Raw genomic sequence first — 72,089 nt, forward strand, 5'->3', positions numbered from 1 at the left:
AGAAAGTAATAAATATATTTCTAGAAAATTCAAAATAATCAACAAAAACGTTAAGCACGTTTTTATGTTAATTGTTTTAAATGAGTAAAAAATTGTGCTGTGTTGCGAATGTATTCCACCTTTGCCGAATTAATTTATCGGTATATCAAAACCATTACAATGATGTAGAGGGCTTAAAATTTTTATCTACCGATGATAAATTCATACTTGTTGGGGATTACAATATTTCTAATAGTAGGTAAGAAATTAGATTCTGAATTTGGACAAATTACAAACTGCAATGACTGGTCGGATCTTAAAAAGGAGTTGTAGAAATGTCTAACTTAAAGCAATGAAAAAATGTAACAAATGACAATAAACACATTTTAGATTGAGTTTCTTGTGATACGTAAATATATGTACACAAGTTAATCGAATAAATTGTTACCTTGAATAAACATAACCTTATTATTTACATAAATATTAATTTGGATATGCTAAAGAGTAAGAACGATACGGCATCAAAATCCTTCAATTATTTTTACAAGTCAATTGTAATAATATAATGTGCATTAAAAAAAATACATCATTGTTTTTTTACATGAAAATTAGAAGACATTATTGTAAACTTCATAGCATTTTTCAATATTGCTATTGAATGCTTCGTACCGATTTTTAAAAGAAGTACTTTATTTAAATGATATGATAAGGTTTTTTTTTCATTTAAATTATTTAAATTATTTATTGACAATTCTTTGATAAAGATTCACATGATTTATTTCATTAAACATATTTATTTTTAAAAATCAGATCATAAAACATACGGAGAATCCAGATCTCAGTCTGGTTACAATTAAAATAATATAAATATAACTGTAATTTTATTAATTGGTTGGGAGAAGTGGCCATTTGGCAATTGGCCAGAATCTACAAATTATGTCTAAAAAGTTGAATTAATAAATAAACACCGTGTATACATTTAATCATGTACTTTTCGTTTTATGTAAAAAGGCGCATAATTTTTTTTTGTCTCAGATATATCATCAGATATTTAAACAGAGATAGAGACCTTTATGAAAAGGGAATATGGAAGTCCAAGCTTTTAGAGGTCTTACAATATATCGTTGGTTGTACAGTCAGTTATGTGTTTACATGTGTTTACATAACTGACAGTACAATAATATAATATAATAAAAATGAAAATATTACTATAGCAGCCAAAGTGTTAAGATTTTAGAAGTCATGGAGATAGTTGGCTTGGGATTCTGATCCTTACAGGAAGTGCACTCAGGGGAGGTTTTGCGATACCGCAAGTGTCTCCCTGTAAATAACTTCACCTAAGTAAGCAGTAAGGATTCTAGTTGACTATTCAATTAAGTCATGCGCCATTACGAGTACTGTACTTAGGTTCATTACGTGATCAGGTTTGAAAAAAACTAAGATCATAAGAAATAATGAAATATTCCACCGAGAATTAGTAAAAAAAGAGACGATATTATTAAATGAGAATACGTTTGTTGATAATGATTCATTACATAATTAATTTATTCACAGGTAAATATCGGTTGACGTTCATTTTTCGAATTTTCAAAAGAACATGTAGTAAATACACTTATGTACATATAAATTATGAATATTCAAACATGTCACTTAATGTTATTAAATATTTGTATGTAATCACTTACCGACTTTTCTATGTCTACCGGATTCACCAAGACACAAATTAAACCAACATGCAAACCCCACTATACACCTTCACCGTGGTTGTTTCGCAAAAGTATAAAACCAACACGACGTGAATTTTAATAATCAAACTTAATTTACTAATCAAACCACTTTTCAATATAGCCTATTATACGATGTTCCATTGTTATGGTCACCCTATACCCATTAAACTCACGCCCCTCCATTCACCCCCGCCCTCTTTTTTAAACTATTTCTCCCACGACTCAAAATATTTTCACAACCTAATCAGTACATGTAAGTGTTGTTTAGTAAAATGCATGTCGTGTTGGCTTTGTATTTTTGTGCAACAACTATGATGGAGATGTATTGCTGGTTTTGCATGTTGGTTGGTTAAGAGACGGATACGTCTCGAAATCGGTGGACATAGAAAAGTCGGTAAGTATTTATTATACAAATATTTAATAACATTTGGTACTTTTATATACATATCAACAAATACATTATAAATTACGTATAGTTAAAAACATAATCCAGAAAACATCATCATCAGTGGCACTACAGCCCGTTGTGGGCAATCCGGAATCTTTTATTTTTATGGATAACTTATACAGCGCCATTTTCGTAATAAAATACCTCAAAGGCGCTTTACATAGTGATTCTATTGTTAAATTTATTTCATTGAAGCTTTTCAATTTGTAATTTAATTAAAACTATTTATTTTGTTGTCACGTGCTACGGATTTATTCAAATGATTTAGAGAACATGTGGGTTTTAAGTTTTTTCCGAAACATCACTTCACTTTCACAGCCTCGCACCTCTGCTGGGAGAGTATTCCGTGCTATAGGGCCTGCGACCGCAAATGCGCGTTCACTAAATTTAGTGCGCTGTCTGCGTAGAGTTATAATAACTTTTTCTCTCGCCGTAGACGTAGCTGATCTAAGCGTAAGACGCCTGTGAGCTAGTTCATCTGGAATGCATAGTTTCCTTAGATATTCCGGAGCAGAGTTGTGCAGTGACTTATACATAAGCCAACAGAGTTTGTATTCGACCATCTGTGGAAAACGTAGCCAGTGTAGTTCCCGAAGTAGTGGAGTGATATGACTGAACTTAGGGATTCCGAAAATAAGTCTCGCTGCGGCATTCAATACAGATTGTAGGTGAGTCATTTTGTTCATTGGTAGACCTGCATAGATACCATTACAATAATCGACTCTAGACACTACAAACGCATTTATTAATTGACGGGCGGCATCAACCGGCAAATTTTTGCGTATGCATTTAATTTGTCTCAGCGGGTAGAAGCATGAACTTATCGTTCTACTAATTTGAGTCTCAAGAGATAGGTCAGAATTGAGTAAAACTCCCAGTAGTTTAACGGTGGGTAAAACGGTGCTCCCTACCTTGGGTAGAGCCGTATCCTGGATCAAATTCTGTCGTCTGGCTGAAGCCACCCACAGTTGTTCAGTTTTTGATGGGTTTAATGTTAGTCTGTTTTCAGCCATCCAGATTCCTATTTTCTTCTGTCTCTATTCCTCCCTGCACCCTGAGGCTCGTCTCCAGTTCATCAGGCAAATTGTTCTCATGCCACTTTCCATATTATCAGAATGGATTAATTTTGGTCTGCCTCCGTTTCGTCTGCTTTCTGGAGTGAGATAATTATTTTTTTGGGGTCTGTTTCATTCTAATTCATTCTATGCACATGGCCGAACCATAGTAATCCAGAAAAAAGATTAGCAAATGAAAACAAAATAAAATATTATATTAGAAAAACAATATTGTAAGGTGTATACAATTAATAGAATAGACATATCTGTATCGAACCCCTCCCGTCAATGGTGCCATAAGTATCATATAAAAAAACTGCGTGTAGAGTTCAGTATGAAATTGAATATAATAATTTTAAAATGTAATACACTATGTAAAACTGCTAAACTGCCATAAAACCGCGAACGATTGCATATTGGTAAACAGTATATTACTTTCAACTGTAAATAAACTAATGTGTAAATTACTATTGATGATCATGAGTTATTACTTAAACCTATTAGTTTCTGAGATTTTGTTATCCTTTTAACTTACTATTTTTTGCTTTGTGATTTTTTATAATTTTATAATCATTTTCTTACCTAAGGTTTTTTTCATAGCGGCTGTTTTGTAGTAAAATTAAACGTTTAAACACGTCTTTTAAACTGAGTTTGTTGAGTTTTTTTCGCCCTAATTGTTATTTTGTTGAATTGACCCTTTCATTTTGAAAGGTAGATATTTTTATTTTTTGGAGATGTTAAATATATTTTTTCCATTGATTTTTTCTATTAAACCCTACGTTTTTATCGTTTTTAAAAATCACGTTACGTTTTGTAATTATGTTGACTGTTGTTATTATAATTATGTAAACGGTTCGTTGAGCCGTAAATTTTTTGATGAAATCTGCCTGAAGAAAATTAGAATACAAAAAATGAATAAAAAAATAATTACATTTGAAATACGTTAAAAAAACCCTGAATAGTTCTTCTTAGAACAGGTAACCCTGGTGAAGATAACTTATAAATAATTTTAGCTCAAAAAATTATTCATAATATAGTGCCTATAACTCGTAATGTAAATTTTTAAAAATACTATTGAATTTGATTTAAACTGTTTGTTTATAGCTAAAAGATAAAGGAATTTACGTTATTAGTATTTCTATAAAGCAATGAAAATAATAGTGAGTAAATATTTTGTAGTGGACATAGATTCTATGCAAAAAATAAACATACAAAAATTGAAGTCTCTCACCATCCCATTTAGATAGTATCTTTCTATCCGGGTTTCATCCCAGTAATAAAATATGCCTTTTGCAAAACGAGAGGGTTTCATAACCATGATTCCTCTGCTATTTCATTCTCGATTAGGTTTGCGGGTTCCGCGAATATTGGACAATTTTACAAGGACTGGAAGGGAAATATGAAAACGGTCGCCCTTGGAAGCTCGGGAAGTAATTTTGTCTCAAAACACAGATTTACAGTTAGAATGTTTAATTTTTGAAATCCTTTGATCTCTGCCGTCTTTTCAACAGGAATTAGAGATTTAATGGGATAAGTGGAATGCTTTGATAGGAATACCTATCTTTAGTTATGTCCCTTATTATGTTATTTTCTTAGAATAAATTGTCGCCGTTCTGGCAAAAGTCACTAATCCAAAAAACATCATTTTGAGAAATCGCAATTTCGCAATTTGAAAGTTTGGAGACACAAGAAAAATTAAATTTTTGTGTTTTGGAGGCTTTATATACATAACGAAGTTAATTTATGTATTTTTTACAAATTCCGGTTTCAAACGAATAAGGAATATTTTTGTGTTTTTTAAAAATATTTTATGTTTCCTTTTTTAATTACTATAAAAAAAATGCCGTATAATCTTTTACAGAATATTTTACATTTTCTTTCTTATGTTACACAAAAATTATAACTGTCCATTATTTATTATAGGAGCAAAAATTCATTAACATTTTCTTGTATACCCACAAACAGGCCATGCTTTTATGGGATTTTTTGTTTACTATTTTTACTATTAACATGTATGTCATTGCTATGTAATTATGCCTTATTGTTTAAATACTCTGTTTTATCACTTATGGTATAACAAAAAAAAAAAAAAAAAAAAAAAAACAAAGTAAGGTGGCTAAAATTTGGTCAAGTCTTTTGCTTTTTTATAATCTGGACAATGCAACCGATGAGATTAAATTAATGAAAGGAAGAAATCAATAAAAATAATTACTAAAATATTGTGGTTAAAAATAATTTTTTATAAAAGAAAGATTTTCGAACTTGTTTTTTTAAATATTTTAATACAAAGTATCACAGTTAAAAATCGAATAATTCGGATTTACGCCACTTTTTTCTAAATTACCTTGGCGACGTTTGCCGCCTAAAGAACATAATTTTACGCTTCAAATGGCATATTTAACTCTAAACAATCATTTTTATGGTTAGTGACCTTTGCTTGAACGGCGACGAAATAATTTACTGATTTTAATGTGTTATACAACGCTAACAATCATAAACATAAAACCTCCATATGTAAATAACGATGGCATCTGACTGCGCGTTTGCCGGCCATCGAAAAGGTTTTGGCTTCAACACCCGTCGCGGTTGACATAAAATATTTATTTAATTGATTTTTAATTCAAGTTATTTTTACACTAGAATATTTCATTGTTCTTGGACTGGCATGTGAAGCGAAAAACTAATCATCTTACCTATTATCACAAAAATAATCAAGGTACACTTTGGTTGGTGTATTAATGCAATGCTCTATGTACCATTGAGAGTGCAAAGGAAATGATAATGATGTAAGTCGCGTATAAGAGAATCAGGGCTTACGAACTGTCGTTTGCCGGTTTGATTTATTACTTTACTCCTGTAAATGTATAAAATCCTTTATCTTCTTGCTGAAAAGATTATTCGTGATGGCAGAAATGTTTTCAAATGAAACTGTTTAGAATCGAGCCCGAGGTTTTTTAGTGCCTACATAATATATAAACGAGTAGGGTAATTTATTTGAGTAACGTTGTTGACAACTCTATGAATATGTTTTACTCATTTTTATTTTATTTTCAAAGTTGGTAAAGTTTGAAAAATGAATAAATGTATAAAATTAATTCGAGAGTAAGCTTTTTAGATTTGCATTTTTATGAATTTAATGCAAAAACATAATTACCAAGTACGTAACGTAGTTATAAACAAGATTCAAATTTTAATTCGCGTCGGGAATTGAACTATGGAATTCCAAAATAAAATAAAAATAGTTAGTTATCAATTTCAAAACAGAGAGACAGAAATTCATTTGAGAAGGGAAATTAAACCCTGGACTAGCGTTTTCCAACCCCTTTAAGCTGCGGGCCGGTGAAAATAGGAGAAAACTTTGTGAACCGGTAATGCAAGTATATAATGTTTTATTTTTGGTATATAATATTATATTTTAACTATTACAGAAATCAACAATATTTTGAGTTTATCCAAATTTTTGTAGACAAGGACATTAAAATATTGTTGATAAATCCACCTGGTCCATGAAGAATTATAGAAATTAAAAAAATAAGATTTTCAGGCGTTGGCTAGTATGTAGGTGAAATAATTAAATTAGATGAATCTCACCAGCATAAATAAAGGTTCAGCTCTTTAACTTTACAACCATCAACAGATGAAAGAATCAAAGAAGTTAAATGTTCAAATATGGGCAGAATGGTGAATGTAACACAGTGTGTAAAGTGGCCACTTAAACCAGCCATTGACAGGTCATAAGCCCTGTAGATGCCTAGACTTCTAGATTACCTTTTATTAAATGTTCTTCATCTATGTTGTAATATGTTAATTACAGAAATAAAAATGTACGTTTTTTTTTGTTTTAATTTTAACAAGTATTTCTGCGGACCGGTAGAAAATTTCAACGGACCGGTAGCCGTCCGCGGACCGTCGGTGACGGCGTCGCGTCGGTTGGAACCATTACAGCTCAGTTCAGTTTAGTTCAGTTCAGTGCCGAAATACGGGGTTTATTGGTAAAGAAATTAAATTGCACACTTGTGATACAAAACAAAACAAAATAAGTGTTCGACATGTAAAAATTGCAAGAAAATATTTCTAGCAGCTTCACTAGATACAAAAATACGTGTCCCAAAGCTACATTTATAATATATTATATATTCATATATACTATATCGTGGGGTTATTACGAATAGTTGGTAGGTCCACATTTTAAGTATATGGAGTTAGCGATGAATTGTATGTCTTTACGCGAATACCCATGCTTGGGATAAATTTCTAGCTTCTTCTATCTCAGTAAAACAGTTTTGAAGCATTTTTTTTTTTTTTTTAAATGTCGTAAGTCCAGTTTATTCTATTGTCAAACAGGAAGAAGTTTATAAAAACACCAACAATTTTAACTTAGGCAATAAAAAAGCCAAAATCAGCATGTATCTTTACTGCCAAAACATTATAATACTCGTATCACTAACTTTTTGTTTCTGTAAGAATGTCAAACTTTAAAATTGCGAGAACTCCATAGCCTGTTGTATGGATCTTCCATCTTTTGGCAGCAACTCCACGATATAATTACTAAAATAATAGTAATATTTTGTAAGAAAAATGAAGAAATTACAAAAAATAAAATACTTAAAATATTTATGAAAAAGTTTGCAAAATTTAATTCTTATGACATTGTGCTGGTTTAAGTTATCATTTTACACACTGAGTGGCATTTGAAACTTATACATGTACATATTTTATTTTAATTTGTATATTTACATAAATGAAGTACAGAGATACATCTCATAGCGACAACAAGGAATGACCCGAGCCTGTAAATTTGCCCCGACTCGCTAGAAAAGCAGTGTTGATTGATTCGGGGATGATGATGATAGTATCATCATTATAATTCCTATCCCCACTCCATGTTGCACAGGGCAAGCTTTTTTCCGCTCTATTTTCCTTTTCAAGATTTTTACATGAGGTAGCCATCTAGTCAATAACTCTTTTTCAGAGTGTGGTTCTATTTCACACATAGAATTTTATTATTTATCTACCCGGAAACTGATGATATTATATGCTATGTAAACCTACATTTATTTTTTTACATTAATCTGAAATTCTCACTTAAATCAAGCGTTAGTTTTTTGTAATTTTAGGTTGATAGTTGCTTAGATATTCATTTATTAAGTTTACCATAATTTGAATATAGTTTCTAAATTTTCTTCAAATTTTACAAAATATATTTTTTTTTGTAATTTCAGAATTTTTTTAATACAATAAAAGATTTTTTAAAAAAATGTTAGTGAAGCTGTCACATGTCAAGCGCTTTAATTTGTTTTTTTTTGTAATGCAAGTACTTTTTTTTTTTAACAACAAATATCGTATTTTGTCATCGAGCTGAAACTGAAAAACATGACGTCAACGCATAAGGGTTAAATCCAATAGGTGTCTATAAGGCTTCGGACGTCCATATTTACCGACAGAAATTATTATTGAAAAACATATCTGCTTTCCAAATTCGCATTAGCATTCAAAAGTTTTTCCAAATGTTCCAAAAGAGAGTATTCTAAATAATTCAGAAGAATCTTTCTTTTGCGAATAATACATTATATGTAAAATGATAATTCAAACCACGCAATTTATTTTTTGAAATATTTATAACGTATTTTATGAAAAATCAGTTAGTAATAAATCATTTTATAAAAACATTTTCAATTTGCACTTGTACGGCAGTTGTAATGCATTTTATTATTGTACAATTAACAAAATATGCATCTCCGCCATTTCCCTTTCCGCACCCAGTGGTGCATAGGACACTGCATCGGTAAACCAAATGCGGCATATTTTAATAATTTGTTACATTAAGATACGGCGATCAATGCTAAGCTTTAGGTGCCAGTCGAGAAACATTTATTTATTTATATACATAAGTTTATTATACATTATTTAAGACATAAGTCCTAACTCCATAGGATTAAAAGTCTTGTGATGAGATGGGCCTAGAAATTAGTTGACACAGACACATGAGTATATCACCACAAACATAGGATCAGAAACATAAAAAAAAAAAAAAAAAAAAAAACATATACATATATATGGCACATCAATATGGTAAACAGTAAACTCAAACATTCAGAAAATCATCGAGAAGTTTCCTACTCAAATCCCTTCCACTAAAAAAAATCCTGTCCTTAACTACTTTCTTGAAAATAGTTTTTGTCCTTAAGAGCTTAATACGCTCTTCCAAAATATTATACACTCTCGGTGCGATAAATGAGAGATGTCCCTGAGCAAAAGTCGTATGGGTTTTGGGTATGACAAAATTCATGCTCATTGAAATGTTATATTGTAAAACCAATATTTTACATCCGTCTTGTCAGGAGTCGAACCTAGGACCTTAAGAATGGTAGGCCAACAACTACATAACGAGGTAGGCAAAACTAGATTTTATTTTAAAAGATTTTTATCTGAGAGTAGCTGCGGAGTCAAAACGCTCGTCCAGAGTTCTGGTTCTTTTTCGCACTAAGAACTGTATTTTTTATCTGCTTGAACATAACAAAATAGTGAAAATAGTCATATTAAAAAAAGTCTTGGTCAATTTTGATGAAAATACATAAATAATTTAAGTTGATTCGTATCACAACTGGCCAAAAGTTGAAGGAAAAATCAGGAAATTAAAGGACGGAAACGTTCAAACAGGCCTGACAAATTTTAACACTTTAAAAGAATCTCCTTATAAAATAAGGTTTGCTCTTAAATAAATCGGACATCCTTTACGAGAAACGGGGAAGGATATAAATCGACCGGCAAGGATATAATAAATACAGAAAGGGACGGTATTAGGATATACATACGTATATACGAACGTCATACATACCATACCCTGAGGGTATTTAGGTAAAAGGCATGACATTTTATGCACTTATAACACGTATATTTTTTTTAAATGGTGGGTGTTCCGTTTCTTAGTGAATTGATTGAAATGCAACTATCGTGTTTTTTTTTTAAATATTCATTCTCATTATTTAACAAAATATAAAAATTTTTAGGCAATTAATTAATTAATTTATTTGACCGACTTATACAGTCCATTCTAACGACGGTAAATACAATTTCTTATAATAAATACAGGCACTAATAAAATAAAATACAACTAAATAAAATTAAAGCTAAAACAAAAAAAATAAAAAATTACTACCTCAAAAAATGATTTGGTTATTTAAAACTTCAAATACAAAAATGTATGTAATTTGGCGGGTTTATTGTTTCAGTAATATTTTTAAACCAACCAAAAAACAGACTAGTCTGAAAAAATATTGTAATTTTTTAAAATTTAACCCTCATCTGGGCACATTGAAAAAATATTTTTTTTCATACATTTAAAGGTTGAAAAGGCTTCTCAAACCCAAACGATTCCCAAACATTTTTTTGTTAAAATCAAAGTTTATTATAAATGATGATTATGCAGAATAAAAAACAACAAATATATCTAATAGGGAACATCGCCCAAAAAAGGGTTAATTTTTAAATACATGAATTTATTTTCAAATAACAACTGTTTTTAGGAGGCAAACATAATATAAAGTAATCAATAAAAACACTTCAGTTATGCACATTATTTATGATGAGCAATGTGGAATCAGGCAATGAGTTTTGAAGAAGACTGGAAAATAATCCAGGAAAGAAAATACGTTTTTAAGAATAAAGTGGAGTAAGGTTAAGTTGCAATGGGTGCAAAAAAATGTTTATGCAAAGTTTTTGAATTTTGTATCTGAACAGTTGCCATATTTTGACGACCCGTCCCCTGCTATTCAGACGAACCCTTATTGTAGTGGTAGAGGTTCACCTCTATCATTACAACAAGGGTAGGTCCATTAGATACATAGCACAAATGAAGAAGCACACAAGACTGCACTCACCAAACGGGACATAACATTTTTTGACATAATGTAATATCTGTACCGTTAAGGATAAACCACGGGAGTCATATTTAATAACTAACTAACTAATTAACTAACCATCACGCCATTTCCCCGGAGGGGTAGGCAGAGAGGATAGAACGCCACACCACTCTGTCCTGGCACACTTCCTTTGCTTCCTTCACATTCATACATCTTCTCATGCACGTACGTCGATTATTCCGACTTTTCACATGACCACTTTCAAGAATTTGTTGTACTTGATCATGCCATGTCTTTCTCGGCCTTCCTCGACTTCTACAACCAGACACATTCGCATCATAAATCTTTTTAGCCGTTCTTTCATCATTCATTCGCTCCACATGACCGAACCATCGCAAAAGACCTTTCTTAATTTTGTCGATAATGCTTAACTCAGCCTTGCATTCTGCTCTAATTTCGACATTAGGGCACCTATCATACATTGTTTTTCCGCACATTCGCCTGAGGGATCGCATTTCAACAGCATTCAGTCTACTTTCGTCCCTTTTTTTCCACATTTCTTTCAAAGACCATGACGTTCGACTTTTGCACATTCATTAGCAAATCACTCTCCTTGCACACTTCGTAAACCTTTGTAACCAAGGATTGCAGTTCCTCTTCGCTGTCAGCTAGGAGGACTGCGTCATCGGCGTACAGAAGGCAACTGACAGTTAGATTACTCATTTTTGCTCCCACATCCATACTTTTCAATTCTTTCATAAAATATGCAGAAACTAGATTTTTTGATTGTGCAACTTCCAAAACATAATCTCTTTGGAACCAAATGAGATAATTTCAATATAAAAAGAACATTCAATTAAAAATAATGATTTTGTGGAAAATCGTAGTACCTAATATTAAAAAGACATAGATCATATGGGACAGCTGATATTCTTTACATTAAAACAAAGTGGACTTTATATTTTTACTTCAACTTTTACATCTTTATGTTCATTGTGGACTTCGGTGTTTTATTCACGTACAAAATAGCTTATTGCGATAATTTCTGCAGTTCTAACTTCAAAACGTGTGAACTTAAGTGTTAAGTACAAATAAGTATTATAAAAAACATATTTTGTACAATTTATTAATTAAAACAAAAAATGCATTACACCAGGATAAATAACATTTTATAGAAGTCTAGGCAAGTACAGGGCTTATGCCTTGCATTGGCTGGTTTAAGTAGCCACTTAACACACCGTGTAACATTCACCATTTGGTGTATAGACACTTGTTGTGTGCTTCTTAGATATGTGAACCGTGAGGTTCTTAAATCCTCGGTACATATTGATGTACCTACCTCAAAACTTTAAGGTAAAGGGTCAATAGTGTACCTTCGTAAACGCTCGGGAGAATTCGTCTTCAAATATGACGTCATAATGAAGGTATGTCGCTTTAGTGCGTAGATATGTGTGTCCCTGGGTCAATATTTATGTACCTACCCAAAACTTGAAGATAGGGGGTCGAGAATGTGTATTCGTAATCGCATTATTTTATTAATTCATCTTCAACTATACCGTCGTGATGAAGGTAAGACGTCCTTAATTTCGGATTGTAATCGTGCCCCAGGAATATTTAAAACTAAAGGTTTTATGTTTTTTTTTTAAATAATTGATTTCAATGTTAAACAGAACTAACACGTTGCAAAACTTACATGTGAATAGACAACATGTATTGGATAAACTAGCAAATACATATTCAAAAACTTGTAATTCGATTCTAGTTTATAAAAGAAAAAGATAATATATTACATTTTTGTTAATAAATTAATATCGTTTATACTTTATACCTTCTAGATATCTACCGATGAAGACAGCGTTTGTAATAGGAAAATATCACATAGGTCCTATGAATACCGACAACAATATATAAAATGGATTTAAATTAATGAATTGTATCAATATGTTACCTTTTTGGGTGATACCGTGTGTGTTGGATTTGTTCCAACGTTTAGGCTACCATTGCAAGAGCCATCTTCAGGGTAAACTGAGTGTTTTGTAGAAAAAAATATGCATTTAAGTACTAGTGATTTGTACCGTGTCGCAGTCGGCAGTAAGCACATTTCTATTCATTTTCGTAGTATGTAGTGCTGGGAACCATGTTGAGTTTGATTTAAGCCCGTCGTCTTTGTTTATGTTATTTGGGTGTCTGTGTATTTCAATTGCCTCTTTTATTATTCGTGCGCTGTAATTACTGGGCTTATGCAAAATTTTCAGTTTAAAGGAGAAAAAATTTCCGTTGCCTATAAAGTGTTCCGCTATTGTAGATTTGTCAGGATGCCCAAGTTTACACACTCTTTTGTGTTCGTCAACCCTTTTCTTTGCTGTGCTCCCTGTTTGTCTTATGTACACTTTATCACATCCTTGGCAACTTATTTAATAAACAGCTTCCGTTTCCAGGGGATTCTTATCTTTTGGGTTCAATAAACGGCTCTTTATTTTTCCCACAGTCCCAAACGTTATTTCAATATCATATTTTTTCAGCACTTCGGCTATTCTGTCAGTAACATTATGTGAAAACCTTCGTACCTATTTGATTAATTGTATTTTCAAAATCAATATGGCTTTTATGAAGAAATTTTTTCATATTTATTTATATATATTTTTTAAATATGTCACTAGAAAAACGCGACATGTTTGGCCTTGATAATTGTGAAGTCAAGATTTGTGATAATGTTCTGAACCCATTTAAATGGTCAGGAATAAAAACACATGAGTTGTGGCGTATTAGGGGCGTGGCTGATGGAATGATCGTTCTTGCGGGAACTCAAAATTACAAATTAAAAAATATTTTTCATGCTAGGTACCTACTAATAAGTAACAAAATGATTAATTTTTTTACTGGACAGTATTTCAGAGACCTTCATTATTTTACAAATGTAAAAAAAAAAATTCCCTTTTGCTGCTCAGGTAGCTAAATCAGTATTATGCTGTTCCACTCACCGAAACTGAAGCGCCTGAAGGCATTGCAAGGCTAATTTAAGTTATAGTGATACTGTCACTTGAAAATAACATGTTTAATGATGATTCTGTGAAAATATCTCTGGAAATGGATTGAAGATGATTCCACTGTTGATTATTCCATTAAAATACTTATGCGGAGAAAATATGTTATGGCTTGCTAACAAAATAATGTAAAAGTTTTCTAAAACTTTGGTTTACCAGCGTTCACTTATACACCCTTGTCATGTTCATTGTTACATGTGTGAGTCACCTCTACGTATTTCCGTGCAGATGTATACATACGTGTGTTCGTTCCTCGCCGGAATATACCATATTTTATTCGGAGCAAATTGTGCATTAAGAAGGGTATTCATAATATCAGTATCTCACCAACCGCCGACAGCATTTTAAAAAGGATATTATTTTTCTCCGGAGTTTTTTAAGAATAAGGTTACAAAAATATCTGCAAAATTCTATTACTTACTCGTACCTAAAATCGAATAAAAATATCAAATACCTTTCACATCATGTGTGGTTCTCAAAATTCTCTGTAATCATCATCATTATTTCATATATCCAGGGCTCTCCCAGTACGGATTGCGTCCCGTAGCTCTGACATGAACGACCGACGAACAGTCGGCAGTAATCGTCCAGTATGCGATGTAAATAAAATTTAATTAACATATTGAGTTTTTCTACTGACATTTCTTGGTGTAACTGCATTTTAATTATAATAATAAAAATACTTTTTAGTTTTATTATTTATTTATTTATTAATTTACACGCCCTACGGGCTTTAATATATATTAGAAATTACATTCAAGTGCAGCAGTGAAACATAAGTATGTAAATTTAGTTAAAATTAAAGATAACATAAGAAAAGCTAAAAGATACAATAATAAGTAAAAATCAAGAAATGTACCAACATAGGTATAGGGTACATAGAAAAATATTTAATAAATTTACATATGATACACACATACATATACACACATAAGTTTATACATTATTATAGAGATACATGAGAAAAAAAAAGTAAATAAAGAACAATATTAAGAAATTTTATACAAATTAACTTATAACCTTTTGAATACTTAACCTATATTTATATAAAGACAGACGAAATATATCAACTTCACCATACTCGTTACCTAGCTGGTGTAGTCTAGGTATTGGTGAATTATAATAATAATTGTGACTGCCAGGAGATTAAAAAAATAATAATAAATATAATTTGAATTTGGTGTATAGGGCACGACATTTATACACCAATCGCAGCGAATCTGAATAGTTTTTGTTACGTAAAGGTAAGATGATCAGTCTTACGCCTCAGGCTCCTTCATCTAGCCAGTCTAGGGATTTTGAAATATTTTAGCTTAAACACACCTTTTTAAATCAATATTTCATGTCGAGCATTTCAGGAATAGAATACGAGACCTCTTGCATGGTAGGTAAACGCGCTGACGGTACAATTTAAATTTAAATTTAACGAATAGGATTCCTGCCAACTAAATTCGGCATTTATTTGCCTATTCTTCTTTAACTCCCATGTGGTTGTGGTGTAACACGTGGCTACACACACAACTTGATATATCTCTCTTTATTGAAATGATCAAGTTGTATTTTTTGTAATGTTCAAATGAATATTTGGAAAGTATAATTTGTATAAATATGCTCGATTTTCATTCCAAAAATATTTATCCTTGTCATGCGAAGAATAATTATACGAATAATTATAAAGTTATGTCAATACAACGATTAATCTGTTTTACTTTATGAGAAAGAGCACGTGAATATAATTTATACAAAGAAAACCAAGACGCGGTCCTATGGCCGGTATTTAAGGGAAAGAAACAAAAACAAAAAAGGAAATTCGTCCAATCAGTCGGTTATCGGCAGTGAGCAGGAGCGCACGCTCATAAAATGACTGGCGTATTTGTGATTTTCTATTTATTTTGCTTTAATATGCCTAAATTTTAATATTATTTGTATAAAGGATGGGATCATAATTATTTAACAGGATTTTTTAATGCTTCTTTTTTTAAATGTCTGAACTTTGGAATATTCTGTCATTGTTTGAGGAAACGCGATGTTACATCACCACGTGCAAAAGATTTTTTCACCACAGCCTTTTCAGAGTTAATCTCTTATGTGAAAATGATTATTTTCTGTTGACATACGTGTCTTTTAACTCTTTTTTTAAACACCATTAGTCGTTGTTTTACTTAGAGTATTCTAAGTTGTTTTACAGATTTTTATTTTCTGATTTATTTATTTTTATAATAACTGATCACTTGCGGATAGGCCTAAGTTAAAAGTGAAAGTAAATTAATGGATTAGTGGTGAATAAATTAAATGAAACAATGAAATAAAATAAACTATGATTAGTAATTGCAGTTACTTTACTTACTTATTTACTTAGGAGGCCATATTACAGCAGTGAATTGTAGCACAGAATAGTCAGGCTTGACAAAAATCACATGAAATTTTTTGTATTCTTACCGGGAATCGAACCCGGAACCGTCCGTTCGTGAGTCAAGCATCTTAACAACTACACTACGGAGACCACCTATTATGTTATATTTATCATGCCTTTATATATTATTTTGAATCCTACTTATCTTTTGGTCTTACATAATCGATAAGTTGATTGGTTAGTATTAAATTTTGTCATAGTTTCTATTTTATTAAATGGAATTGTGATCTCACTGTCAGAAAGTATAAAATTCAACATGTTTGAACACAAATCAACCCATTTTATATAGCAAACATACTATAATTTGTTTAAATACGACAACAGTTTACTATATTTACACGTTATAAACAAACCAACAATTAATTCATTTTACATAGCAAACGTACCTCAATTTGATCAAATATGACCACAGTTCACTTTACTTTCACGTCATAAACAAACTAACAATCAACCCATTTTATTTGGCAAACATACCTTAATTTGTTGAAATATAACCACAGTTCAGTATATTTTCACGTCATAAACAAACTAACACAAAGTAATATCATCAATATATTAATCGTAAAACCTCAAATATTTGACATGCCAGCGTGCTCAATCGGACGTATGCGTTTTCTACCAGTCCGGTGATTTTTTTATTTATTTTTTTATTTTTATTTTTTATTTCTTAAGTTAGCTTATATTAAAACTAATATAAAGTATTATGTACATTTCCATCATCTATATATATTTACATTTCCTTACAGTAACTTATACATTTATTTTTTTTTCGACACTTTTCATTCTTCATACATTCAGGCATCTCATCATACATTTTAAACCCTTATACATCAAACAATTTTACGACTCAGCTCTTTTCAATAATGATAGTCTTATTTTATCCTTTTGTCTAGTAGCATATTCATGACAATTTTTGTTTAAGACAACTTTATTCTTAAAATATTTTGGTAATTTATCGTGAAAAAAATTATGTATATCAACATATTAAATTTAAGTCTCCTTCTTACAGATAACCATTTTAGTTCATCTCTCATTTTTTTTACATTGCTATATTTATTTTTCTTAAGAACTATTCTCATCGCTTTATTTTGTAAAATTTCTATTTTATTTAAATTTCCTTCGTTTGCTAAAAATAATATTGTTAAGCAGTAATCTATATGTGGAAGAATGATTGTTTTGTTAATTAGTTCTGCAGTATCTTTATTTAATTTATTTCTCAATCTACTAAGGAAAAATATTTTTTTGATATTTTTTTATTAACGTGTTCAAAATTTGCATTTAATGTCAATTTTGAATCAAGTATTATCCCCAAATATTTCATTTCATTAACCTTTTCTATGGTTTCATTATCAATAAGTACAATCATACTTGGGTTTGGCTTTTTCCTTCCTAACTCTATGTATTTTGTTTTTCCAACATTAAGCTGAAGTTTATTAATTTTGAGCCACTCAGATATTCTGTTTAAGTCCTCGTTTAATTTTTGTAAAGTCTCTGTATAATTTTCTCCCGCTATATAGATTAATGTATCATCGACAAATAATTGTAGTTTGCAGTGTTTTATTATATTTGTGATGACGTTTATATATATTTAAATAAAATTGGTCCTAGAACTGATCCTTGGGGAACTCCTAAATTATTCTCCAATGGTTCAGATATTTATGATGATATTATTTATTTATGATATTTATGTTCAGATGGTTATGATTTATTTTATCTTCTTTCTCTCTCTTTCTTTCAATTTTCTGTCTCTTTCATACAATATTTTATTATATAAATAGTAACGCGTGTAATTATAAGTTAGTTAAATTCCTGACGATGAGGTAGTAACCTCGAAACCGGTTGAAGTGTAATTAAAAAAAAAAAAAAAGTTGTTTATACAAATTTATAAACAAATAAGTAATAATTATTTATTAAATCATTTCATTTATCAATAGGCAGGTGAATACACGAAACAGCACACCATGAGGCCAACAAATCTCCACTCGATTTTTTTTAGCAAAATTATCACCCGCTAGTAGATTTTTTTTTTTTTTTTAATAAATATTTGCGTTCTTATGATTTACCCAAAAAATTAATTTTGAGGGCCATTGTCAACGAGTTGTAAATAACTCACTATTAGAAAATGGGAATCAAGTTGGGGTAGAGTAGGATTCGAACCACGGACCTTTGGTCCGTGAGTCCGAGACAGTTGTTGTGGTCCTATGGCTAGCCACAAGACCACAAACCGATTCAATTAATAAATTAAATAAATTAAACCAAAAAAAAAAAATATGTGTCCTACTAAATACTCTAGTTTAACCGGACTGAGTGAATTGGCGCGAGACGTCTGAAACGGGCATGTACATGACAGATATTATCAGTCATTTTTAGAATAATAATATTAAAGATTGATCAAATCAGTGTTCGATTTCTAATTATAAGTTTATATTTAAGATTAGTAGGGGAGCACGGGTAGGAGTGAACCACGCTTTTAAAAAACTGTTGTTCGGGAAAAGGAAACAAGATAAACCAGCTGAGTAAACTGCCTATGTTAGCTTAGTTTATTGTTTATGTGATGGTAATAAAACAAATTTGATAATATGGTTATGTTTTTTATTATTTTAATAAATACAGTAAGAAACCCACTGGCTCACTTCTACCCGTGTAAGGGTAGGATTGAACCAAGTAGTATGTAGATCTTTTTTTATTTTTAAGCCAATCAACAGGCTTAAGTAAGCTCTAATAGATTGGCAATAATGAGTAATACTTAATTTTAACATTCTTTAAACCTACTTAAATTAACAAAGTGTGTAATTAACAAAAGGTACGTAGATAATTAACAAAATATACGTATATAGCATAATCTAGGCGGAAATGGTAAGTGTGACATCGCAAGTCAGGAGAGACAACATCGTTTGCTTCTTAAATACCTGCCCTTGCTGTAGGAATACATCGACAGTACCGTTTAGTGAGATTTCGTTCACTGTTCACGAACGTTAATACAATCAAATTGAACTGGAAATTTGTAATCGCAGTGTTGTCTTTTTGCTGTGCCTGAATACCTTGGCTGCCAATCTAACATTATTTAGAGCTTCAGTAGAAATATCAAGAACGTCTGGCATCATAAAAAAATATAATTTTTACAAAAATCTCTTGTAAAACATGATCAAAACTAAATACATTCCCAACATAGTATATATCAGACTTTTTAGCAATAGTAAATTTAACCAAAACGAATCTCCCTTCACCAAGATCTCAATTGAAATCATTATGTAAATCTTCCTCTTGAACAACTAAGTCTTTAAATTCACCATCTGAATCTAATGGACCGTGCAATACTGGTTTTTTTCTGATTTATTTTTGCTGATCATCAAGTATTGATGTATCTTTCTGGGTTTTTTAGCCAGCTTTTCATTACTTGACCTGTTTATAATTTTCTCTTTTTCAAGAGTATCCGTAGATTGACCTTTTTTCCTTTCCTTTCTTATGTCACTCCTTTTAATGCCTTCGGAAAGCCTTTGAAATTTTGAGGGCTTACAAATATACCAGACGATGTTGACGGCTGATCAGCTATGATAACAATACTGTTTTGTACGATGGCTTACGAAGACAAAATGTCGTCTAAGTCTTCAATACATTTAATGCTAGAAGTGTTGGTACGAGATGCGGAAACATTAAGATTTGGATACGTTTTGGGTGATGTGATGAGTTGTGGAAAAGTTGAACTCTTCTATATCCATAGCTCTGTCTGTAACAAAGCTGCACAAAAAATCACAAAAAAATATTGAACACTCCCGGTGCGATAAATGAGCGATGTCGATATTGATTGTGATCAGTCCGTTCGCTTTTACACCATCGAATGTTCTTTCTTTAGTCTCTTGGAATATTTAAATCTATTGAGTACATGCTGAGAAGAATAGGAGAAATTATACATCCTTGGCCGGACTCCACGATAAAGGTCGATGTTCAGTCATTTCATCTCCAACTTTTACTGCCGTCTTTTAATACCAATACAGATTTCCAATTATTTGTAAATTTAGTGTGTCTCAGCCTTTTCTATTTAAAATTTCTGTTGATGAGTAAAATTTATGTTAATTATTGTTCTAAAAATGATTGATTGCGTCTGTCATGTGCGACTCCGTTTCACACGTATCGCGCCAATCCACTTGGTCCAGTAAAATTCCGGTGGGTGGATATTTATTTATTATTTTCTACTTTGGTTGAACTTATTTTGTTTCTACCTGCAGGTGAAATTATTGCTGATAGAAATCGATTGGAGATTAGTCGACCTCACTGTGTACTGGTTTTTGTGTTTCCCTACTGATGGATTAATGAAATAATTTTTTTTAAAAAGAAAATCGCCCTACGTTATTTATAGTGCCATGCTATGTTGAACGATCGACTAAATTAGCGGATACAAATTTAAGCTCTATTCTCTAGGTAAATCGGATTCATTTTCGTATGTTCGAATTTGTCATCTAAAGCTTGGGGCAAAATTATCCGTCGGCCAAAATTATTCGGTACAGGTACATATGTGTATGAGGGTGAAATGAATTTCAATTTCTCACTTTTTTCTCAATATTTCAAAACATTATTGAAATGTCAAACCATGTTGAAAAAATCAACAAATGTTATTAAATATTATTTATACTACTTTACTTTAATTTGTAACTAAACACCGTTTAAATGTCACATTATAAAATTTCAACCTTTCAATTCAATAACAATAAATAATGTTTCTCGATTTAAAGCATTACGCCGTATACGAAAAGTTATGTGTATCAGTTTTGAGATTATAAACATCTATACGGCTGTCAATTCTGCGTTCTCGAATATTTAGCCATAAAACTATTTTAAGGGGTAAGTAGGTCCTTTTTCATGTTTTTATACTGTTCCTTTATGAATTCTCTTGAATGTAATATTTACATTTTACCTTTTCAATCGGTTATTTTTTATTCTTTTTATTTTTTTTTTCTATTATGGATAACTTATACAGTGCATCCGAGATCCTAATTAGCCAAGGCCTTTGGAACGAATTCGCTAGTTACATGAGGCCCAACTGGCCGATTAAAGTAACATATAATATTTAGCGATAGCTATTTAATGTCGATCCGAACTTTTTGTGTAGCTATTCAATATATTATAAATGTAAATTTTAAACGGGTTTGGTAGCATTATTCTGAGTGTCCAATTTTTCTTAACCACATTTAGATTGCACTCAACAACAAAAAAATTGCGAGGCCCGAATGATCATTCCATGGTGCTCGAGATCCTAACTAACCAAGGACCAGGGGGCTTATTACATGATGCCCGAAAGGCAGAATTTTGTTGCTTGCTAGTTTATATTAATATTATACATGAAATAAATAAACAGACAAATATATTAGCTAACACATAATTTTTAAAATTATATATATGGCCTAAGCCCATTTGCTTTTTAATGATGCTCACGGTTACCAACACCTGAAGTCACCCTCTCATACAAGTACACACGAACACACCCTTTTGTTGTACCATAATTTCATATGTGAAGTTTTTATTTAGAAACTTCGCTGGTCTGTCTTTACACCTTATGTGTATTATGTTATTTAATCATTGTTGAATGCTTGTTTCTGTAAAATAAATAAAATAAAAATAAAATAGCCAAAATAAGTTATACAAAGAAACTCATGTACAAGAAACATATAAGAACAGAGATGAAGAACATTTTATAGAAGGGAATATAGAAGTTTAAGCATCTACAGGGCTGTCATTGGCTGGTTAAGTGGCCTCTTTACACACTGTAATATTCACCATTCTGCTTACTAATTTTATCATCTGTTGATGTCAATGAAGATCTCTCTAGGGGGTTTAATCCAGTTCTTTACGCAGATTGTGAATATGTGCAAGAAACTAAACAAAATGAACATAAAATTATGTAGCAAGGATTAAGAACGGCAGTAAAATGATGCTATTCAATAATCGAGGCTATACTGACAGAATGCATTAAATCAACAGTCTCATATATTCCAGACATTTTAAAATATAAGTGCAAGATGTGAGTTTCAAATTTAATAATTTGCATAGAGTAAAAATTACTCTTTCAAAGATTTGAAAAAAATAAATGGAAACTGTCGGAAAAATAATACGTTGAAAAAGCTTTAAATGGGAGTATCTTGGAACTTGTTTTTATGACTTAATGCATTCTGTCAGTAAGACCTCGATATATTCAAGAACACGATCAACACAATATAATAAAAATAAACATAGCAAATAAATGTAAATGATAATCAAATACAAGGGTTTCGACTCCTTAACTTTAAAAATAATCAAAAGATGGAAAAATTGAAAACATACGGATGCTTCAGGCGAAATTGTGATTTTTAGACAGTGAGTAAGGTGGCCAATTGTGCCAGCCAATGACAAGTAATAAGACTTGTAAATGTCTAGACTTCCATATTTTTTTCTTATCAATGTTCTCCATCTCTGTTTCAGACCTAAACATTTGTTGTATTTTATGTGTATACCCATGTCAGCATAATATATATATACATAAATGTATCATATAGGCACATATTGGTTGAATGACTGTGTATAACCCCGGCTTAACGTGGATTAATCTAACAAGTCGGGACATAAAAATAATAACAAGGAAATATAATATTTTACAAATACCGGTAAAAATATGTGAAACGGATTCAGAAAAATTTATAGTATTTTCAATATCAGTATGGATGTTGTGGAGAAATAAAAATTGTAAAAAAATATGTCTACAAAATCGAGACATGTTTGGCTTCGACAAATGAGACGTCAAGATTCGTGACGAAGTTCTGTTTAAATTTAAACGGTCACAAATAAAGTTCAAAATTCAACCGAATAGTGGCATATTAGGGGCGTAGCCAATGTAATGAACCATTTTCCCGGGAATTTAAAATTATTTATTAAATAAAAACAATATGCTACTAATTAGTAGGTACAAACATTTTTTTTTGGTCAATAGCGTTTTATAGACACATATTAATTTAAAATTGTAAAAATTAGTGATACTAATTCTTAAGGCTTATTTTTGTGTAACAGGTAATTTTTCAAATTATAACTATTTTTATTATCTTTACTTTTAAAAAAATATGTATTTACTCTACCAAAACTCGATTTCAATTTTTCCCAAACAAGTTATTTACGACCTTTGAAACGTCATTTGAGTTATTAATAATTTCTCATGTAATTCTCTTGTTTTTAAATAATAAGAGAAAAATAATAATCTATGTCTATGAACAGTCGGATAAGTGTTATAAAATGATAATAACAATAGTGAATCATTTATTATCGTATCGCGTCCTTGTGTTTGTACGAGTATATTCTTAGAATCAGAATAACTAGTACAGGTCGAAGGCAATTTGCTAAAATGTACGTACCATTGTTTGAAGTAATTCAGTTTGTATAAATGGATAACAAATTAGTCCTTAAAATTAATACCAGTGGTGCATAGAGAATCGCATTGATACTCTACATGCAGCGTCATAATAATTTGATACATCAGCCATACGCTTCAGATCCAGTCGAGCGGTAATGGAAAAAATAAAATGCAACACTTTCCAGTCCTTCATAAACAGGCAACCTGAGCTATGGAGTTGAAGATACTCCTCCAGGGTTCTGGTATGATTTTACACACATAAGTGTATTTTTCATCCGCCTTGACGAAAAAATCCGGTGATAAGAAAAAAACTAAAGTTATATTGTAACATGTCGATATTGCAAAATGTATAAATACTTTATTTTTTACCTTTTGATAAATACATTTTAGTTGTCTAGAGATAACTTATTATTATTTGTTCAAACGAGTTCTGGGTTTTCCGCGTATTTTGCTGACGGTAGTGATCGTACATATTGTAAGTATTAGCATTAGCATGGTGCATTCATAATAAATTGACAATTGCGAGTACCAATTATAGTAGTTGCTAATTTGAATGAATGCAAAATATCAGAATACTTCAGTGCAGAAAATTGAAAGTTTTTTTTCATAAAAATCGCTAGACAAACCTACCTATATCTAACAACGTTTTATAATTATCTTAAATATTTTATAAGATAATCATTTCTAAATTTACATTCAGTACGATACGATACGATATAATTTTATTTTATTTGGGAAATCAACAGTTCTACAAACATTATATAGTAAACAAACAGATATAGTATATAAACTCAGAACTAATAACACATTTCCATAAAGTATACAAAGTTGTAAAATACTTGCATAGTTGCTTATGTATTTTTCCGATTAATCCGTGGTACTACAACTAACATACACAGGTGTATCTTTATATTCCTAATGACTACCTTAGACATAGGCAGCTTAGGCTATTTTACCTTCCTGCTTGCAGAACCAACCTGCCGGTGGTAATGCCGGTAGGAAGAGCAATGTCTTTACTCTATCTTTTACCGTATCTCTTCGGATATCGACATCTTTCATATTAGTGAAAAAGAGCAGATGGAATAGCATCGTTTTTCTATAATTGCTGGGTATTTTTATTTTACCATCTTTGTATACACAAATTTAAATATTTAAGTTTTCGTATTATTTTTTCGTGCTATATATGACACGACACGACACGACCTGACACGACACGACCTGACACGACACGACACGACTCGACACTAAACGAAACGAAAAGACACGACGCGACACGACTCGAAACGTCACGACACGACATTACATGACACGACACGATACAACACGACACGACACGACAATGAATTGACACGATAAGACACGACACGACACGACACGACGTAACACGAAATATTAGTGAAAAAAGTTCAGATAGGATAGCATCGTTTTTATATAATTGCTGGGTATTTTTATTATAGCATCTTTGTACATACAAATTTAAATATTTAAATTTAAGTATTATTTTTTTCGTGTTATGTATGACACGACACGAATAGACACGACGCGACACGACACGAATCGACACGACGCGACACGACATGACGCGACACGACGCGATTTGACACGATATGACACGAAACGACACGACACGACACGACACGACACGACACGACACGACACGACACGACACGACACGACACGATACGACACGACACGACACGACATGACGCGACATGACACGACACGACACGACACGACGCGATACGACTCGACACGACATATTTGTGGAAAAAAGTTCAGATAGGATAGAATCGTTTTTATATAATTGCTATGTATTTTTATTTTACCATCTTTGTATTAACATATTTAAGTATTTTAATTTTAGTATTAACTTTTTCGTGTCATTAATTTTTTACCAGACTGGTAAAAAATTTATAAAATAAGTATAAATAAAAGTGGAATAAAACTATTAAATATTTTTATTATTATAAATGTCATTATTTGGTGTAAGTGACCACTTTACACACTGTACTTACATAACTACAGAAAAAAAGAGTTTTAAAAAAGTTGTCTCATTTTGATTTCGATTACTTTATAAACTGTTTTTTATTTATTTATTAGAGCACACTGTTTAACACTCACCATTCTGCCTATGTTTGAACATCCGTTTTTCATATTCTTCCCCATTGAAGATTTCGGGTCCGATTCCCGATAAGAAAACCAAAATTGAATGTGATTTTTCTCAAGTATCTTGCGTTGTAATTTGGCCTCGTGGCCTGTTCTGAAGAAAAAAAAAACAATATTCAATCCATGTCTTTATTTTCAAAATTACTTTATTGGATTCCTTAATTCTACATCATGTTATTGTTGAAATCAATAATGATTTTAAATCTCTTGTTTTATATAACGTTTTTATTTTTTTTAGCTTTTTCTCACTAGAACCCAAAACAGTAAAATACTGAGTTTGAGATAAGGTGTTTGAGAAAAATCTTAGTTGTGCGGTGGCTTAACTTTGTGAGGAATGAAGAAATAAGATAGCGGACGCAGGAAACTCCGGCGACAACTGTCATAAAACAGAGGCGATACAATTACATGGGCCATACACTGCTGATCCTTAATTCCGTTTACAAGGCTTTAAGTTTTTGACGTCCTGAACGTCCTCTGCTTATTGTTCGTCGGCAGTTTATGTCGAAAATACGGGAAGTGAACGTGAGACGTGATATTTATGTTTTGAAAACGTATTACTATTTCTTTAATTTTTTGTATACCAAAGGCAATATTTAAAAATAAAAATACTATTACATTTTATTATATTATAACACTCAAGCTCCAGAAAAAAAAATATTATGGAGATTCCACTGAAAATCGAACCTGGAACCCCCACGTTTGAGCTATGTCAACATGTAATCCGACAATGCATAGTACTTATTAGCGTTTCACATGCTAATATAAATAAACCTCGCTTGCTAATGATATTTCAAAACAATAGCAATAATTATCATCACTCGCTGATGATGGTCGTATCCGCAGTCACTCCGTCGCTTGGGAGTCGTCAGTCGTCAGTCCTCAGATCTCGGTCAACGGGGTCCGCTGTGTTGTAGTGAAGTGCAGTGCATTGTGTTGTATCGTGTTTATTGCATGTGACCGCCATGACATAGCGAATAACGTCACGATGGCGCTTTGTCATGCACCAGAGAGTAAATTATACCCGACGCCAGACGTGAACATTCTATCAAAGATTTTGGAGCACAGAGAACCTCCTCTGAATTTCGAAAGCGTCGCCGTCACCAACTCTTCCGACGTACATTTCGGGAATAAGACCTACATCAACGGACCTATAACCATCATCAAACAGATTTCCGAAGACGAAATCGAAGAAGAGAGTCCCCACGAAGAACAGAAGAAGAGCGATGAACCTCCACCACTAAATACTGGTAGTAGTGCATGTGTGTTATTTTACTGCAGTGCGCTGGGTGCGTCAAATTTATTTTTTGCTGTTTACATCAAAATCGTATCTGCGTATGTATATCTGTACCTTAGAGGATAAGACACGAAAGTTATATTTTTGTCGTTTTGAAGTTAAAAATGCAAAAATATCGTAAAAAGCTTAATATACATAAAATACCAAAGTCAACTTTCGTCAAAAAAGTCCTCATTGTTTTAGAGCAAAAAACATCTGTAGTACCAGATACGCTATTTTAATATGTACTTTTATTAACAAAATAATATTTTTTTACATTAAAAGTTCTTTATGGATTGAAAATATCGTATTTGCTTCAAAAGTTACGGTGTTTTGTAAATCGCATAATCACAAAATCTTGTTGCCTGAACATTCCGTTCAATGTGACTTCAGTGGATTATCCTTTAAGGTACATATATAATTTTATGTTAGCTAATGTTCTGCTTCCACAATTCATCCTATATTTCACTTTTTTGTTTTATTTTATGCAAATAAAATTATAGAGTGCACAATTACCACTACTAAAAATCATGTTGCCTATGAGAACAAAAAAATATGAATATTTATATAAAGAGTTTGGTTGATGTTATAACAACATTTGAAAATTCTCTTTTTCTTGTTAGAACGTGAAAAGCCATTGCAATTGAGGGAGAAAAGTTTTTTAGTCAAGACATTTACAGGGCTTATGAACTGTCATTGGCTAAGCGGCAATTATGGTGGCCTTCGTGATGTAGTAGTTAAGACCCTTGGTGAGAACCTAGAAAATAAAATGGATTTTCTTCAAGCCTGGGTGTTTTATGCTGTAATTCACAACTGTAATTAGGTCTCCAGGCCTGTTACGGTTATAAAAAACACATTACAGACTGTGTAACATACACCATTATGCCTATGTATCAAAATTCACATTTCTTCAACTCTTCCATCTACTATCTTTTGTGAAGTAAAAGAGCCAAAACATTTATTCATGTGGGGGCTAGGCAATGCCTGAAAATACATTGCAATGTTTCTAATTTTTTCAAACCAGTTAGTTGAATAAATAATATGTTGAGTTTGCCCGAACTTGTAAAGACAATGACTGGATATCACCTCCTAGGGAGTTATTAAGATCAATATATTTCAACAGAGATGGAGATAATAATAATAATGTTTGGATAATTTAAATAGCGCCATTTTTGTGAAAATCACCTCAAGGGGAGATGGTGGATATTTAACTATTTTTTGATATGAACGTTCAATAACCCCCTTTGTGTTAGTGCCTGTCGATATACCAAGTATACAAAAGTTGTGATTGGTTAGATATTTTGTTTTTTAAATTTATTTAATAACACTTGCACGCCCAACGGGACAAACATAGCTAGCACAAAAAAAAAACATACTTATATTTATTTTTAAGTTGTGTCAGATCCAAAAAACCCATGCAAATAAAAATAAAACTATAAAGGAACATTGCATGTTTAAAAAATACTATAAACAGAAAAATAAATTATTTGTTATGGTACCTATGTACAAAATAAAAAGTACATTGTAAATAATAATTGTATTATAAATATTTCAGAAATAAATACTTTACAAATAAGAGTACAAGGTAATATATTATACATATTAAAACGGAATCAGTAGATACCTTTAAATTTTAGAGAAACATTTTTTATAGTATACTTTAAAAAATATCTAAATGAGTTTTTTTTTTGAAAATCGTATTTTTTTATTAAAAAGATTGAGATTAAAAACGCGTTTGACCGACGAAACGATGCGTACAACGTACAAGATGTGGACTAGGAAAGCGGATGGGAAAGGGTTTGTGGAAATGTTTCTAGTCCGAGACATAAAGGAAATAAAAAATTAAAAAATATATTTAAATATATGTAAGCACATGCAATATTTTCTCATTTTCCAAATTAGCAATGATTTCTTAAGTAAAAAAATGTTTTCATGAAGTTTTGCATGCATGGTTATTTATATGTAGATTCCTGTGTACGGGTAGAATAAAGAATACGCGTATAGTAGTGTATAAATAATATACGTATACCGTCAGCGGTTGCTGCGGTCTCTGTTTTATTTTGACGTTTCTTACAAGTCAAATCATTGCTTATTCGAAATCACTAAGAGACCTTATATTGATATACTTCATGGGTGTGAAAGTATGATTGGCCTTACTTTTAAACTACGTTGTACTAGACCAAATTAATACCCTCTACAATTATCAGTTGCGTTGCGCATTCTGTCTGTCCATTTTTTGCTGTATTTACCCAAAAAATCTGGCGTTATTTCCGAAACAATGCGTGTTTTATTGAATCCTAATGCTTCAAGACCTGTCGGTTTAATTTCAAAGATCATGGACTAACAGTAGCCCAAATAGGAAATAATCCAATGGCGTCAAAGCACAGGATTCAGCACAATAATAACAAGACCATTTTTGGAAATATGCTGTCGCCAAACTTGTCATGCAATAAACTTATGATTTCCCGAAGAGACCTATACATTTGGTGAACTGAATATTGATTTTTTAAGTAAATTTTCACAATTTGCAATTGTCGCGTCGTTCAATTGTAAAGACGTTCGCTTATTAATTTGAGTAAATTTGTTACAGAAGACATTTTTTTTAAAACTGTCATTCGTTTGACAAGATAGCAGTATTACCAATCCAAAGTTCTTTCGGGACAAAAAAACCCTTTTTCTAATTTAAAACTCAGCTTTTTACTTACTTATAAAATAAATTTATAGTCATAATTATAATATTCCTTCAAACTGTCGGTAGGGTCGCAGTGAGTCACTTCCAGTTGCATTCCACCGGTAACACTACTGACTAGTCTTACTCGTTAGCGTCCACGTCGCGAACCTCGGGCAATGGGATCACACTCATAACGGTGTGATCACAGCAGATAACGAGAGGATGAAAGGCGAGTTTCTGGCGCCTCCAAACCAGAACCAATCAGCTAAGGGAAGGTAAGCTCGACAGAAAAATCGACCAAAGAAGGCAACGGGAAACCACTCTGGTCATCTTTTCCCAGGAATCACCATGGCGAGTACATTCAATAAGCAGTTTTCCTGGCCTCGAAGTAGCGGGGGGGGGGGGGGGGGGGGCTGACAAGGCACTGCATGAAAAAGAAGATACTTTATAACGAGCGTTTACGACTAGATGGCTAGCTTAGGTAGAAATCACGAAAACGTTAATCGAGTGGGGTTGGCGCATTCGCCTACTATTCTTTAGGTCCCGAGTTTGATTCCTGGCAGGGTCCACGTGAAATATCAATACTGTATGCGAGAGGTAAACTTCGGTTATTTCAGATATTTATATATTTATTTACTATATATACGGTCTAAGCAAATTGCAACAGTAACACGAAGAAACATATAAACAAGAAACTGAACAAAACAAAACAGGGGCAATAAAATGATAAGATCATAAGCCCTGTAAGATGCCTAGACTTCTATATTACCTTCTTTGAAATGTTCTTTACACCTGTTGTAGTATGTTAATGAAATAACGGCATTCAAGATACTCATAAACACGATAAACATATTTATAAGACTTCGAGAAATGAAATTGAGTTAATACTATGTCTAAATCAAATTATTCGTCCTCTTTTACATGATAGGTAGCATAAACTCTTACATTTTTTAAAAACAAAGTCATTAACAAATATATTTATAATGTAACTCCACACTAAATAAGAAGTTTAGAAGAGTAAGAAAACATATAATACTTCCAAAGAAAACGTGTTTTTAAAATGTGTATTTTTGTATTGTGTATAATTGTATTTTAGAAAAAAAATTACTTTAAAGTCTCCCATTGAAAAATAAGAGATATTTAAAGTATAAACAAATCACTAATTTGTCTCCTGAAATGTTGAGTTTTTGAAGAAACTGCAGCTTACCTCTTGCATACAGATTTTATTGTGATTTAACACAGCAAGATTTACTGTCCCTGGACTTGGTACCTGAAGCGTAAGACTGATCATCTTTCACTTCATGTGTCCAACCACTGGGTGCGAACAGGGAAATGTTGATAATGATTACCTGCAGCTAATAGTTCATACTGCGCTCGATCCGTATACCAAATGCAACGTTTCTTGATTCTTGATTATTTATGACAAGAAGGCAAGAAGATCAGTATTACGCTTCCGCCGCTTATTCAGAGACCGAGAATATTGCCGTAAAATAGTAATTTAAATTAAATACGTAATCGTAGCTAAGCTAAAGACGCTGAATTTTATGAAAGAACTCATATCTATATTCGTAATCAGTCGTTTGAAGAAAAATAAACAGTAAAAACCTGTTTGACTTATTTATACTTTATGTTCGTGAGTACTTATTACCTTGCTTCAAATAGGAGCCGAAAAAAAGAATAAGTTGTTTATCAAGTTAAATATGTTTTATTTGAAATATGCCATAACATATGCGAAACTATCACATTGGTGTGTGTTTCTCGCGGTTTGTATAAAAATATGTAGAATATACAATTACACATTATCGATGTGTTTATGCTGGTTGTCATTGCCATATTTTATTTAGAAAAACAGAGTCATTCGGATGTGCTATCTGTCTGCGAGAAGACTACCAAATACGATAAATTGAGTAATTACTATGTCGAAATCTAATTGTGAAATATGGAAAATATTATGTTACATGGTAAATAGCATGTACTCCCAATTTCTTTAATAATAAAGATTTATTTTTATTTTTATTGTAATTCCACACCAAATTAGAGGTTAAGTTAACAAACAGTACGTAAAAGAACAGTAAGTAAATGAGTATTTTTATAATGTGTTACAATATATTTTAGAAAACAAATTCACTTTGAAACCATTCGTCAAAAAATACAAGGTGTTTAAATTACGAAAAATCACTCATTTGTCTCTCCAAGTTTTTTGGAAAAACCGTAGTTTACCTCTAGCATAGAAAGATTAAAACACAGATTGTTCTAAATATAAAAGACCAATTAAGTTGCCGTAAATTACCCGAGAAATGGAAATATTTATTTTGAAAAAAAATGTTAAATGGACATAATAATAGAAGACGTGAGTGGATAAAAGTGTGACAAAAAAATAGCTGATATACCCGAGTTTAAAGTTTTGAACACCAGAACAATTGTTGATAATAAATAAAACCCTTTCATTCGTTTTTAGAATCGTTTTTCTGCCACTTTTTTATGGTGTAGTGTCTTTATGCGAATGGACTATTCATAACATATTCATTTATATAAAAATACCCGTTATTTTTTAATTTTCAAAATAACGCCTTCATAATAACATCCAATAACATCCACTCATTTCTTCAATTATTGGAGCATGCGCGGTCCGTCCATATATTGGATGGAACCAACGCTTCCCTAAGAAATTGACCTCTAAACAATCAGTATCTATTTTCTTTTTATTTAATAAAATCAGCTATAAGTTAACTAATCCTTAAAATAACTTAAAGAAATATTTGATCGATTTGTTGTTTTAATCAAAGCCACCTGGGAAGGGTTCGATGTTCATTCATTAATTTCGCGAACTGGTGTAAAATACACCGCGTTTTGTCTGAATCTGTATCATGGAACTGCACAACTTTAGTTCCTTTAGGGCGGGAAGGCAGTACAGAATTTTACTTCAAAGCACTTAATTTGAATTTCTGTGTTAGTAGTAGGCAGTAGGCACACATTTTACCGATGTATGTATGTACTTAGTACCAAATGACTGCTTTCCTAATCGAAAACTTTACCGCACGCCCCTGCCATGGGGGTTATTGTTAATAATAAACAAAGTATACATAGAATACTTAATATAACACGTCGTCGCGTCGTTGCGTTCTCTCCCAGTTAAAACAAAAGCTATAGTACACGCATCCGATTGAACAATTATGTAGCAACATCAAAGGTGTTATATCGTGGGTATACTGGCAAAAAACGTTAACCCGAAAATATGCGGATTTCACTTAACGATGCGGTTTTGTAAAGTTTTTAACGGTCTTATTTAATTTCATAAATCTGTAACAAAAAAAATAAATTAAGGTTAAGAGTCGGATACCCGGTATTTTATTCAGGCTAAAAGCTTTAAATTACTAACTATTTACTTAATATAAAATTAAGAAACGAAAAAATTATAAATATGTTCTTAAATGAGAATTTAACATCTTACTATATTTAAATGAGATTGAAAATAGTAAAATTGGAACAAAACTTAAATGCTTGATTTCTCAAAACGAGGATTTGAGAGTTAAAGCTTTTTGTCAGTATACCCACGATATATTTTTGGGCTCTAACCTGTATAAAAGTATCAATCCGGAATGGAAAAGCTTAGGTGTAAAGAAACTTCTAACAAAAATGAAATACGGATACCATACAACTTGTATGGAAACCACAGTAATCGGTATTAGCAAGGTGACATTTTGGCATATTGAAAAAAATAATTTGGAAACGTTTCAAAATTTTTAACAAAAATCAAATGGTTGCTTACTTCTGCAAAGCGCTGAGCTAGCTGCCCCTTCCGCACCACTGTTTTTCTCCCCCGCAGAAGAAGGCAACCATTTGTCCTTTTTATTTATTTTTTTTAGTTTTGAAACGCTTCTTAATTCTTTTTTTAAAATACCAATATATCTTCGGGCTCATACCGTTCATCGTGGTTTCAGATGTTACAGGGTTTACAATACACGCTGTATGTTAATAGGCAGCATTATCATCACACTTTATTTGCCATAACTGCGAACGACGGAATATCAGAATGAATTAGAAAAAAAAAAAATCTTTTAATCCAATTTTCAAATTAAGTTGAATTTTACAATCGAATCCAATTATTGGCATGATAGTTTTTTATGTTTCATACAATGTCGGTTGGAAAATGAAGGAATTAATTATCTTCTTAATATAATAAACATTTTTCTTCTCTATTGTAATATTCTAATCTTTAAAAAACATAAGTAACTACTATTGCACCAAAATATGAAACCAACAACTATTGTGAAGATTTATAGTGGGTTTTGTATGTTGGTTTAATTGGTGTCCTGGCGAAGAGACGGGTACATCTTAATGCCTGTAGACAAGGAAAAGTTGGTTAACGTTTAAATAGAAACATTTAGTAATTGCATGTCTTTTAAACAATATTTTTTATTTCTCCATTGTTGTATTTTTATCTTGAAAATTAACATATCTCACACATACAGCGCTGCTGAGAATCAGTTGATAGTGATATTTTAGCAGTGTCTTTCACTTTTTTATATTTTTTTAAAAGGTGTGATTAATTGATAAGTTATCAATACCACCTGATAGAGGCATAGAAGTGTACTCCCCTCTAAAGTTGTGCGACTTGGAGTATGCAGACGATGCGGCTCTTCTTGAAAAGTCTGTAGGTAAATTTCTGGAAATTGTTGACAAACTGCACGAAAATTTAACTCGTCAGGGTCTTAATATAAACATAAAAAAGACTCAGATTGAGTTCGAAAAATCTTGTCCTGACCTTGATAAGCCTCTGTATAATAATGGACAGAGGATCGAGAAAGTTGACCGCTTTCAATAGTTGGGAGTTTACATAACTGAGGATGGAAGCATGCAGAAAGAGCTCGCAACCCGCCTAGAAATTGCTGGAGCAACTTCTAACATGATGCGTGTTGTCTGAAACTTTAGTCAATACTCGGTCAAAACAAAATGCGGATTATTCAACTCTTGGATAGTGCCAGTACTCCTATATGTGTGCGAATTTTAGCAGCTTACCAAAGCTCAAAACACCAAACTTCTGAGTTTTGAGAGTAAGTGCTTGAGAATAACATCAGGTATAAGGTGGGTCGATTTTATTACTAATATTGAAGTCCGAGAATGGACGCATAAGCCTCCTATAACGAGCGTCTTGAAGATGCGGCAGTAGACCTGGCATAGACACGTGCTGAGCATGCTTCAGGAGAACGTAAACTCAAGTTGGCTGTTCGTTAAATTTGCGGGCTCACGCTGTCCTGGAAGGCCGTCGAAGACGATTTTTCGACTTCATTCGGTGAAACTAAGGGGCGCTAGATTGACGTGGGAGGAGCCGGAATGCTGGCTAGCGATAGGGTCTCCTGTAGGTAACTAGTGATGTCCACATGCTCCACTTAGGAGCAGGTGTGGAAAAGAAGAAGAAGTAGATTGATTAAATATGTTATGTCATTAGTAAATACATCGCATAATCCAGGAGTCAAGAAGAGTGCATGCCTCTGTCATAATCTAGTTTTACAGAGGGGTAGGTACTTTGATTTGAAGGTTAAGCCTCTGGCTGTTTCGATTTTGATTAATTAAATAAGTTTTGTCACGCGTGCATAAATTTCAAAGCTGGATTTAATGAGGCTGCAAAAAGAGAATCAGTACTAATTCAGGTTTAGTTAGTATTCTGACAAAGACACAGGTACGTGTTGAAACCGGTAGATAATAAGAAGTCGGTAAGTTGTTAAACGCCAGTATCGAATGACATTAATTAAAATAATAATAGATCGCAAAGTGAATGCTTAAAATCATCATAAATATCGATTTATTTAATTTGTATTTGAGATAATAAAAAGAGGAACATAATTTTACGTTTTCTGCTAGTTTATGAAAGTATGTTTAAATTATTGGTATTTTGTATGAACAACTAGATTATTTTTATCCTCTTCTGTTTCATTGTAGGTATTCCATATCAGTTGTACAATTTTCACCATAGGTTCTTGTATAATATGCGTATTTTAAGAAACAAATATAAACATATTTCTCTAAAATCGATACATTCTTCTAATCAGAGGCCAATCTGGTGTTTCTATTTTACCAAAATAATGCAAAAGGTCCATTTTTTGAATAATTTATTAGTATTTAACCAGTATTAGCTTTCATATGCTGATTCGGGGCGTTTGGTTACTTCGAAGTTTGTCGCCTAGCCGGTAAATAGTAATCTAAAGCAAAAAAGTTCGAAAGTGGTTGAAATTTTCTTGCGATATGTGTTAGCGTTTTTTACAAACTTTACGTTTTATTTACCCATGCAGGTATGTTAGGTCGAATGTTTATATAGGTACATACCAGTTGCGAGCGAGTCTATAAATAAAATGATGAAGTACCCATTCTGCTTGGTTTATGAAAGAACTTGGGATTAGCAGGACTACTTGGGGTCTTCAATGAAACGCTGTCAGGGTTATTAACATATCCACCTTTGTTCAAAACTGACATTTGCAGCCAAATCTGGAACTGTAAATCGAACTTTTTTGAGTGGTTAAAGATTGCCTTCGTTAGTGATCTCGGGGTCCAATAGAACTTTTCTCCAGCGGCATATTGCCTATTTTGGTGGTTGAGCTTTTCGCAGACTTGGAGTTAAGTCGTGTCGTAAAAATTGTATGCTGAAGAGGAGGAAACAGATTGAGTATTTTAGGTACATTGTTGGTCGTACTGACGAATCCCCGAATGAAGACATTGAATGTAATACAAAGTTGACTTGGATGAATGGCAGAGACGTTGGGACTTTTTTCCAAAGGGTCAATGGACCTATTTCTTTTGTCTAGACGTGAAGACGATAGTTCAAAACAAGCGCTGGTGTATAAATCACCATGCGGTTAAAATGATTTCGAGTCAAGGAAAATTCAGGGGTCTGCTCCATTCTTCTGCTCTTGTTAATGGTCCAAGTTGCGCTCGCGACGCGTTAAATCAAACGGCTGAACCTGCGTTGTGGCATTGTCCTTTTTTGAATGAGGAAAGGGAAGTAACGTTGAATGGTCTGATATATGCTACTAGACCAGTCTGGAATTCTCACTTATATTTTAAAAAGTAAGGATCTCAGATTCTTAGGAGTGCTCCATCAAAGGAAAGTCGTGTTGCTAACCCCTGGTGTTAAAATTAAAAAATAAATTAAAAATAAGTTAAAATTAAATTAAAATTATCAAACGTAGTACCTATCTACTCACAATCTTTTTTCTGCAAATTGATTAAATTGACGCAGTTATTAACCTTTAAATAAGCGGTGCTACATGCATGATTACGGGATTTGACTTTTGTCGACTTATATGAGGGGTTTCGAGAGTGAGAAAATTTTAAAATCACGATAAATATAATCTAATATGACGTCGTTAAATTTATGGAATTACTGTAATAGATATACCTAGGCTATTGAGATACAAGTATATACAATTTTTTCTATCATTCGTGTTGGCGATATTGTCATGAAGATGGATGACAATATCCGACGAAAGCCCTCCATGCAATTTGCCAAACTTACAGTGAGAGTAAAATTTAATTAAAATCGCGATATATGAAATTGAAATTTTTCGAAATGTAACTCGTTTATTGAACAAAAATACATTGTTTTTTGTATGGGAGAACCGGAAAACCAGTCTTTAAAATGGTTTTCGATATGGGGAGGAATTTACTTTCAGTGTTGATGTTTGTGAAGTTAAAGAGCTGAAACCTTTATTGATGCGGGTGAGATTCATCTGGTTTAATTATTTCACTTACGTGCTAGGCAACGCCTGAAAATATTTTTCAATTTTTGTACTTCCTCTTAAACCAGGTGGATTTATCAGCAATGTTTTGAATTAGTCCTTTTTTTTAAACAAGGACTTAATCCACATTAGAATCCATAAATATTAACAGATGGAAGAGTTGAAGGAATACAGATTTTTTAATATAAGCAGAATAGTCAATGTTACACGGTGTGACAGCCACTGATAGGATATAAGCCCTGTAGATAACCCTCTTTATTTATTTTTAAAACGTTGTTCATTTATGTTGTAATAATTGTAATTGTAATGTATGCAAAAAAGCGTTGTTTATTTTGTAAATTATTAGTAACTATGTTTGTACTTACCTGTATAATTTTTGTAAATGCCCCTTGGGCGTACTGTAAAATTAAATAAATAAATTAAATGACGTTTGGTAAGGTACCCAAAATGATATACTTTTATTGGATTGAATTTTACTTTCATTTATTAAATATACAAAAAGGTATACGCGTTTCGAACAAGAAAGGATTTTATTTAGGATATCTTACCAAATTTTAAAATAAAATTCTACCAACTCTATATTCTACATTCTATGTTATATTCTAACAACCGTGGGGAACAGGAATCCAAAATGACATAAAAAGACTACAAATACAGCAAAATAAAGTATTTAAGCTAGTATATGACCTCCATTTAACACCAACTTAGAACCTTAAAAAAAAAAAATAATTAAATGTGGATGAATTTTTTCAACTAGAATCCTTAAAATTTATTCATTAGTTAGCCACTGATATAATTGTAGACAAAGAACTAAACCTGGAAAATTTGTTTTAAACATTGATATAATACAAAAATATCAGAACAATACCACATACAACATTATAAAACAAGACAAGGACAATCGAGACTAATAAATCAGGGACTGAAATTATACAATAAACTACCCGACGAAACCAAACAAAAGACTTAAATATATGTTTTAAAAGGCGTTAAAAATATAAATATCACCAACAGAGTATAAATAAAAATGATGTATATTTTTTTGGAAAATGAATGCAATAATCCGTAAGGGTTAATAAATAAATAAATAAATAAAACAATTATCTGCATACACAATAAATATGTCGTAATATGTTGATGTTAACAGCTCCCTAGACGATTAAATCCACACCTTGAATTTCAAAACATTTTGAAGAAAATGAAATTTCAATGTGATTTGGAAGACAACATCCCTGAAGAACGACAATATAAACTCTTTATTTATGTTTGCGATAAATGCAATATTGCGGTTCATTTCGATAAGCTATGTTTTATCTAATGCTGGGTTCACACGACGACAATACAATACACAGTACCATTCTGTCTTGTGCGCGGAACGTTGCGAAAATGAATACGCGACGACGAAAAAATATAAAAGATTTAAAATATGGTAAAAAGAGAACGCACCACTGTGTTAATTTTACATCGGTGCCGATACGATGGCTCAGTTCCATAGAGATATAACTAAAAAAATGAAGTTTTGAGTTATAATATAACTGCGACATTATTAAATATATTATTAAGAAAAGTAATCATTTTCAATTCCACAAAAATGTAACTCTTAAAAATTACTGGTTTTCTCGTGTTAGATCGATACATTCATACGAAAATAAATATATGTAAGTATCTCTCAGCTCCATAACTAATCAAAACGTTATGATAATTTGCATAACAACTTTGATACTTAAATAAGTAACAATTGTGTATATATTCTTCCTGATAAATATGTTCATATGTACTTCACAAAAGATGATATAAATATTTAGTTGTTACAAATCAATTCAGATGTGTCAAAACTTTGGTCTGCCATTTCCCAAAACAAGTAATTTCTAGTTATCTCTGTATGCAACTGAGCTACCGATATATTATGTTTACCCGAATCAAATGTTATGAAATCATTATTTTACCGTTGTACTTTTAAAACATCAGCGTGCGTGTATATTTGTAAATACTACATATCGTACCTATGAGATAACTCTCAAATATTATAATATTTACAACTAACTTAAAGTTTGCCAGCATCCATGTTGAGTGTTCACTCTCTTATTTAAAAATAATTTGGTCTTATTTTTCTGCTGTTTCACCTACTTTATAATTACCAATGTATTTCTAAGATGTGAAATGATGTTACTATATTTAACGAAATATCCATATTAATCTTAAAATCGCAGAAGAAAATACTATCTAGAATTTCTATACTGACATTGCTCTGAACTATACAAATCTTTACGTTTCCCGTACATTTATTAGTGTGTCCATTCAAGTTCACACACAAGCAAATATTGTATGTTCACTTGGTTCTCCGACAGGCACATACACATTTAGATAAACTTTTTAAACATTTCACTGATAAACGTAATTAATATTTGTTTTTTTACTTTTCAAGCAGCGAAATTAATCTACGATAAGTTTGGAGTAAGCGTTACAACGATGACATTGATATTGTCTGTTGTGATTGGAACAACTGTGGTACTATTATGTATTCTAATTGGATTGATTTTGACTTTTCGTTCGAAAGAAACTACCGCTGTTCATAGCATGGAAGACCTCAATCTGAACGTTCCGATATCAACAAACATAGGTAATTCATGTGTTTTAATCTGTTATAATATAATATAATATATTTATCTACTCTATTATACTGCATGTTTAAAAAAAAATAAAATCAATGAAAGAGTCCTCCTCACTAGGAGAACCCGTTCTAAGGAGGACTGTGTGTGGGTTCAAAATTTAATTTACATATTTAAGATGTCTATTAATTATTTTTTTTATTTCTTCTATGCTACGAAATTGTAATTGTAATATGCTATGTAATTTACTTTGACCAGATTTTGATTTCTCATTTGAAATGTTTTATGTTATCAAAGAACTTAATTTTCTGGAGAAGTATATTGAACAATTTGGCAAAAAAATAATTCTTGCACCTTAGATCAAATGTGAGGAATATATAATTTATTTCATTAGTAAATTTAGTTATTGTTTGATTATTCTTTTTGTTAATATTGAAATATTTTGGAATAAGATTAACCAATATATTTTGGGATTAAATTAAACAAAATATTTCAATTTCAAATCTTCGGCTTCGTAAAAAACTTCTAGAATACGAGAATCGAGTTGTGGTAGAGCGGGGTTCAAACGTTGAACCTTCTAATCCACTGAGTCAGTGACATTATCACTTTTTTTTGTCAGGGTGTTAATATATAAATGTATGTGTGTGAACTGGAACTAGGACCCTGGATGAGGGTTCCGATTCGATGGCTACTCTCAGGTAATAATCTGATAAAATATATCAGGTGGAGATATGTGTATCCTGCAATGAAAAGAGTTTTCCTACCATGCTTTACGTCCTGGGTTTGATTTCCAGCAAGATCAACGTTATAAAATATTTAATTAATTTGTGGTAAAGACCACGATGAAACATTGTAAATTTGTTTATAGTCTTGAAGCTTAAAGTGTACGAAAATAAATAATAACAATTATTGTTACTATAAAAAATGACACGTATTTAAAAAGTAAATCTATCTCATGATATCTTCCTACATTTGCGTTCATTAGCTTACACCGTGGCTTATTAACGCTCCCAAATTTGAAGTCGGCAAGATCAAGGATAGTGCATGGTAAAGTGGTAATGGACGGGATACATCAAAAAGCAGGATGCCACAAGATCCTACGGGAAGATGCCCATAATATCCAGCAGTGGAGTATAACTAGTATTGAAAAGTTTTAAGGTCTTCAATAGAGATATGTTGATTTTTTTTACGAATTCGTCTTTTTATTCGTTTATGTACCAGGCACGTTAGGTGTTTATAATTAGATTAATTATCTCTCGCGAAGCTGACAAAAATGGTAAAGTTTATCTCATTTTAAATTTTGTCAGATTAAATGCGACCTGAATAGCCAAATTGTACAATGATACTGATAGCAGCAATAATTTTTATACCAGTGTTTTAGTCCTGTTTACTATTTGACACTGAAAAAAGTTATGGTGAAAAGACAAAAATAAAAACTCTAAGAATCTTATATCTTTACGAGTTTAAACAATGCGAAATCTAGAGATACAAGCTGAAGATGGAGCAGATCACAGAACAGATGAAAAGAATTGGGCTAAATTGGTTGAGAAGTTATTTAACAGATAAAATACTTCCGGCAAAAATTGACGACATTCAATTCCATTCCTTCTTTGTAAAAATTGGTGCTCCTCAGGGATCCCACCTGGGTTGAATACTGTTCATTATCTTTGTAAATAATATATATATGCGATGATGTTGAATTATTGTTGTTTGCTAACGGTATGAGGATTTTTGAAGTAATAAACAATGTAAATGATTGCTTAACTCTACAGAAAAATGTTGAAAAATTTTTTATGTGGTGTTTGACAAATAAGCTGCAACTAAATATTTTAAACATTAAAAAATAACAGGTCATGCGATTTTTCAGAATGAATAATCCTTTCTTATTCGATTATCTGATTAGAAACGATAAATCCGTTTCTGTTTCTGAAGTGTGTGTATAGGTGTCATCTTCGATCGAAAGTTGTCTATTGTCAGTCACATAAACTGCATAGCAAACAAATCCTTAAAAATGCATATATTTTGCAAGTGAAAAAAGTTTTTAAAATAACGATAATTTGAAATAAATGTAAAAGCTCTGGTTGAAAGCCAGTTGGAATACAACTCAATTATATAGACTCTGATTTATAGGCAGTTCTAACCAGTGTTGATTTATTTATATAGAATAAAAACAGATGTACAGGTTAAATGATTATAAATAGAAACGATAAAATATATATATATATATATATATATAAATAGTAGGGCCTGCCTTTCGATAACATTTGATTGTATTAAAATGAAGCGACGACGGTTTAAAAAAATAAGAATAAGAGAAAAATTTAATATTGAAAAAAAAGAAAGAAGGGGGAAGGAAAAAAAGAAAATTGATAAGGAGTGGTGGAGTGGTAGAGGATGAATGAAGGAAAGTAATAGTGGAAAATTACATTTGATTTGATGACGAGAAATAAAGAGCAAAAAAGATAGAAAATCATTTTTTTCATTCTGAATCAAACCTATTAGTTCTCTTCTGTACCTATTATATGAAGTATTAGATATATCGAGACTATTATCAATATATTATTATATATATATCAAGTCTAATTGGTTAGGGAGCTTGCACAAAAATCGTCTTTGAACCTGTAGCAATTGCACAGAAATTTTTAATCCAAGTAATTAAAAAAAAAACATTTCGTTATCCGAGTGACTTGCTTTTCAAAGAATTTAGATTCCTGAATATTATTCAACAGTATATATTAAGAACGGTAGTGGTTACACACATAAATAGAGACATTTACCCAATCTTCAACTACAAACATAATACAAGGTACTCTAATAGGGATCTGATACTAAGTGAAGGGGTCAACACTGTTCTGGCATCGAGACAACACTATTACGTAGGCAAAAAGGTCCATAACCTTTTGCAAGAACCGTGGAAAAACGGGAGTGTTGTCAAGTTGCGGAAGGTGTTGACCTCGCTCTTTTGTAACATTGGTCGTAGGGAGTCAGAAAAATTGATGCATGCCATGGGTCGGAGACTCTTACAGGATGTTGAAAATAAAATTTGAAAATAAAGAATAATTTAAATATATATATATATATATACAGATGGTAGCCATGAAGTTTCGCATTATAAATAAATTGTCTATGTTTTATGAATGTATGTATGTGTATGCGCATGGGTGTTTGTACGTGTGTGTGTATGTACATGTGTATATATGTGTATATATGTGTATGTGTGTATATATATGTATCAAAATATGTATACAAGTAAGTTTATATTTTATTAGTCTGTGCTCTCTATTAATTTGTTAACTATTATCATAAATATATTATAATGTAATTGCCAAGCTTGGAACGGGGTATGCACCTTTGTTAGCTAGGCAAAGTAAACGTAAAATTTTATTTTTGATAAAAGGTGTAAATAAATAACAAAGTAAAATAATTACAATTCTTGTTAATTTTTTTACATATACGAGGGATGGTCGAATGTTTCCGATGATTATTTTCAATGTTAGGAAGAAAGAAAATTTCTGACGGCTAGTCGGTCTGGAGGGGACACGGTAAGCAAGTAGATTCATTAGTTCAGGGAAATCGAATTCATTATATACAATTTTGTAAATCAGGACCTGCGAGAAGATATCTTTTCTGTCCGTTGACGAATCAAGTTATGAAATTTTAAAGAAGCTATCTAATTTGGAAAATGCAAATTAAATTTTGTATTCCATTTGATTCGGGATTTTTTTAGAACATTCTTAATTCTATTAATATTAAATTTATAAACAGGGAACCAGAAAGCATTGCATTTCTCAAAATAGAAACGTGCGTATTTTATGTATAGTGTTATAAATTTAATGTATCTAAGTTTTTAAAAGATTTACAGGGCCGCATGACAAATCATTTTGTATGTATTATTACGAAAAATAATAATAACACATCTTTATTAATAATAATACACAATGTGATAAATACAAAAATAAAACAAAAGTATTTACGGTTAAATGGCGGACTTATTGCCACTATTGTAATTTTATTTTCAGTTCAAAAGAACTCCTAAGTCACCTGTTTCGTTTATTTCTCTTATTATATTTTCATTTATCACATAGTTATATTTCACTTAATTTCTATTTCTAGTGAAAGACATTTTGTAACATTGATATAAAGTTAGTTTTCATTACAGTAATTTGATAATGCATGTATATCTTGTAATTTTGTTAAATTATCGCTCACCTAACTTTGAGTTAAATTATATCGTCAGCGTAACAAAGGTAATGAGCATTTTTGAAACATAATTAAATACAATAAATATTCGCATAAAATAAGAGTGGCCCAAGTTGTGACCCTGTGGTAGTCCAGACGGAATGGAGATGAAATCAGATTTATATCTTTCAACCATAGTTGACTGAAGTCTTTTATCTAAGTGAGAGATAAACCAACCGTTTAAGTCACAGTGTATTCCCAGATATTCTAATTTATGCATAAGAATTCGGTGATCTACCTGATCAAACGCTTTAGAACAATCTGTGGATATGACGTTAACTGTTCTGTCATCCATCTTGGATATGACGTATTCGGTAAAATTTACTATATTGGTTAATACAGAGCGCCTTTTGAGAAAATTGTGCTGAAATTTCTATATATTTTCAAGAATTTTTGGGTAAATTTTATCATAAACCATGAGGTCAAATAATTTCAAAAAACATGAAAGAATAGATATGGGACGGTAATTTTGAACATTATACTTAGATCCAGATTTAAAAATTGGTACTATTTTAGCTTCTTTAATTTTTTAAGGGAAGGTATTTTTGTTAATTTATTTATTAAAAATAATAGTCTAGGGTAGTGTCAGTGAATGCGCGCATTGGAAAACAAAAAAGGGTTAATCTCATCATTTCCACTTCCCTTGTTAGGGTTAATTTTAGGCTGATATTTTGTTACTTCTTCTATCTCAAAAGTGGCATTACCAATTGAATCGAAATTATTGTGTTAATTTGTCGTATATAAAATATTAACAGGTTGATCTTTAGATTATCATAAAACATTCATAAAATGTTTTGAAATACTTTAGGAATAGATCGCAGACCTCCTTTCTCCCCACACTGGAGCAGAGGTCTTCCCGTAATTCATCGTTTAAGGTATTATTACTGCTTTTTAAAATATTTTTTGTACATGACCAAAGTTTCTTAATATTAATTGGGATTTCTCCCTCTACTTTTTCTTTGTACGTAAATATATCTCACAACATGCTTTTTGCTGAGTTTTTTGACGTGACTGGATCATGGAAAATTTCAAGTAATCGAGTGGGTTTTGATATTTAATCCATCTTTCATAAATTTTGTGTGAATTTTTATTATTTTTACTAAAACAGATGAGTATCAAACGGGATTTTAGTTTTGCCTAAATGACTGCTAAAGAATAAAACTTTAAATAGTATCGTTGCGTATTACATAATATACTTAAACTTAAAAGAGTTCAAAACATATTTTTAAGATACGTTAATATTAAACTCGGAATCACATATGAATTTACTAATTGTGACTTCCCATTAAATAGATTAAACATGTTAAAACTTACCGAGAGAAGAAAAAAAATAGATTTACTGAATTTATTTACGATTGTTAGTTAACTTTACACGGGACTGTCCGAAACTATAAGCATTCATTAACCTCAAGGTACCTGGACGAAGGATTCCGTTTAGTTACAATTCGCGAACAGTAAAATCTTATAATGCTACTTTGAATCGACTCCATGAACTCGGCAATAACTATCCCAAAGTTGCTGATATTTTTAGCATAAAGTACAGATTATACAAATCAACTCTATTTTATTATCTCAAAGATGGAAAACGGTAATATACATTTGTTAGATTGTTGCGCTTTCTATGTTTACTTTTGTTTATTTATGTGTACAATTTTTTATGGTTTGTTTTTTTTTTTAGATTTTTTTTTTGATTTAAATGCATAAAATATTTATTTTTTTATAATTTATATCTGAGCATGTTTATTTATTAAGAAAATTATACAGTCTTTATTTAAATACAAGGTACAAATGAACAATAAAAAAAAATAAGACTAATTACAGATTTCACATTAATTTATTATGAATGCAGGAGGAGAGGGGAAAAAATAATTAAATTCTAAAAAAATATACACATATAAAAATATAAGTTTTTTGTATAAAACTGCCCTGACATAGTATTTGTGTAAAATAATATTTTTTTTCTTTTTCACATAATATTGAAGTGTTATATTCTATTAAATATGTGTTTTTGTAAGGTAAAAGGCACCTAGTGTCGTAAATATTATTAATAAATAAATAAAGTCTAGAAGGGCCCATAATGCACATTATTAGGGAAACCAGTGTCGCCAGTTTACAAAAGACTTTTTGGATTTAAAACTTAAATAACCAATTAGAATAGTAGGTCTTCTATCTCGCTTTAACTAATGCTCATCATATTGTTTCACTTTTTTGAAAGTGCTGTCCCGAAACAATAGTTATTTTCCGTTTTAAAATAAAACTTAATGACCATTTAGTAGGTATGTGATGGTGTCCGAAATTTTTAATAAACATAAGATAGTGTCCAATATTCTAATACGACTCTACAACAACTTGTTTCCTATTTTCTAACACGTTTTTTTACGATTAAAAGAAAACAACTACAAATCAAAATATCTGGTAAATCATATAAACCAAATAAATAAATATGCAGAAACTGCAATAGAAAGGGAATAAATGATAAGATTAAGTATACCCGCGTACAGGCCAATGTCTATGGTGTGTTTTATGTTTTAATAAATAAAGTGATATTTGTTTTAAAAAATGTAAACAAAAAAAAAACGTTCTGACATTGGATGCAATTTAAGATAAAAATATACCCTTATATGATTATGTATTTACTTGTGAATAAAGCAGTCAAAAATCCCCTTAAGTTTATTTTTAAACAATATTTAAATGATACGTGTATACGAGTTTAAATCAAATTATGAATACATTAATCAGATGAAAGTTTATTTTAATGATAAAGTACAAAATACCTAGCAAAACCTGCCATATCCTAATTGACTAATAGTCCTCCTTAAAACAGGAAACTCCAGGGAGGAGGACTCATAAATGGATTTTGTGTACAAATAAATAAAATTAAAAAAATAAATAAATTAAAATAAAAAATAGCTATCAATTCATAATGCTATCTAGCTGTTGTTTGTAAAAACAATTACTGATCAGTAAAATGAAGAAGTTTTACACTTTACACCTGCCGCTATGATAATTTGTTTTATTTAATTTATTATACGGCACAAGTGCCTTTTACACATTAAAATATAACAATATAATGGTTTAGTTAGAAATACAAAAATCAAAGAAACAATATTAAAACATAGGTATAAAAAGAAAAATAAAAATAAAAAGAAAAATATACATCCATAATATATGTATGTCAGCATATAAAAGACATAAAAAATTTAAAAAATTATTTAACACCGATTTAATACCGACATTTCAGTTTTTGTCAACTAGTGGAGACTTGGCTATTGATTAAGTAAATAAACACTTTTGATTTTAAAAAAAAATCTTTTGTGGCCCTGAGAGTGTTCATTGTCCTTGATGAACATATTGAGTTCTCCAAAACGAAAGCCATTTTTAGGAGAAGTGTACAAGTTGAAACTTTGTCTAAGGGAAGAGACATTTTCGGGAGACAGCTGCAAGACATTGCATAGATTTTTATAGGTACTATTGAGCGTGTTGTAAAGATCAAAACATGTGGTTATATACTTGCCGGTACAATAGGATGCCAAATTTATAGAAGTTTTTGTTTTGGGTACTATTTGTGGACGGTTAAACTTTGCGATTTGACATTTTCAAAATGTACGGGAGCTTTGCGCACAGCCGCGAGTTTGCAGCGACTGATGCGCTGGGCTTGATCAAATTTCGTAATAGGCCAATTTTTGGGTACTGCGGTCCGCGAGACAACGCCCACGTCACAAATTTACATATCTTATATTATCTGTGGGCCTGACATACTCGTATAACAAAGGTACACAAGAAAACGACTTGACCACAGGATTATGAATGAAAAACCAGACTATTTTTTTTGTTTCAATATCAATATCAATTTTTTTGTTTCAATATAATTTCATATGCACGTCACTATAGATAATCAAATTCTGTAATCTGATAAACAATTAGGAACTAGACGAACCCTATATTTATAAATTATTGGTGAGTCTATTTTCTATTCCTATATTTATTTTGTTTATGAGTAATATTTTACTTTCGAAAATCATTTGTTTACATTTTTTACATGTCTCAACCAAACATACAAAATACCTACTATAGGCGTTAGTGAATAAAACGACAGCTATCAAATCTTTTTATTCTAAAATCATGAACCTTATATCGTCGAAACAATATTTAAAAATAAATTAACAATTTGAATCAAATTTTGAGATCTTAGGACCATGTTTGCCCACCACTAAAAACACGTTTGTACTAAAATTAAAATATAATGAATGAACAAATGAATATGACAACCGCGTTCTTTCAAAAACGGCTATTAAAGATAAAAAGACCTAAACATTAGTGTGTTTGTCTACTTAATGCAAATCCATGTTAAAATTATGTTTTTCATAGGTCAAAGACAATTACAATTCTACAGCCTTAATTTATATTTTTTTTAAACAATGGAAGATAAGTCCGGAAAAATTAAATAAGGAAATTATTGCCATGATTTTATTTTTTTAGATAAAGTTCTTCTACTTTCTCGTAATCTCCGACTGATAACAAGACGAGAGTGGCTCGCACAACCTCCCACTGAAGTGCTAGATGACAACAAACCTCCCCTTCCAATGGTGGTCATAACACATACGGCCACGGAGAACTGCGCTGATCAGGTAGAATTGTACTTTTTTAGAAAAAAAATATCTTATACTATCCTATCCTATCCTATCCTATACTTTTCTATCCTATCCTATCCTTTCCTATCCTATCCTATCCTATCCTACCCTATCCTATCCTATCCTATCCTATCCTATCCTATCCTATCCTATCCTATCCTATCCTATCCTATCCTATCCTATCCTATCCTATCCTATCCTATCCTGTCCTGTCCTGTCCTGTCCTGTCCTGTCCTGTCCTGCCCTGTCCTGCCCTGTCCTATCATGTCCTGTCCTGTCCTGTCCGGTCCGGTCCTGTCCTGTCCTGTCCGGTCCTGTCCTGTCCTGTCCTGTCCGGTCCTGTCCTGTCCTGTCCTGTCCTGTCCTGTCCTGTCCTGTCCTGTCCTGTCCTGTCCTGTCCTGTCCTGTCCTGTCCTATCCTGTCCTGTCCTGTCCTGTCCTGTCCTGTCCTTTCCTGTCCTGTCCTGTCCTGTCCTATCCTGTCCTGTCCTGTCATATCCTATCCTGTCCTGTCCTGTCCTGTCCTGTCCTGTCCTGTTTCATCGAGTCCCCTCCCGTCCCGTCCTATCCTGTCCTGTACTGTTATGTTCTGCCCTATCCTGTGCTTATATTGGACTAAGTATTATTAATTATTTTTTTATTTGAAATTATTTTATTCAATTTAATATAACGAGTTATAAGGTAAAAAGGGTTTTAACTGGTTTTATATTTTTGCACAATATAATATTTCACTATATTGGTATGTACTTATAATGTTCTTGCTCAGATTAACCTTAATGTACCTCACCGTAACTTGCGTACCAATGCTGTCTTTTCTGGAGGAAAAATTAAAACGAGCGTCGGATTCTTCTCATCTTAAAATCTCACTAAACTGTACCTACGCTCGATGTGTTCCTACAGCAAATGCAAGCATTTAAGAAACAAGAAGTGTTTTCATGCCTGGCTTAAAGATGACACACTTGCCATATCTGCTTAGATCTTGCCATGACCATGCCTACTGTACTTTAAAATGGTTTCTTTTATAGTTTTTATGGTTCTAAGACTGAGGATTGTTTAGGTTAAATTTACTCAATATGTTAAATACCATTAATTCAAACCATTAGGGTTTTCATACACGTGATGATTGGCCTAAAAGCGAAAAAGAATCAGTTAATAAATATTGGTATTCTGAAAATAAAGTACACGAAGAATAATTGTATTAAACCTGCAAAGCCGAAACGAGAAGAGAATACCACAACAATTTATTATATTTGGATCAGTATAATTTATTACTCTTAGAAGTAAAATAAATTACTAAATTGACACATAATAAATTGAGATGTTATCCCCGTATAAGCTGAATATCAGATACAGCAAATATTTTGATGCCCACAAATATTTAAAAAAAACAGGCAGAAAATATCCATTCACATTCAGATGTCCGTGTGAGGATAAAATGTACATAAACATATATTTTCTTCGTTTATATTTTTTATGTGTTTAGTTACCATGGCTACTATACTAGCCGTCAGCTTTTTTAAAACTATTTAAATTATTAATAACATAAATGTAGAGTTTGTTGTTTTATTTTTAACGAGCTTAACCCGGCAATGCTTTGCAATTGCTAGATGTGAGTTCATGCTCGTATATTAATAAAATGAACACAATCGAAAGTTTGATATCAATTATTGTATTTACTCGAAATTTGATTTGTACCAATACAATATTTTAAGTTTGTCCAAATTTTTGTAGACAAGGACTGGATTCAACTCCCTGGGGAGCTGTAAACATTAACATGTTACAACAAAGATGAATGACATTTTAGAGAAGGTAATATAGAAGTCTAGGAATCTACAAGGCTTATAACCTATCATTGGCTGGTTTAAGTGGCCACTTTACACACTGTGTAACATTCACCATTCTGCCCGAATTTGAATATCTATATTCCTTCAATTATTTCATATGTTGATTTTTGTGAAGTTTGTTTGGACTTCTAAATTACCTTTTCTGAAATGTCCTTCATCTCTGTTGTAATATGCTAATGTACGTAAACATTATAATTTTTGTGTTTCGGTTTACATAAATTGTGAGGACGGAAAAATTTGATAAATAGGTGTTACTTAATAATAAATTATTATTGTATAACTGTATAGTAAATGAACAAGTAGGTAGTAGTGTTATTGATTATTTTTTGCATAAAAATGCCTGCCTTAAAACAGGTTGTACCTAGTTAGGCAGACGAGACATGATCCAGATAAATCTATTACCTAAGTGTGTATGTGGTAGATAAAGTAATTGTTATTTTTGTTAATAAACTAAAAAATAAATACAGAAAGAAAAAACATTGTTTTCCTGTCTTTGTCTTGCAGATGTCTCCCCGATACTTTACAAAAAATACAACGACCTTCTGTTAGAACAGACAAACTCGACATTTCGTTGTTCCATTTTCCGCACCCAGAACCGATTGTGTTATTTTTTGAGTATTAGATTTTTTTTTGTATCGATACGTTTTGCGTTTTTCAAAAATATTTCTATTTGTATACCGAGCGCCCGAATACAGCAGATAAAACTGTGCTTTTTTACGGGGTTTGGATGGTTCTAGTTTCCATAATGTTTTACCATGTTTATAAAACGAAACATAAGGACGCCCCAATGATAAATATCTATAGTGTGTAAAAAAATCACTTCTCTAGTGCCATAATCCAAAGAAAAAATACGGGAAAACGTTCGTATGAAGAAGCCTATCGCAGCGCAGCCTCACGCGTCGTCGACAAGACGTCCGCCTACGCGCTTACCATGCGCCCTCGCCGCAGCTAGATGCTGCCGCCTTAGCTACCCACGCTACACCTTGCAGCTTGAAGCTGCTGCCTTCAGATCGTTTTGAGAAATATTAAGTTTAGTTATAAGTCCGTAATCTTGAATTAATTAAAGACATAGGTTAAAATATTTTGTTTCATTATAGGGACTTTTCTCCTTATTTGTTTTAAAAATTAAGTCAGCACTTTATAACTATTATACACCCCTTCCTCTCAACATAGTATAGGCAATCTGATTCATTTTAAATAATTTCTTTTAATAATTAAGATAAACTTTAGAATTAAAAGAACCAACAGGAAATCACATATTTCTTCTGTGTTACTTTCTTAAAATGTTTTTAAAGTTACGTGTTTAAAATAAAATCTAATTTGAGGTATATTATATAAAAAGTAAAGGGGTTGTTACAAAACTGAGTAACCACGAGGCGGGATATTGATGAAACACAATTTGTTTTAATTATTATATTTGTAAATGTTTTTTTGCAGGGTTCTTGCACATTTCAAGTCCGCACTATGCAGACTTATCATATCGAATCCAGGGGCTGGTCAGATATCGGCTACAATTTCCTTGTAGGGGGAGATGGAGCGGTGTACGAAGGACGAGGGTGGGCCAAAGTGGGGGCGCATTCTAAGGGCTACAACGTTGAGAGCCTCGGCTTAGCCTTCATCGGTACCTTCAACACCGAGTTGCCGCCTCGCCGCCAAATCGCAGCAGTGCAGAAACTCATGGAACTCGGAGTAGCGTTAGGAAAACTTAAAGAAGACTACAAACTGTTTGGTCATCGGCAGCTTATTCCAACTCTTAGTCCCGGAGAAGCCTTGTTCGCTGAAATAAAGACGTGGCCTCATTTTTCCACTGAACTATGAGCCCCAAAAAGGAATAAACCAATACGCTCGCGCTATGTTAATGCAACTCTGATAACCGCAATTTAAATCGAATTCAATGGTGTGCATTTTAAAGTGGCTGTTGGATCCGAGCGTCGCTCGTAGCATACTCGCGATTGCATAAAAGCCTGGAACGCGTGACTCTGAATGACCGCGTGGAGACTGGGTATATCCTGTACGATAGACTGACCAAATCAGATATTTAATTATCACCACGACCGTGGAAACCTGAAGAAAAGTCCGATGTCAGAAATAATGGAGATTTGCTGCCGTAGTTGGCACTTAGTTCTGGATATCCTAAGAGTAAAAATACTCTTCACGAGTGTAGTTTTAAAAATATTTAGTAAATTAATGGGTTGGTGTAAGAGTGAATCAAGTTTTATTGCATTATTTTTTCTTTCATTGTGGAAGATTATCCGACAACAAAATGATAAGTTTGCCATAAAACCGTTTGATTTTTCAAGATAAAAATGCGAGCCACGCGCTTGAATATCACAACCAGCGCAAGTACAAACACTTGATTAAGTCGCCACTTAGCCACACCTGCGTAGTCACGCGTTAGCGCATTATAATTAAACGTTCACGTATTAATATTAAATAAACTATTAATATGATAATGTGTAGTTGTACATATTCGAAGGGTTTGAAGTTTCGTCACCTCCGCAAATGTATACCTTGAACGACGTAAACAGACACAAGGGAATTGTCGTTTGAGTCAGGTAGAAGCCGGCAGTCAAAACCGTTATTAGCGACCATCCTACCAAGGTCTTTGAACAACTGATATGGACTAAAGTTACCAAGTTTAAATTTCTCTATCCACGGGGAATACCATACTTGCAATTGAGTTACTATAGTGAACCTCTTACGTCAAATGCCAAATTAGGTAACCTTTATGAATAGAGATTTACAGACATAAATATTAAATATATGTTTTCATAATATTTCGACTTTGTAATCCAATAAAGCGGAGATTTAATTGTTCATCGTTTGAACAACGCAAAAAGTTTTTATTTTAATATTCAAAAAACACAAACAAACATACTCGTTTAAGTAAAAAACATCTTATAATAATGACACCTTGAGGGACATGTAAATACAATCACACATAAAAAGTAGTAAACAAAAAATAACAGTAAAATAATAAAAATATTATAAAAAAAACATGATTTTATACCAATTTCAACTCCTATTTTAAGAAGCCAATCACTTGGCCATTTTGGCAATACTATTTTGGAGGTTATCTATTATCAAACTATTGATTTTATGAAATTAAAATAATTTTTTATTTTTTTTCTTACAACTTTATTAATTGGCTAGTCAATCAAACTGACGATTATTTTCATTTAAAAACAAGAGGAAACTTGAAATTCGTAGTCTTTACGAAAGCAAGCATTTATTTAATTATATGTGGTAATCACAAAAGCGGCCATTAATTGAATGATTTAGAATTTAATACTTGTACTATCAAAGATTAAGTTTAGTTTGTTTTAAATAAGTAAGGGATTAAAATATTGAAATACCTATGGGAGAAAAAATTGATTGGCAGAAAATGTTCCCGTATTTGTTTAAAAATAATAATAATAATATTTGGCTGATTTATATAGCGCCATTTTTGTAAAAAAACACCTCAAGGGCGCTTTACAATTGTATATCTAAACTTACATTTTGATATTTAATTGTAATTAGGATTAAAAATTTGATACTCTATAATATTACGAAACAGTAAACTGAAAATAAATGTTTTTTTTACATAAAATTTGTTTTTGATATATTCAATATCCGGTATGAATAATGGAATCGGGAATTCAGAAATTCAGTAATGATCCAATATTGGGTTTTGAATTCGTCGAAATGTCAATATTCATGTATTATCATAGCAAAGGGAGCGAGTAGGAGTCTAAAAACAATATTTAATTCTGTAAAATATTCGCAAACCAAGAAAATTACGTAACGTAAAGTACAGTATAGCTGAATATGAATATTTATTTTCAATACGAATCTCAATAAACAAATATACATTCGAGTATATTGCGTTTTAAAAAAAGTTGATACCAACGTTAGCAGTTTTTATGTACCCATATAAAATTGTATGTGTGTCGTGAACAACTAAATGAAATTAAAAGGTATATTCATAAATACAAATTATACATTTGAACAACATTTATAATTGTTCTCGGGAGTTTAGATCCTGATGGCAATTTTCTGAGTTACTAAGCCGTGTGATAATTTCCTAATTGCTGAAGTTAGGAGGTACATTGTTATGCCCATCACACGATCCTATTTACATACATGAGCCAATATAATTTCTTTTGTAAGCTATCTCCTTATTGCATGGTCGGTCACTGTGCCACCAACGTCAATTTCACAGTAAACGACGTCCCCAAATCACTGTTCCATTTTGAATTACGTTGCATCTCATTTTCATTTATTTATTTTTAATTTTATTAAAATATATTACAGTAAATTGGTATTGTAAAGTAACATATATACTCATAAACGATTTAAAATATACAAGGCATGTTTCAACATTTAAACAAAATTAGGAAAGACATGAGTTAGACATGAGTTAGACAGAGTTAATGGTGCCTTAAAGTCTGTCGTAGCAAATAAGTGTCTATCGCAAGAGGCTAAATTAGCAGTTCATAATGGAGTTCTGGTACCAACCCTAATGTATGGAAGCGAAGCATGGAGTTGGAAAAAAAAGGACGAAAGTAGACTAAATGCTGTTGAAATGCGATCCCTCAGGCGAATGTGCGGAAAAACAATGTATGATAGGTGCCCTAATGTCGAAATTAGAGCAGAATGCAAGGCTGAGTTAAGCATTATCGACAAAATTAAGAAAGGTTCTTTTGCGATGGTTCGGTCATGTGGAGCGAATGAATGATGAAAGGACGGCTAAAAAGATTTATGATGCGAATGTGTCTGGTTGTAGAAGTCGAGGAAGGCCGAGAAAGACATGGCATGATCAAGTACAACAAATTCTTGAAAGTGGTCATGTGAAAAGTCGGAATAATCGACGTGCGTGCATGAGAAGATGTATGAATGTGAAGGAAGCAAAGGAAGTGTGCCAGGACAGAGTGGTGTGGCGTTCTATCCTCTCTGCCTACCCCTCTGAGGAAATGGCGTGATGGTTAGCTAGTTAGTTAGTTAGGAAAGACATGCACTTTAGTTGGCTCATACTTTTTGAACGGTTTTAAAGTGCGTAATCTTTTTAATGTTTATTGATTTATTTATTGTACACTTTATATACATATACACTTTATACACATATAAGGGCGGGCATATTGCCTTGAGGCAATTTCTTCCTACCTACCCAAACCGTTCAGTTTGAGAAAATTACAAGTACATAGTCATGTTTTAACAGAATATAATTTTATATAAAAATACAAAACAAAAATCAACGAAAAAATTTACACTATACTATGAAGAGAAGAGAGGAGAGGTGATAGGATAAAAAAAAAGAAGGAGAAAGGAACAACTCAAACATTTAGAAAGTGACATTTTAATGTAGATTTAAATGTTAACAAAGAAGGGGCGTCTCTAACATTAGTGGGTAGATTATTCCATAATAGAGCAGCTACTATTGTAAAAGATGAGGCAAGAAAATTAGAGCTGTGAAGGGGTATTAAAAGGGTTCTCTTGTTATTAGATCGAAGATATAGTCCATGTTGTGATAGAGGTTGAAAGAGCTCTTTCATGTAAATAGGCGAAGTGGGATTATTCAAAATATTGTAAAGAAGTGATGGAATGGGAATGCTTATTCTATGCCTGATACTGAACCAGTGAAGCTGCGCGCGGTGTTCGGTTATGTGGTCGAATTTGCGAAGATTATATATAACCCATACAAACATTCTGCAATAGTACTAACTTATCAAGCAGTTAGGTGACAGGCATCTGAATAATCAAGTAGTGGGAGAAGTAAGCTCTGGACTAATGTTTGCCAAACATTGATTGGCAAGAAATTCTGTCATATTTTAAATATTCATATTTTTTGACTACCAAGAAGTACAATTTGGGTTTTCGTCTGATTTATGAGAAGTCCATTATTTTTGGTCCATGAAGAAATATACTCGAGTGCATGTGACATTACTTTGTGTGCTTCATCAATGTCACCGGGTTCAAAGTGAATATATAGTTGCAAATCATCAGCATATAAATGGTACGAATAGGGGAGGTTTTGGGTTATTGGATTGATAAAAAGGGAAAATAAAAGTGGAGAAAGTACCGCCTCTGTGGCACACCGGCGGTAAGATCAATGCGATCTAAAAAGAAATTTGACATTTTAACGCTGTGGCTACGGTTATGTAAATATGCTGAATGCTATATGTTATATGCTTAATCAAGTTATAGGTACCTACTTACATTGTTTTACCGTGTAAAATTTGCACTTACCTAGCGTGTTTATTTATAACTAACTAAACTAACAAACCATCACGCCATTTCCCCAGAGGGGTAGGCAGAGAGGATAGAACGCCACACCACTCTGTCCTGGCACACTTCCTTTGCTTCCTTCACATTCATACATCTTCTCATGCACGCACGTCGATTATTCCGACTTTTCACATGACCACTTTCAAGAATTTGTTGTACTTGATCATGCCATGTCTTTCTCGGCCTTCCTCGACTTCTACAACCAGACACATTCGCATCATAAATCTTTTTAGCCGTTCTTTCATCATTCATTCGCTCCATATGACCGAACCATCGCAAAAGAACCTTTCTTAATTTTGTCGATAATGTTTAACTCAGCCTTGCATTCTGCTCTAATTTCGACATGTTTTTCCGCACATTCGCCTGAGGGATCGCATTTCAAAAGCATTCAGTCTACTTTCGTCCCTTTTTTTCCAACTCCATGCTTCGCTTCCATACATTAGGGTTGGTACCAGAACTCCATTATGAACTGCTAATTTAGCCTCTTGCGATAGACACTTATTTGCTACGACAGACTTTAAGGCACCATTAACTCTGTTACCGGCACTAACCCTCCTTTCAATATCCTTGTCTATATTTCCATCTCTAGTAAACATACTACCCAGATATACAAATTCTTCGACCTGTTTCAAACTATCTCCATTTACTACAATCTTACATTCAGTCATAGTTACATTTCTTTCAAAGACCATGACGTTCGACTTTTGCACATTCATTAGCAAATCACTCTCCTTGCACACTTCGTAAACCTTTGTAACCAAGGATTGCAGTTCCTCTTCGCTGTCAGCTAGGAGGACTGCGTCATCGGCGTACAGAAGGCAACTGACAGTTAGATTACTCATTTTCGCTCCCACATCCATACTTTTCAATTCTTTCATACATTTATCCATGTATATGTGTTTATTTATTGTTATAATAATTGACAATTTAAACGCTTTAATGCGAAATGAAAAACATTTCTTATTACTATCTGGAATCTGGTCTTGTTTTTAGTATCCGGCAGGATTACTTTATGCTTTACGGCTGGATACCGGATAATTAATTGAGTGAAAAGATCGTTATTTTGATTACAAATTAGTTTATTGTTAATAACACTATTTTGCCAAATTAAATGAAATTTGGTTTTATGTGTTTGTGATAAGTAAATACATCTTTCAGTATTTGTTGTCAGTAAACGTTTGCCTCTTTTATCGTACATAACGCCTGCTCCAAAGAAAGGTCCGCACTTACACGCTATTGTTTAGTTCTAATTTTATCTAGTGTTATTTTGTCAAAGCTAGAGTGATTTCATCAACCAGTGACAAGTTGTGACATTAAAGTGCCGGATATTTTGTGCTCAGCTGAAAGCCTTGCCAGATATTCAGTATCTGGTATCCAGCTAAATTAATCGTAAAAAATAAGAAATACAATAATTAAAATAACAAATTGAGTATTACAATAATTCTAATCAGTAGTTTCAATTAAAACAGCAACATCTGACGTCATTGTAATGAGGTGTTACTTTAGACAAATATATTAATTAAGTTGTTTAAAAAGTAATAATATTCACAAAATGCGTTTATTACCAAATAAATAATATCTAGAAATATATGACAATATTTTTTTGATTATGTAAAAAAAAAATTGCGTTTTTATGATTTACGCAAATATTTGAATTTTACAGGCCATTTTTAGTGAGTTTTAATCAACAGTTTTTTAACTCATTATTAGAAAATGGGAATCAAACCTCGGAACTCTGATCTGTGAGTCCGTGACTCTAGCCACAGGCCTACAGCCCGGTTTTATTATCAAAAGTTACTTATTACATTACATTTTATTACATTTTAAATTCATGTTTTTATTCTCTCGTATCAAACACACACTCACCCTGTCTATAAACCCACCCTCACACACATACACACTCTCACACATATTTACATACTTACCAAAACCACACTCCACTCCCTTACCTATGCATCGTTACACACTAAAACTCGCACACATGCACATCTTTATTAATATCTAACTGAACTGGATTTTTATAATTGTATTAATGTGAAAAACTTATTTGCCTTTATTTTATGTTTTTTTATAATGATGTTGTTTTTCTTAGTACAAAAACCACTTGGAAAAATACACGTGAAATGATTGAACTGTAATGTATTATTGACACAATTTCTTAAACGTTATTATGTACCTTTGTTCTTACTCGCTTATTTTTTTTGTATTTTTTTCTCAATCAGTTCTTTACGGGAATAATGAAAATGTCACGAGTAAACAACGTTTATAAGGAAGTTTTTTCTCCCATATTTTAAGGGGTGATATATTTATTGGAAACCAAACTGTCAGAGACAGTGAGAAATGCTATTCTTAAAAAGTCGGGAAAAGGCTAATTTTAATGTAGAGCAATATATTAAATTGTTTCAGACCTTGTTGGGATTAGGGGCGAAAAGGCGGCAGAGAAAGTAAATGGACCCTTCATTCCGGTCAAAAATCCGTTTTATTAGAATTTTACCGTATATTAAATTCCTCAATCAATAGCTTTCGGTTAATGCCGCCCTACTGAAAGCATTTTATCATTTGGGTTAGGGGTTCTGATTTTATAATGAAAAATAAACTACGTTCCATAATACTTATATAATACATACGACTGTACTTAACATTGAAAATACCACTTAGCAATATTTGAAACACCGACTTTGTGAATATTTTTTTATATATACGCCTAGTGAGCGTTAACAACTACGCCATGAATACTCTTTTGTCGAGGTACTTAATCTAAAAAAAATTTTTTTGTCCTTCTAAATAATAATTTGTTCAATATTCGAGGCAAAATTGAAAAGGTTTCTAGGAACTCGATCATTTGTTACACGAAGGCAAGATGATGGGCTTTACGCTTTAGGTTTCAGTCAGCTATGAATTATTGAAGTGAGGAAACATCTTCATACACAAAGTTCACTTCGACCTTATCGGGAATCAAAACCGAGACCACTCGTATGGTAACCTAACGTACTTAGCACTAAACGGACAGCAATGATTTTTAAATATATCATACTTTTAACATAAATATGTTCATCATCATCATTCCATGTCCACTTTCTAGTTGGAGCACATGTTATTTTTTTTTTTTTTACATATTTATTACAACAATTTACAAGTAATTATTAATACAACAAATTAATTAAGTAGTAAAAATTTACATTAATATTTTTGCTGCTGGTTCATCTAAACTGCCTAACTAGGGATAGCTTCCCCGTTCTCAGGCAGTAAATTATGTATATTATAATAATATTAAAAAGTAATTACAGTTTTATCATAATTTGTGCTTTTTCAGTCTTAAAAGTAAACAACGAATATCCAGATAAAACATAAACAATACCAAAATCTCTATGTCATTACAAATAAAACAAGAAACCAGCTTATGTTATCTGCAAAAAGCCTCCAAGCAACTCTATCGGCTGCCAGCTCCTGTGCGTCCTCCCAAGTCAGGTTCTCATCCCAAAGTTCTGACATACACGGCCAACGAACAGTCAGCAGTGGACGTCCAGGACGTAGAGAATCTGATGCCCTGTAAAGTAGGCGAACGTGGTTAAGGCTCTCGGGAGGCATCCGCAATATATGGCCTAGCCAACCGTATCGTCTCCGCTTGATGACTGTTGTCACCGCAGTTTGCTGCGCCTGTTCTCTTATTACTTCATTCCTCACAAAGTTAAACCACCGCACACTCGAGATTCTTCTGAGACGCCTATTCTCAAAACTCATTATTTTCTCGTTTATGGCCGTAGTGAGGAACCACGATTCGCATCGTAGAGGAGAATAGGCGTTATGGAGGCGTTATATAGGTGGCATTTGCTTTTGACTGAGTAAATATCTGATCCCCAGACAGCCTTTATTATGGTGAATATGGCACCTGCCACTCCTAGCCGCACTCCCAGTTCTGTTCGAAAGCTGCCATTTTTCGTAACACATATTCGTACTCTCAGGTATTTGAAACTCTCGACCCGTCGATGATTTGGTTTGACAGAGTCAGGAAATTTTGAGCATCAAGGCACAAAGTGTTACTCATTAAGTGCATCGGTTTTTGCATTTTTTTATAATTTATTCTATTTTTATTTATTGGGGATATCAACAGTAATACATGTAAAAAATATAAAACAAATAAAATATACAGAGAATAAAATCAATGATAGATATCCACAAAAATACACTGAATACACGTACAATACATACTAGTGTGTTTGTGTGAGTGTAAGTGAGTTAGTGGGTGGGTGAGTGGGTGTTATATTGGAATGAGGGTGGACGTGTTAAAAATATAAAATATTAAGAATTAGAGATAAAATAAGATTTCATCATAGAAACTAAATATAAGACAAAAAAGGATGTTTTAAAACGCGCATTTAAAATGTTATTTTTTTACAATCAAATGGATCAATAATGGGAAAGTTCAAATTATATTCACGAGCTAAACGTATAAGTTGAAAGTTCTGGGCATAGTTCGTACGAGCTGCTGGCACATGAAATATATTGTAATATAGATTTTTTTCATAAATATGTACCTATATGATTTACACAAAGTCTTATTTTTTTATGCTATTTTGTTGTATCCAGGCGGATGAAGAATATTGTGACATGTGTAAAATAGAGTAAAAGCAATCGATCAATTTTTTATGTATTGATATTATGTTTTCAAACATCGGAAACCCGGTATTTCGATGTTTTCGCTTAATATTTCATAAATACTAAAATATCACAATCTTTTTTGCTTCATCTAAACCAGTTATGAGGTTACAATCGTTGTAAAATATGGAATCCTGGAAATAAAAGTGTTTCAAAGGAAATAAACCAAATTGACCAAATAATTAGAATGCACGACAAATACTTCATGAAACGCCTAACTCTCTCTGTGCCGCAAGAACGACGAAGACCAGGAAGACCCAAAATGCGATGGATGGACTGCATCAGTGCAGATACGATAATGTTGGAAGTGAGGAACTGCAGAGGAAGGGCAGCAGACCGGTAAGAGTGGAGGGGACTCCCGGATTCAGCCAAGGTCCACCCGGGGCTGCTGAGCTTACGATGAAAGTAAATCAACTAAATAATTATTTTATTTATCTTTTATTTTTGAGGTCTTCTATTTAAGCTTAGGTATGTACGTGTATTTTAAATGCGACAGTATCATCTTTAACCTAAAGAACACATACGTTACTTAAAAGACATTATGTTATGTTGTTTTACAAATTCAACAAATTATAAAATAAGTAAACAAAGAATACAAAATTCGAAACTTTTAAGTATATCTGTAGAAAATATTTAGCGTGTTGTTGGCAAATATGGCAAGTATTAGTAAAGTTTAATAACTAAAAGGACTAGAGAGCAACAGACGCTAGTGACGGAGTTTGGTTGAATGAAATCAGCGTTCCGATTTCTGATTGGTTGAATAAACGGAATGGCGTGTACCCTGACATGTATAAAGTTTGAAACTTTATAACCAGAACCACCAACATGCAAATACTAGAATATACTTTACCATCGCCGTAGTATACAAAGTATTACGAAAAAAAAAACACATATTACACGCAGAGCTAAAGGGGATGCAAACACCACCATGTCCGAACATACACTCACATCAAGTTAATAATATTCAGCGATGTGTTTATAGGGGTGGGGATTGGAGAAAGGTGGAGCTAAGGTAAACATTACACGATTGGTTAATTTTTAAATAAAAAAGTGGGCTATGTTAAAAAGGTATTTGATTTTTTACTAGGGGAATATTATTTTTCAATGCTTTTTTAAAGTGTCATATCTCCATGTTGCTTAACTTAGGTCCCTTTTCATTATTTCAATGTAAAATATTAATTCTGGTCCTGACGAAGAGACGGGTAATATAAAAGTCTAGGCATCTATAGGGCTTATGACCTGTCAATGGCTGGTTTCAGTGGCCACTTTACACACTGTGTAACATTCACCATTCTGCCCATATTTGAACATCTATATTCCTTCAATTCTTTTATCTGTTATCTATTATCTATATTAATTAATCGAAAGTAAGGTAAGCATTTTTTTCTCAACAGTAAATTATTGGTATTATTACAATAAATAAAATTGTTTTTAAAGACTCATCGCATGATTCTTCATAACGTTGTTGAGACGTAAGCAAAAGCCTCCAATTTAATACTTTGGAGAGGATTATTGACCTTTGCGTGTTCGGCACGGGAAACCTCAAGTAAACGGCACATGGAAAAATAAATATAAATAAATGATAGCCATAATGGTGACACTTAAGGAGTTGATTTATGAGTACGAATATCACCCCTTGGAAGTGAGGCTATATATGTATCTTGTTAAAGCCTGAAAAACGTCTTCAAAGATTCCGTGAAATTGGAAAAAAAACCGATTGCAAAATCACCTATTTTCCCCAAAAATGCAGTAGTTTTCAAATTAAAGTAATTGGAAAAGTACACAACACCGAAGACGATATAAAAAAAATATCTACAGAAACCTTTTTTTTTCTTTTAAATATTCTATATTTGTATTTCTGATTTATGAGTTGATTATTTTCCATACCTACTGTGAACAGTTTATTTATTTAGAATCTCACAGGTACTCATAATTATTACATATGAATTATACAACACCATTTTTGGAATGCAATAAGTACCTCAAGAGTGCTTCACAAAATAATTATATAAATACCTTAACAGTGTTTTGAGTGTGTCCAAATGTTTGTTGATTTAAGCCAGCCCATGGCAGGTCACAAGCTTTGTAAATATCTAGACTTCCATATTCCCTTTTCAAAAATAGTTTCCCTCTCTGTTGCAACAAATTTCGATGTAAATAACTCCACAGGGAGAAAATCCTGCCTGTCGACAAACTTTTGGACGTACTAAAAACATTATTGATTAAACTAACAGGTATAATAAATATACAAATTCAAAAATTGTTTTAGGCTGGATGTATCACACCCACAAGATATGGTTTACAAAAATAATAAAATAGAATAGTTGAGGAAATGAGGATGTTTTAAGAAAGGCAGACCTGTGACTATTGCGCAGTGGGTAGAGTGGCCACATTAACCGGGTTGTGGTCCCGTGGCTAGTGTTGTGGACTCACGGATCAGAGATCTGAGGTTCAAACCCTACTCACCCTACTTGATTACCATTTCCTAATATAGAGTTAATCAAAACTAGTTCGAAATGGCCCCATCGTAATATTTGGGTAAATTATAAAGACGCAAATATTTTCTAAATTTATAGAGAAAAAAGTAATGAAAAAAACCAGCCCATGACAGACTCATAAGCCCTGTAAATGTCTAGACTTCCATATTCCCTTCTCAAAAATGTCTTATCTCTCTGTTGCGACAAAGTAAGAAATAAATATTTACAATATTTGAGTATCCAAATGTTTGTAGACAAAAGAGTGAATTTCACCCCCTCGGGAGCCATTAAGATTAACAAATTACAAAAGGAACGGAGAATACCTTAAAAAAAGGAACATGGAAGATTAGGCATTAACAGAGCTTATGACCTGTCATTGGCTGGTTTAAGTGGCCACTGTACACACTGTGTAATATTTAACATTTTGCCTGTGTTTGAACATTCATATTTCTTCAATTCTTGGTTTAAGTGAAGTTAAAGAGCATTCTTGTGAAGAGATTCATCAACTGGTAATACTAGGCAACGCCTGAAAACAATTCAAATATTAACATGTTACAACAGAGATGAAGAACATTTAAGAGAAGGTAATATAGAAGTCTAGGCATCTACAGGGCTTATGACCTGTCAATGGCTGGTTTAAGTGGCCACTTTACACACTGTGTAACATTCACCAATCTGCCTATATTTGAACCTCTATATTCCTTCAATTCTTTCATCTGTTGATGTTTGTGAAGTTAAAGAGCTGAAACCTTTATTTATGCGGGTGAGATTCATCTAATTGAATTATTTCACCTACACCTGTTGATAAATACCTGGTCCATGAAGAAGTACAGAAATTGAAAAAATAACATTTTCAGGCGTTGCCTAGTATGTAGGTGAAATAATTCAATTAGATGAATCTCACCCGCATAAATAAAGGTTTCAGCTCTTTAACTTCACAAACATCAACAGATGAAAGAATTGAAGGAATATAGAGGTTCAAATATAGGCAGATTGGTGAATGTTACACAGTGTGTAAAGTGGCCACTTAAACCAGCCATTGACAGGTCATAAGCCCTGTAGATGCCTAGACTTCTATATTACCTTCTCTTAAATGTTCTTCATCTCTGTTGTAATATGTTAATATGTTAATATAAACAGCTCCCCAGGGAGTTGAATCCAGTTCATGTCTACAGAAATTTGGACAAACTCAAAATACTGTTGAATTCAAATATTGTAATTAAACCAACTGGTAATTCAGTCAGATAAATCTCTTCATAACAATAAAGGTTTCAGCTCTATAACTTCACTAAAATCAACAAATGGAAGAATTCAAGAAATGTGGATGTTCAAACATGTGCAGAATGGTGAATGTTACGCAGTGTGTAAAGTGGCCACTTAAACCAGCCAAGAACAGGTCATAAACCCTGTAAATGCCTAGACTTCCATATTCCCCTCTTTAAGGTATTCTTCATCCCTATAATATAAACATTTATTTGAACATGACTTTAAAACTTATAATTTCAGTAAAACAATCAACATATTTTGACACCTCATGCAACAGATCTACTGATCTAAAGAACAAATGGGAACATTACGCTTAAAAGACAAACTAAGAGGTATTCTTTATGTTGGATTTTCTTGTATTTAATATCGACAAAATATTTCGGTATTTCATAGCCTTTATTACTTAAAAAGTGTTAAAAACGTAATATTTTCCTATTGTTGCAAGTTTTACAACATTTTCGCCTGACATATTGATAGCATTCAGTCTCCTCCTATCCATGTTTTTACAATTCCATGCTAGAATTCGCTTCCATACATAATTTATTCATATATTTATTCATTTTTTTCGCATTACAAATAATAAAAATAATGTGTCCTCACCAGAGTGACCCGTGCCGAGGATACTTAACAATAACTCTTTTTTGTTACATTCGAGAATGCACAAAGAAGACCTACAGAGAGAAATTACACAATGTTAAGATAGTTACATTTATTTATTTACTTATTTTATTTTATTTATACTTTTACAATGTTTGTATTCTGTTTTTTATACAGAATAATGTTCGCTCACTTGGGTATCCCGTGCCGAGAGAAACATTTTACAATAAGTAAAACATGCCTTAAAATAGTTACTTAACAAAGTTAACATAATAATAAAATAAAAACAAAATGAATAAAATCAACCTTATTATCATTAACGTATTATTATGTAAACTAAAATAATCATAATAAACATAACCAATTTATACAGACCTTTAGACCAAATTTCATAAACAGTACACAAATTTTTACCCATTTGGCTTGATCCACTAATTGATCCGCGCGCAACCCACCTCCACTATCCATTTTTTAATATCAATTTTATATTGTGAGTACTTATTAATTGTCCTTATGGATAATGGAAGTAGACGAATATGTAAACACTTCATATTTATGTTTATATTTAATTTCTGTACACCTAAATTATTTATATTTGAAAATGCCTAATAAAAGAACAAAACCATAATATCAACTAAGCGTTTGTGGAGCAGGTGATTCTATATTGGTTCCGGCAAATGAGAGAATCTATTTTTTTACATTCGTTTTATAAAAAGGAAATATTAGCGTTCTAATATTTCCTTTAATTTTTCGGCCGTTTTCAACGAGTTGTAAATAATAACTCACTATTAAAAAATGGGAATCAAGTTGAGGTAGAGTGGGGTTCAAACCTCGGACCTCTGACCCGTGAGTCCGCGACGCTAGCCATGGGACCACAACCCGATCCATTTTTATTTATTTTACTTCCACCTAGCTTCACCATTCATTTTTTAATAGCCTTTTTTAACATTTTCTCATTACTTATTGTTTTAATGTACTGTGGAAGTAGGTTATAGATTTTTTGTGCACTATACTCAAAATCTCTTCCTCCGAAAGTGGTATTAGCTAGTATTTGTTTATTAGGCTCGGTACCAGGACTCCATTGTAAACCTTATTTCGCATCATGAAAAAAAAGGTCTATTTTTCAAGGTAAATTTTAGTTTGGTTTATTTTTTTCTTGGAACTCCTCCTTTCAATGTTTTTCGACGTTTTTTGACGTATTTTAACGTAAAAGAAAGTACCATTTTATAGGTTAACATTATTTTTAGTTTACTTGTTAATACGGTATCACATTTTAAATTGTTACGTGTATAAATTTGCACGCAACTACACTGGCTCAGTATCATGCATAGATCAAACATGACCATTCTATCACTTTTTAGTATTTTAATCCCACTTCGCCTGTTTATCTGAGAGAGATCTTCCAACCTCTATTACAGCATGGACTATCTCTTCGTTCTAATAACAAGAGAACCCTTTCAAAATCCACTCACCACTCTACTACTACTAATGTCAGAGATGCCCCTTCTTTATTCCTGTGCATCACGCGTGAAATGTCACTTCCAGAATATTTGAGTTTTTTTTTCACCTCCAATCTTTCCTTCCCTCTTTACAACTTCCTTTCTTCATAGTAAAGTGTAAATATTAAGTCAAATATCGTTACTAAAAAATACATTTGTACACATTTATATGTCAATGTTTTTTTTTTAAATGAAAATATTATAATATACCAACGATATGTCCATAAACCTACCACTGATTTTCTCAATTTAAGCGGTTTTAAGAAGGTATGAAAAAATTGCCTTAAGGCAATATGCCCACCCTTATGCATAAGTTTGTAAACTGTTTATATTTATAAAGCGTTTAGTAAAAAAATAAAAATAATAAAAATAGAAGTCTTTTTAATTTTTTTCATTCAAAAGTATCAGTTACCTTTTGCTCTGAATGCTTGGTATTGAGTAAAAATTATGAGACATCTTATCATATTTCAGAGAAAAAATAGTAAGAAAGATACTTGGAGCCGTTAATAACAGTATCAAAAAGAATAAGTTAGGAGAAGACGATTCAACAAATAAGTCTTAACTATCTACGAGTCCAACCTAGTGCAATTTATTAAAATAGGGAGGCTGCGAGAGGCAGGGCGCGTAGGAAGAATGAGCGAATAGAGAGTGGCCAATAAGATACGTCCCACAAAGCTGCAAGGTAAACGTCGCGTCTATAGACTCAAACTCCGGTGGCTGGATGGAGTGCAGCGGGATGTGGATGTAATGGGCACCGGGAACTGGAGGAGTACAAACCAGGATCGAGGGATAATGCTGGAGGAGGCTTGGACCCACAGTGCCGTCGGGCTAAAGATTCAATGGCAGTGACTCTTGTTGTGTTTTGCTTTAGTGTTCATAAATTATGTTAATTAAGTAACATAGTTATAAAGCTTTAATTTATTGCAACAGAGAGTTTTTTTTTTTTGAAAGAGGTATATGAAAATCTAGGCATTCACAGAACTTATGACGTGTCATTGACGAGTGTAAGTGCCCACTTTACACGCCGCGTAACATACACCATTTTGCCTTTGTTTAAACATTCACACTATCTCAACACTTCCATGTGTTGACTTTAGTAAAGCAAAAGAGATTAAATCTTTATTGATGTGGGTGAGATTTATTTGGTTTAATTATTGCACCTACTAGGCAACACCTGAAAATACTTTTTAACTTTTACTCATATTATACAAGTTTAATTCACAATGTTTTGAGTATTACGTCCAAATGTTTTTAGACAGGCAGGACTTCACTCTCTAGGGAGTTATTAATATCTGAATTTATTGCAACGGAGAGGGAATACATTTTTAAGAAAGTAATGTAAGAATATAAGAATTAACATTTTTAACATATAAAAGTAAACAACCAAAGAAACATTAAATGAGTGTGTATTTGTTTCAAAAATGTTTTGAATATGTTCATATGTTGCAGACAGGCTGGATTTTCTCCTAAGGGGGTTATTTAGAACTACATTTGTTGTTACAGAAAGGAAGACATTTCAAAAAAGGAATATGGAAGTCTATTCATTGTTGAATTAACTTAATTAAAAATTGTTAAATTAACTAACTGGTTTAAGAAACAGTATAAAAACTGCAAAATTGTTTTCAGGCGTTGCGTAGTAGTTGAAATGGCCCAGCCGGACAAATCTCACCCACATGATAAAGGTTTCAGCTTTTTAAAAATATTTTTAATTTTACATATTTATTACAGCAATTATCATTCAATTATCTATACAAAAGGTTAATTCATTAGCAAAAGTACACGTATATATTTTTTGTATTTGCTGATGAGTCATCTAAACTGCCTAACTAGGGATAGCTTCCCGTTTTTAGTTTTTCAAAAGTTAAGATATAATAATATCGAATTATTTATAAATGAGATACGCGTATGTACAGTATCGCCTTATCTATTTGTAATTATTGGCATTGTAATAATAAACATTTTGTAGACTTGATGTAGAGACTAGAAGTAAAAATTTCAAAGCAACACATACCGAGCGTCAATTCTAATCATTGTATTACATCTCACAGGAAAATATATAATTTTATCTACAGTATTCTCCACAGTATGCACTTACCTCTTGTACACATGAAAATAAACCAATAGTTATATCAAGTGAATGAAGCATGTGCGTTTTCTGGCAACTTGGGTCCATGACACATTACAATGATAACAAATAATGTTTATGTACAAATTAACTAACTACGGTCAATTACAAACATAAAATTCCCCTCCTATACTGATAAAAAATGGTTCGCCTATTATTAAAAAGATAAGTTTGAGAAGAGATTTTTTAATCTGATAGAATATTAATCATGTCAATGTACACACAACGCATTTGTTAAAAGGTCAAATCAGAAAAATATAATTTAAGCCATTGACAAAATTTAAGAGCGTTGGCAGATTACATTGGCCAATAACTTTATCAGTAAAGCCAGAAATATTTTTTTAGTCTGCATTTGTAAATTCTTACTGATTACTATAAGTTGTAAGATTCTCGAATTTACTATCTACAACAAACAGCTTTATCTTGCTTTTTGCCATATGTACTCAATATCATAATTTAAAATCATTCCTAAATTTTATTACAACTACCAATATACAATATGAAAAGCGAGCATCGCCAAAAGAAAACATTTTGTATGAACGTGGAAATAAGACAAGAATGCAAATCTGTGAAGGGTATAATTTTTGGTTACGTTAAACGAATGGATGCACTATCAGAATTGTCATATGCGGCATTCCATCTTCTTTGCTTACCTCTATTGAGATTCGAAAATGGGAAAAGCCCTATATGGGTTAAATAAAAATACACTAAATTATTATGAAGTGTTACGAAGTGAATGCCGATTCAATTTAAAAAATACGCTATTTTGCCTAATGTTTATGATTTACACATCTACGTAAATTTTCAAAAGTTTTATATATTATTAAGTCAAATAATGCGTCCTTTTTTTTTATTTTTTTAAATATATTTGGACCCCTGTATTTAGTAGCCTTACGTGTCATGTACAAGGCTAAGGTACTCGGAAAAAAAAAGTTTTTGTTTGTCTTGGAAATGGGATGTTCGATCACTGATTTTGGTTTATTACCTTTATGAGTCCAATCACCATTGTTGCAAAGTTCAAGCACAATGGCGCATGATAACTACTTTTTTACTACAGTGTGGATATCTGTTAAGGATATTCCATCTTTCATAATGCGTCCTTTCACATAATTGAACATTTCTCTTCTGTTCATTTTTTTGGTGATGTTTTTTTTATGTCAATATTATTTTCTTCATGGTTTAGATCAGTTGGTCTGTTAGGTTAGAAGGTAACTCCTGAGACATTGAGTTCCAACTATCCTTCCATCTCTTTGGTGGTCTTCTGAGCAGACGATGACCAGCTGGGATTTCGTGGGCCACGATATAGGGGATTCTGGAGTTGTCCATTCAATTAACGTGATCTCTCCAGAATCTTCTTGTTTTACTTCACCGTACTATATCACGAGTATTGCAAATCTATCTAATTTTCTGATTCCGGATTCTGTCTCCTGGGATTTTCGTTGCAATTGCCTTTAGTACTTTCATCTCTGACATCCTGGTTAAATATTCTTTAATAATACAAATTAGGCAGAGCGGTAAATGTTACACAGTATGTAAGTAACCGAAACCAGCCAATAACAGGTCATAAACCATTTACAAGTTTAAATTTTTACATTCTCCAATAAATGTTTCGTAACTGTGGTCTCTTTAATTTAAAAAATGTTTAATTTTTTAGTGAAGTCGACAAACATTAAAAAACATTTCAGATTTACATTTAGATTTAGATTTAGATTTATTTATTTATACATATTTATAACTTTACATGTTACAGTACATTACATTTTTTATTTGTACGAAATTTTACCAATGAGCAAAAGTGCTGGTATGAAAGAATATAATATTATATATATTATGACAATGAATAAAAAAAAAAATCGATACACTCGTCACACGGGCTGTAAAAACTGTTTTATTTCGGTGTTTTTTTTTTTATTTTTTTTTTTATTTAAATCTTAAAATAGGGCACACATATCATACATATTGTTATGTGTGTTCTAATAATAACATTGCAAATATATTTAATTTATAAATTGTTTATCACATATGTCTTGACCATTATTTTAAATTTTGATATGTTATTTTTAAGTACGTAAATGTTTGTATCCGTTTTAGGTCATTTATTTTTTAATTTATTGCTGTATACACGAAAATGTTTAT

The 72,089-nt window shown here is 32.1% G+C and overlaps 1 protein-coding gene across 6 annotated transcripts; it reads left to right on the forward strand.

Moving 5' to 3' along the window:
* The first annotated feature begins 26,940 nt into the window (after positions 1 to 26,940).
* LOC148279061 (peptidoglycan-recognition protein LF-like) lies at positions 26,941 to 53,905 on the forward strand. Of its 6 annotated transcripts, none has more exons than XM_088230498.1 (4): positions 26,941 to 27,352; positions 40,169 to 40,363; positions 49,071 to 49,219; positions 52,504 to 53,905. In XM_088230498.1, the coding sequence occupies exons 1-4, from the start codon at positions 27,052 to 27,054 to the stop codon at positions 52,882 to 52,884; spliced, it is 1,026 nt and encodes a 341-aa protein (XP_088086624.1). In that variant the 5' UTR covers positions 26,941 to 27,051; the 3' UTR covers positions 52,885 to 53,905. The 6 variants fall into 6 exon arrangements, with proteins under 6 accessions (XP_088086624.1, XP_088086625.1, XP_088086626.1 ...); XM_088230499.1 differs by having other exon boundaries at positions 40,172 to 40,363; XM_088230500.1 differs by having other exon boundaries at positions 26,941 to 27,313.
* Positions 53,906 to 72,089: the final 18,184 nt, after the last annotated feature.

Source organism: Micrasema longulum, unplaced genomic scaffold (genome assembly GCF_059751315.1).
Source record: "Micrasema longulum isolate JH-2025_06_02 unplaced genomic scaffold, ASM5975131v1 h1tg000774l, whole genome shotgun sequence".
NCBI lineage: Eukaryota > Metazoa > Arthropoda > Insecta > Trichoptera > Brachycentridae > Micrasema > Micrasema longulum.

Excerpts from the sequence above, each read along its gene's own strand:
- LOC148279061 (XM_088230498.1), top strand. The coding sequence starts at position 27,052 with ATGGCGCTTTGTCATGCACCAGAGAGTAAATTATACCCGACGCCAGAC. Across the intron at positions 27,353-40,168 it reads ATTTTACTGCAGTGCGCTGG|CAGCGAAATTAATCTACGAT; the intron begins GTGCGTCAAATT and ends TTACTTTTCAAG. Across the intron at positions 40,364-49,070 it reads TCCGATATCAACAAACATAG|ATAAAGTTCTTCTACTTTCT; the intron begins GTAATTCATGTG and ends TTATTTTTTTAG.